The 72,089-nt window shown below is 36.3% G+C and overlaps 2 protein-coding genes across 3 annotated transcripts; both read left to right on the forward strand.

The window, feature by feature from the left end:
• Positions 1-21,055: 21,055 nt before the first annotated feature.
• LOC112278026 (DENN domain and WD repeat-containing protein SCD1) lies at positions 21,056-33,296 on the forward strand. Of its 2 annotated transcripts, XM_024511013.3 has the most exons (31): positions 21,056-21,630; positions 21,895-21,988; positions 22,361-22,562; positions 23,199-23,340; positions 23,554-23,654; positions 23,909-23,972; positions 24,206-24,319; positions 24,773-24,978; positions 25,145-25,199; positions 25,328-25,417; positions 25,618-25,813; positions 25,967-26,078; positions 26,442-26,487; positions 26,799-26,843; positions 27,021-27,096; positions 27,324-27,394; positions 27,614-27,664; positions 27,941-28,098; positions 28,342-28,392; positions 28,679-28,736; positions 28,972-29,055; positions 29,255-29,516; positions 29,792-30,003; positions 30,192-30,256; positions 30,430-30,553; positions 31,064-31,245; positions 31,612-31,683; positions 31,809-31,969; positions 32,321-32,362; positions 32,522-32,718; positions 32,884-33,296. In XM_024511013.3, exons 1-31 carry the CDS (start codon positions 21,451-21,453, stop codon positions 32,977-32,979), a joined length of 3,609 nt encoding a protein of 1,202 aa, XP_024366781.1. In that variant the 5' UTR covers positions 21,056-21,450; the 3' UTR covers positions 32,980-33,296. The 2 variants fall into 2 exon arrangements, with proteins under 2 accessions (XP_024366781.1, XP_090104118.1); XM_090247992.1 differs by lacking the exons at positions 21,056-21,630; positions 21,895-21,988; positions 22,361-22,562; positions 23,199-23,340 and having other exon boundaries at positions 23,935-23,972.
• A 13,452-nt stretch (positions 33,297-46,748) lies between these two features.
• On the forward strand, positions 46,749-50,276 carry LOC112277722 (glucan endo-1,3-beta-D-glucosidase). Its single transcript, XM_024510372.3, has 8 exons — positions 46,749-46,889; positions 47,030-47,243; positions 47,524-47,981; positions 48,127-48,274; positions 48,417-48,716; positions 48,943-49,200; positions 49,464-49,706; positions 49,862-50,276. The coding sequence occupies exons 2-8, from the start codon at positions 47,183-47,185 to the stop codon at positions 49,885-49,887; spliced, it is 1,494 nt and encodes a 497-aa protein (XP_024366140.1). The 5' UTR covers positions 46,749-46,889; positions 47,030-47,182; the 3' UTR covers positions 49,888-50,276.
• Positions 50,277-72,089: the final 21,813 nt, after the last annotated feature.

The raw sequence follows: 72,089 nt of genomic DNA on the forward strand, positions 1-72,089 counted from the left end.
TTGATGGTGGATTTTTTTAGGATTTTTTTAAGGTCTATTTTATTTTTATGATTTGTTTACAATTTCTTTAGAAGTTTTGAAGATTTCTTCATGTTTCTTTTGTAATTTTTTAAAGATTTCTTTTAAATTTGATTAAAGCTTGATTATAATTATTAAGATTTAATAAAAATTTATTTAAGATTCTATTAGAACTATTAAAATCTTATTGTTATAATTTTCCTTCTACCTTCTATAATCAAGTACCTAATTCATTTTCAAGCAAGACTACACATAATATGACAATATCTAGAATTGACATTTAAGAAACCTTCTTGTTTTTTGATTCAATAAGTAATCATGAAATCAAATATTAATAAAGATATATTTTAACAAGCTTAGCAACAATTCAAAATATAAGCTGGCATAAAGTACTCAAGGTTTTTGTAATCCATACATGCAAAGATTGGTGTCACGGACATACTCATGTAAGCTATTAATTACATATACAAATAGATGGAAGTAAATAAAAGTAGGTAAAAGTAAGTTAATTCTATAGTATTTAATATGGAAGCTTCCTAAAAGCTTCATGGACACTGCTTTGACTTCATAGGTGTCTTTAATTGACTTTTTGGATTAGAAACATGGTCAAAAACTTGGCCATGTGCCACACATGTTGTAAGTTTGAAGATCAAGCTAACTATGTGGCCCATATGTAGAAAAACTTGCCTTGTAAGTCAAGGCATGTATCCTACAAAGTCAACACATATTGGAGGTCCTATAGAACATCGCCATGTAGCTTCTAGTTAAATAGTATATATAGAAACAACAGTGAAGCCTTCTTCACTCTTGTCAACTTCTTTCTTGCTTCTAGTTTACTTTCAAGAGTCTCTAGTTTTCTTGTCTTTTGGCAATAGCCATTCTAGTTACTCTTTCAATACATATACTTGTTTATATGTATTTTGTTACCTCTCTTTGAGTGAAGGCTCACTTCTCTGAATTGATTTTTCATCGAGTTCTTGTCCTTGACAGATTGACAAGAGTATACCTACAATATCAGTACTTTGTCTAATCTTGATTAAGAGTGGATTACCCCTTTTTCTTGATAAGATATAAGCGTATTAGAAGTTGTGGATTACCCTCTTCTAAACTGATATTGTCCTTAGTATTTTCTTTGTCCGCAAGTCCTCTCTTCTATTTGTCTTAAGCGATATTAGACATCTTCTCTCTTATAAGTATTATCATGGCAGAACTTGTTGAAATAAAGAGTACAATGGCACAAATGCAAGAACAATTGAGGAAGTTAATGCTTGCGATGCATCAACTCAATTTACCACCATAAGGAGCAACAAGATTGGCAGGAAGTGAAGATATAGAAATGGTTGGAGCTGCTTCAACATCTGTACCAAACCATGTCCTTTCTCCTATAGTAGAATGCCCTTCAAATGTTAGAGAACTAAGAATTACTCTATCCGAGAAGTTTGATGGCACCAGATCCAAGTTTCGAGGATTTATCAATCAAGTGCAACTTGTGATTGAACTTCAACTCCAAAGCTATCCAACTCCAGGATCGCAAGTTAGATTCATTGATACGATTCTTTCAGGTTGAGCACTATCATGGTTTTCATCTTTTCTTAAATGACGAGATCCAATATTGGATAATCTAGAGGCTTTTTTGGTGGAGTTTTGATCCATGTATGGAGAACATGATGCAATTTGTGTTGCAACCAATAAGATCCGTATTTTACGACAAGGCAATTGATCAGTAACGTTATATGCTTCATAATTTTGACAACTTGCATTTGATATCAAGTGGGATGATGCTGCACTTATTAGCCAATTTCTCTACAGATTACAATATGAGGTAAAAAAATTAATGCTCAACTTACTTGATCCTCAAACATTGAGTCAAGCAATTGACTTTGCTGTGAAGTGTGACAATCGCCTTTTTGAATTTCGATCTGAGAACCGTACAAGTGGACCTCAACGTTACTATAATTCAATGGCAACACCAACACCTCTTCAACACATACATTCAAAAGTAGAGGATATGCAAATTGATGCAGTACGTTTCAAACCTCTTATTGAGCAAGAAAAGACTCGTCGTCGTCAAGAAGGATTATGTTTATATTATCGAGAACCAAAGCACACTACTCAATATTGTCCAAAGAAACGACGCAATCACAAAATGAGGAGTATGGCTGTGAAAGAAGATAATATGTCGGAAAATGAATTTGTCTAGCTACAATAGAGATCGTGCGGTTGGAACCTTGCACAACATCTAGTAAAGGTCCTATTCTCTCCTCAGAGCCCTCTCCTTGTTTTACATTAAATGTTATTTTAGGACCTAAACATTACAAAGTCTTTGCCTTATTAGATTTCGGAGCCTCAGCGTATTTTTTAGATGAAGAATTTACTAAAAAACATAGCATATCTTTAGTAAAGAAAACTAAACTTGTTCATGTAGAAGTCATAGATAGCCGTCCATTGTCTTCTGGAGATATTACTCACAAAATCCTTCCTATAGAAGTAATAATCAATGGTCATAATAGCTTTGTAGTATTTAATATCATTAGATCTCTCTCTAATCCAATCATTTTAGGTTTATCGTGGTTAGAAAAATACAACCCTCAAATAGATTGGATTTCCAAAATTCTTACTTTTTCTAAAAGTATAACTAACAGTGTAGTTAATCAAGTAGAGAGTTATAAGTCCAGTTCAATTAAATCCATATTTATAGGTGCAAAAGCTTTCTTGTATGCTGCTATGAAAGAATCACCATATATTATTTATGCTACACCTGTTTCTACTAGTGGAAAGACTTCAAGTGGCATTCCAAGTCAATATCAAGAATTTCAAGATGTATTCAAAAAAAAGAATGTGAATACACTCCCTGAACATCGTCTCTATGATTGCTCAATTGACCTTCAAGAAAGAGCACAACCGCTATTCGGACCAATCAACAATTTATCATAAAATGAGTTGGCTGAACTCAAGGGGTATATTGAAGAAAATCCAGCCAAGAATTTCATACGACATTTTAAATCTCTGGCAGGAGCTCCAATTCTATTTGTGAAGAAAAAAGATTGATCATTGCGGATGTGTGTTGATTATCGAGGACTCAATAAGATTACCATCAAGAACAGGTATCCACTACCTTTAATATCTCGACTTTTTGATCAGCTGAATCAAGTTAAGATCTATACAAAAATAGATCTCAAGGGAGCATACAATCTAATACGCATCAAAGAAGGAGATCAATGGAAGACTGCATTTTGAACTAAGTATGGACATTTTGAATACAACGTCATGTTTTTTGAACTTACAGATGTACCAACAGCTTTTCAACATCTAATGAATGATGTTTTTCGAGAGTTTTTGGACGATTTTGTGGTCTATTATCTAGACGACATCTTGATCTATTTTAAGAATCCAGAAGAACATGAACTTCATGTTTGTCATGTGTTACAAAAATTAAGAGATGCAAGACTCTATGCTAAGATAGAAAAGTATGTATTCCACACTACTCAAGTCGATTTCTTAGGTTACATCATTTCAAATGATCGACTTATGATGGATCTTAAGAAAGTTCAAACTAATATAGACTGGAAGATCCCAAAAATGGTAAGAGATGTCCAATATTTTTTGGGATTTGCCAACTACTATTGGAGCTTCATCAAAGAATTCTCTCAAGTTGCAGCTCCACTTATACATTTGACTTGTAAAGACAAACTCCAATGGAATCAAGAAGTGGAAGTTGCTTTTGAATCTTTGAAGACATCGTTTATTTTTGCATCAATCTTGTATCGTGTTGATTTTTCCAAAGCATTCTTTATGAAAACAGATGCATCAGACTTTGCTCTAGCTGTAGTTTTATCACAAATGGAAACAGATTACAAACTTCATCTAGTAGCCTTTCATTTAAGAAAATTCTCAACAGCAGAAATCAATTATGAGATCTATGACAAAGAACTTCTTGCAATTGTGGATTCTTTTCAAGAATGGCGTCATTATCTAAAAGGCACTTCCAATCCAGTCATTGTGTATACGGATCACAAGAACCTCGAGTATTTTATGTCAACACGTGTATTAAATCATCGTCAAGCTTGTTGGAGCATGTCTTTATCAAGATTCGAGTTCATCATCACTTATCGGCCAAGAAAACAACAAGGTTTGTCTGATGCCTTGTCTAGACGTTCTTATCTTGCACCAAAAGAAGCAAATGCAGCTTTTGAGCAATAAAGAACGGTTCTCTTGAAGCCGGAGTAATTTCATCTTTGAGCAATAAAATCAATATTGACTATTGATTTAACTTTTCTTAAGCAAGTCCAGTTAAGTATGTCTTCAGACCGTCTTGTTCATGATATCAAGAATAATTCTTTTAAATCTCATGATCCCTCTAAATTTGAATTCAAGAACAACCTATTCTATTTCGAAGGATGTCTATATGTTCCAGAAAGAGAAGCACATTTACGTATTCTTCAAGCTCGTCACGACTTTCCAACAACAGGACATTTTGGATATAATAAGACTTTGGAGCTGATATCTAAGGATTTTTGGTGACCTCAAATGTGGAAGGCAGTCAAAGATTTTGTACAATCATGTGATATTTACTCAAGATCAAAAACTCCTCATCATCAACTTTACAGACTTCTTCAGCCATTACCTATTCCAAAACAACCATGGTCTTCTGTTTCTATGGACTTCATCACGGATCTTCCAATCTCAGGTTCTTATGACTCTATATTCGTGATAGTAGATCATTTTACTAAGATGGCATATTTTGTACCATATATAAAATCTATCACAGGTGAAGAAACAGCTAAGCTCTTTCTTGATAATATCTATTGCTATCATGGATTATCCAAGGATATTATATCAGATAAGGAAACTCAATTTGTATCAAGATTTTGACGGACTCTTTTCAAGATTCTAAAAGTAGATATAAAACTATCTTCAACATTTCATCCTCATATTGATGGACAAACGGAGTGTGTTAATCAAGTTTTGGAGCAATATTTAAGATGTACCAATAACTACCAACAAGATGATTGGACAACTCTTTTGCCATTAGCAGAGTTTGCTTACAATAACACGGTACATTCTTCTACAAAACAAACACCTTTCTTTGCTAATTATGGTTATCATCCACGACTTGATACTTTTGACTTTTCAAAAGTTGATAATCTTGCTGCAAAAGATTTGATGATTCATTTATCAAAGCTACATGCAACAATGAAGGCGTAGTTGAAAGAGGCTCAAGAACAACAAAAGGTCAATGCGGATGTCTATCGAAAGGAACAACCACCATTCCACTTAGGTGATAAGGTATGGTTACTTTGTCACAATATCAAGACCACTCGTCCTTGTGATAAGTTGGACTATCAAAGGTTGAGGCTATTTTCTATTTTTGTACAAATGAATATAGTTGCATATCGTTTACATCTACCAGAGTCAATGAAAATCCATCTAGTATTCTATGTATCTCTTCTTGAACCTTATAAGACAGTGGACATACCAAGAAGACGACAAGCTCCACCTCCTCCTATAGAAGTGGATAATAATGAAGAATTTGAAGTAGAAGAAGTCTTAGATTCAAGGCGACGTCGAAATAAATTGAAATATCTTGTCCATTGGCGCAGATATGATATTAGTGAATGCACATGGGAGCCAGTAAAGAATCTTACAAATGCAACAAAGGCGGTGGAGGCTTTTCATCAAGAACATCCATCAAAATTAAGATGAAAACCTTCTTTATAAAAGAAACAACATCTAGGCAAGATAACATTCTACTTTCAATCCTTGTTTGTAGCTTCTTTAAAGTTGTGATGCTCAAGAGATAGAAAACCAATAACCAGAGGATTTGACTCAAGAGCCTTCATTAACTGACTTGCCAGATGAGACATTACGATTGTCACAACCTTCAAGACGACACAATCGAGATAAAGATCTTCAAGAACGACATGTTCTTCCTCGGATAGATGGTAAGATACAACACTGTCGTGTTGTAACACGAGTATACCGTGAAAATATAAAGAAAAGGGACTTTTATTAATATTCAGTTACCTCGAATATTGGGAGCAACGACCAACTCCAGTGCAAATATTGAGTAGTCAGGTTCAGTCACCCCGTTACAGTGAGCTGAGGCATACTGAAATGCTCTGTTCGATTCCAATAACGGGAGTCAGCAGGAAGGGAAAGGACCAATTCACGCGACGGGTGAGCCTGGTTCGAAGAGCCAATTGGATCCAATTTCAAGAATCCAATTCGGGTCCTCTTATCCAATATGAGACCTGCATTGGTCGGGCAACCGAATACAGTCTGATTACAGAAAAATCCAGGTCTTACTCCGGGTCTTCTTATCCAATATGAGACCTGTATTGGTCGGGCAACCCAATGCAGAGTAATTACGGGAACATCGAGGTTACTACGGGCATCTTACCCAATATGAGACCTGCATTGGTCAAGCAACCCAATGCAATCTGATTAAGAGAACATCTAGGTTACTACAGGTCCTCTTACCCAATATGAGACCTGAATTGGTCGTGCGACTCAATGTGGATCCGAGTACGGGGTTTTGATTCTGTTTCAGACTGTCCTGTTCTCTATGCCGTTTTGAAAGCTCTGACGGCGGGAGCGAATTTTAGATCTAAGCTCTGACGATGAGAGCCAATTCCGGATCTAAGATGGAAGATTGAAGAAATTCAGAGGATAAGGTTAGGGGAAGAGGAGATCAGAGGGGGGGTTTTTGGGATCAGGGAAGAGCTAGCTTCAAGCTCTTGGGAAAGGTTACGAGTTTTTTTTCATTAGAGGTTTTTGAAGATCAAGGTGATTGGAGAGGAGCTTCATGCTTCGGATCGGGGAAGAAAAGATGAAGAATTGGATTTTTCTTCTTCATAGAGTTTTGGGAAGACAGAGGCAATCGTTGCTGAAGTCAGTGTTGTAATGGTGAATCGGGATTTTTAATGAAGTGGGTTTGATTACTCTGACTGTTTTGTGAAATCGAGTTACATCTGTGATTGAAGGATTAAAAAGGTGTCTATAGGATTGAGTATGTGGAGTGAATGAAATTTATTGGATTAATCTAACAAGACTGTCAGTGGATTCAAGATCGTAAGTACAAAGCGGTATCGGAGATTAGCAGATTGGGTTGTTCGGGGTTCTCTGTAACGTCTAGAGACCTACCGGCTGGGGCAAAAAGGACTTCGACAAGCAGTCGAAGGACATCCGTATAGATTTACGATGTATTCTTGCAGTCGTTTATATTCTAGCAGTCAAAAACTGATAGACTGCTTGACTATTGGCGAATCTCCATACTACCTTCTACAGCCAGACGCCCGGCGCGTTCTCGAGCAGGAAAGCAAGTAATATGATAAAAGTGGTGAACCCGACGTGAAAGCCTGAGGTAGAAGGCATTGGATTTTGGTTGATTTTATCTTTATTTTATGGAAAACAAAAATAAAAATTTTGAAGGATTTTTGGAAGGAGTTTCTGGTGGGGAGTCTTCTAAAGGACAAGGTATGCACATGGATCCATCTATTGCTAGTATGTTTCAAGCCTTCTCATTGTCAATGCAGTAACAGCAAAGCAATGATCGAAAGGAAGCTTTGGCAACCAAAGCATTGCAAGCAGTGGTCAATAAAATTGATCAATTTGATGGGAGGAATATTTCAAGGTATTTAAGATGTTATGTTCGTGAAATGGAATTAAATCGGGTTTCTAAGAAGAAAATGGTTGCACTATTTGGACTTGCCACGATGCCGGAGATAAGAGACCACATTACAGCGATTACGGATCATTATGGGAATTCATGGGAGGTTTTTTCACATGCATTGAAAGACGAATATTTCTTGGAAGATGCTGATTGCGTTACTAAGAAGCTGTTTCTGGGATGGATTGAACGGCCCAATAAGAATTTGCAAGCAATAGAGCTACTAAGGGAATTTGAGAGGCAGTACTCTCAATTATCGAAGGTAGAAAAATTGACATTGGAGCCGAACAAAGTTGATCTTTTTCTTCAACCTGCTGATGGAGAATTGCAAGAGAAATTAGAACTCCTTCTTGAAGACAAAGAAGAAGATGAAGGATTGACAACGAAGTGGAAGAACGTTGAAGATGCAATGGGATTGCTTACAAAAAAAGAAAGGAGGAAGGATAGGAGCAAAATTCCGAAAACAGTACAAGCACCCAAAGCTCCAGTACGTACAACACCACCAACAATGCCTACAGTTCAACCTTCGACATTCTTGTCAAAGAAAGCAGATATGGGTATGGAAGAAATTATACGAGGAATGCGAGATCTTCAAATCAAATTGGCAAGACTTGAAGAGAATACTTCTATAAACAATTCGAAGAATGTTTGAAAACAAGGATATGTACAAAGATGTATTTGATGTGATGATGCTTCACACACTAGAAAAGATTGCAATGAATTTAATAATATGATACGGTAGGGAATTATTTGCTGGAAAGATGGGAAGATAGCATTGAAAAATAGAAAAGATCTTCTTCAAACCAATTTTGGCAAGGGAGGAATGAGAGCATTGGTTCAAGATTACTTAAAAGAGCATGAAACAGCAGCACGAGAAAGTGCAAGTTATGGTGCTAGAGTAGATGATGAAATTGGTGGAAGTGAGGAAACTAGTGAGTTTTAGGCTTCTGCCGTTTCTACAATGCAAGAAGGGAAATTACCTCGAGAAGCGTTATTGAGGACTGCAGCTACAATACGAGGAAGAACAGGTTGGGAGGATCCTGTTGAGTCTCTTTCAGTTCATGCATATATTGCTAAGAGCCAACATGAAGCTTTGGTGGAAGAAAAGAGACGAGGAAATTTTGATGATATAAGAGAAGGAAATTCTTTTAAGAGGCAAACTCGAGGAGACAAGGCTCGGGAGGTAGCTTCACAAGAATTGCCTGTAAAGGATACTTCAGCATCATTGGGAGAAAAAATAAAAGAGACAAAAGATAAGGGCAAATCAATTGCTTATAAGCTACTTTCTGACATTGAAGTGGCAACAAATTTGAAAGGGGTGTTGGAAGAACGTATATTAAACGCTAAGGTGGAATTCACATTGAAAGAAGTCTTGAGAATTGCAAAGAAGGAATTTCATGATGTCATCATTGACAGCATTAAGCGAAAGAGGCAATTAATGGGCGAAACTGGAATGAGTCATGCTATTGATGCAAGAATATATAAAGATGAAGAAGAGGTTGATATTGGTTACAAGCAACCAACAAATGAAAGGAATGGGTATAATCAACGAGTACGTTTCGAAGATTCTAGTGACAAGGACATGGAAACTTTGAGCCATTATACTCGAAAGCATTGGGCAAGGACAACTACTGAGGTATTGGTGAAAGTAAGAGATATAGAAGAACCAATAGTTGCTTTAGTCGACCACGGTTCTGAAATAAATCTTATTTCTAAAGATCTTTATAAGAAGCAAAAATGGCCAATTGATATGGAACATGGATGGACAATTTGAGCGGCTAATAACACACGGGGCGAATTATATGGAGCTTGTCCAGATGTCAAAATTCGGATTGAGGATGTTGTGACGGAGCAACATTTCTTTGTTCAAGATACAATGTCTTATCCGTTGATTTTAGGACAACCTTATATTACGGCAACACGGATGAAAACAAAAGTACTGGACGATGGTTCTGCTTATGCAAGGGTACGGAGCGAAGATGGGAGGAAAGCTATACAATTTCTAATAGTACCTCCTAACCATGAACGAAATCGAGATAGGTTGAGGGAGAAACCATTGCCAAAGATTGTTGAAGGATTTAAGGATTTTGGAGAGGTACCATTGTAAAGCGAGATTATAGAGGTACAAAAGAGGAGGTACTCTCGCGAGATGAAGGTGCCTTTGATGCGAGTTTTATTGATATATTGGAGAATGGAAATATTATGTATAAGAAAGTTGATGATTTTAAAAGAAAAGAAAGAAAAAGATTATATGATATTGAAGGATAATTACGCAAGATAGGTACATTGCAAGATGATGAGAGGATTTTGGGTGTTTATGAAGAAAATGGACTGGAAGATTCATTGGAATTGATTACATCTATTGGGTTAGAGGATAATGATAAGATTGTTGAGATTCATTCGAGAGAGGTTTATATCGTGCTTGAATCTTTTCAAGCACCAGAAGTCACAGTAGAGACGAGATATAAAACGGCAGATAAGAAGGTAAAGCCTGTTGCCGGACCATTACCAGAAGATTCTAAAGAACAAATGGGAGAAGCATCAAAAGAAGCAAGTTTAAGAGATCCAATGAGTATTGGACATCAGTTTACTAAAGAGACTTTTGAAGAATTGAAGATTGGTTCTGATGGTTCTTTATTGCCGGAGGAAATTACTTGCTTCAAAAAGATGTTGGTTAAACAAGGTAGATCGTTTGCCTTCGAATCTCATGAAATTAGGTGTGTGGATCCAAATATTATAACACCTATGGTTATCTTCACTGTACCGCATGTACCTTGGAATCTAAGACCGATTCCAGTACCGAGGGCACATTTACCTAAATTGGTTGAACTATTAAAAGAAAAGATAAAGATGAAAATATTGGAACCTTCATTTGTGCCGTATTCTAGTCGATGGTTTACGGTACCTAAGAAGAATGGGTCACTACGGTTTATTCAAGATATGCAACCGGTGAATGCAGTAATTGTCAGAAATGCAGGAATTAGGCCTATTGTGGATGAATTTGCTGAGGCGTTTGCTGGAAGGGCGATCTATTCAATGGGTGACTTGTATTCAGGTTATGATCAATTTCAACTTGCCGAAGAAAGTAGAGATATGACAATAATGAGGACACCACTTGGATTGGTTAGAATGTGCACTCTTCCTCAAGGCACGACCAACTCAGTTGCGCATATGATGAATGGGATGAATAAGGTATTGAGAGATTTTATTCCAAAAAAGACTATGCCTTTTCTGGATGATGTTCCTATAAAAGGGTGCAGAGAAGGAGACAAGGATGAAACTTTAGATACGAGGGGGTGTCGCAAATATGTTATTGATCATATACAAGATTGTGAAAAGATTTTAACTCGGCTTGGAGAAGTTCATCTTACATTATTGGGTATGAAGTCCGTATTTGGAGTACGAGAGGTTGTAATTGTTGGACATTTATGTGGATCTTAAGGAAGAAAATCAGATCCGACTAAAGTTGATGCAATTGGAAGGATGAAAGAGGATTGTGATTCTTTAACAGAGGTTCGCAGGTTTTTGGGTGCATGTATATTTTATCGAATCTGGATCCCTCATTTTGCTCACATAGCGTATCCATTATATGAACTGTTACGCAAGGGTTACCGATTTAAATGGGAAGAAAGGCATATTCAGACAATGCAAAGATTGAAGAAATTATTGATGTCACCTCCAATATTGAAGAAGGTTGATTATAAGTGCAATAGACCAGTGATTCTTACTGTGGACGCTAGTCCAATTGCCATTGGATGGGCTGTGGATCAAGATGATTCCAGTGGGAATAGATTTGCAGTTCGGTTTGGGGCTAAAGTTTTAAGTATTCGTCAGCGTACATATTCGCAAGTCAAAAGAGAACTTTGGGGAGTCGTTTCGGCTATGAAAGCTGAAAAGGACTATTTGATTGGGGCAGTAGTAGTAATTGAAACAGATTGCTTGCCATTGCTTGGAATGATTATTAACTGTTCAACGCCAGATATTGCAATGTTGAGATGGATTGCTTATATTAAGTCACTAAATCCAGAATTTAAGCATATTACTGGGAAGGACAATTTAGTAGCAGACATGCTATCTCGAGCAAGATACGAGAGGGAGGACGAAATGGTTGAAGACATTGATGACGTCGGATTGAAATTCTATTCAATATCAAATCTCAACAGAGAAGACAAGCTATTTCTTGAAGAATCTTATGAAGGAGAATTATTGGATATTGGTCATTACTTGAATACCTTGACTAAGCAGGGGAATTGGTCTATAGAAAAATTCAAACAAATAAGAAAAAAAGCATATGGATTTTTACTTCGAGATGGATTCTTATGGAAGAGACCGAAGAAAGGAATTGGGATGCCACAACGAGTGATAGGCAAAAAGGAAGAAAAACTAAAATTATTACAGGAGTTCCATGATAGTTTATGGGCAGGGCATAGAGGAATCTGGGCTACTTTTGCTAAACTCAAGGAACGATATTGGTGGAAAAATATGTATCGAGATTTGCTCTCATTTGTAGAGTCATGTGAAATCTGTCAATCGTATTCTAATATCCGACACCGAGATGGTCTTCATCCTCCATATCCTCTGGCTATTCATTTTAAATGGATTGTTGATTTGGTTATTATGTCGGTTGGGTTATGGCAGATGAGATATTTGGTTTTAGCTCGTGAAGATTTATCAAATCAAGTAGAAGGAAGAGCATTGAGGACAAAATCTATAAAGGGGATTTGTAGGTTTTTGCTTGAAGATGTCATTTGCCGCTATGGATGCATACGAAAAATCACTGCAGATCGTGGAGAATTAAATGCACAAGAAGCTCGTAGGTTCTTTGATAGATGTGGAGTTAAACTATCACTGACTACTGCTTATAATCCAGAAGGGAATGCAAAAAGCGAACGCGGTCACCCACCGATTGTGAAAGCCTTAGTTAAAGCTTGTAATGGGAAAGTTAAAGAGTGGCCACGGCTTTTGTCATTTGCATTATGGACTGATCGAACAACACATAGTTTGGTGACAAGATATATGCCAGTAGAACTTATGACAGGTCAAAAACCAATTATGCCGATTGAAGAAAAGGTACTTACTTGGAGTATGCTACCATGGGAAGATGGATTGACAAGAGAAGAACTTCTGGCTATTAGGATTCGACAATTGGAGCAAAGAACGGAAGATGTTCAGATAGCATTGGAAAGGTTAAAAAGAGCTAGGTTACAAAACAAGGCGCGATTCGATAAGCAACATCGATTGAGACCAAAAGCAATCGAAGAAGGTGACTGGGTACTTGTTTATGACAATAATCTAGATAATCAACATAGTACTTTGCGGAAATTTTCAAAACGTTGGTTTGGACTATATGTGGTAACAACTGTTCATGATAATGCGACTTATTCATTACGGGAGTTAGATGGTACAAAATTGAAAATACCAATTGCAGAGAAGCGAGTAAAAATATTTAAACGAAGACATGCGGAGATGAATATGGAAGACCTGAATGAAGGTATAGAGATTCCGTAGCAAGAAGATGAAAGTGATTTGGATAATGAAGGTGACGAAGATGAACAGGACAAAGACGTAGAGGATATATTCTGAATCAAATAGCAATTGGGTAAATTGGTGCATACCGGAGGATGCACAAGTTCAGAGGGGGTGGATGTCGTATTCTAACACGAGTATACCGTGAAAATATAAAAAAAGGGACTTTTATTAATATTCAGTTACCTCGAATATTAGGAGCAACGACCAAGTCCAGTGCAAATACTGAGTGGTCAGGTTCAGTCACCCCGTTACAGTGAGCTGGGGCATACTGAAATGCTCTGTTCGATTCCAATAACGGGAGTCAGCAGGAAGAAAAAGGACCAATTCACGCGACGGGTGAGCCTGGTTTGAAGAGCCAATTCGATCCAATTTCGAGAATCCAATTCGAGTCCTCTTATCCAATATGAGACCTACATTGGTCGGGCAACCCAATGCAGTCTGATTACAGAAAAATCCAGGTCTTACTCCGGGTCCTCTTATCCAATATGAGACCTATATTGGTCGGGCAACCCAATGCAGAGTAATTACGGAAACATCGAGATTACTACGGACATCTTACCCAATATGAGACCTGCATTGGTCGGGCAACCCAATGCAATCTGATTACGGGAACATCCAGGTTACTACAGGTCCTCTTACCCAATATGAGACCTGAATTGGTCGTGCGACTCAATGTGGATCCGAGTATGGGGTTTTGATTCTGTTTCAGGCTGTCCTATTCTCTATGCCGTTTTGAAAGCTCTGACGGCGGGAGCTAATTTTGGATCTAAGCTCTGACGATGGGAGCCAATTCCGGATCTAAGATGGAAGATTGAAGAAATTCAGAGAATAAGATTAGGGGAAGAGGAGATCAGAGGGGGGGTTTTTGGGATCATGGAAGAGCTAGCTTCAAGCTCTTGGGAAGGTTACGAGTTTTTTTTCATTAGAGATTTTTGAAGATCAAGGTGATTGGAGAGGAGCTTCATGCTTCGGGTCGGGGAAGAAAAGACGAAGAATTGGATTTTTCTTCTTCATAGAATTTTGGGAAGACAGAGGCAATCGTTGCTGAAGTCAGTGTTGTAATGGTGAATCGGAATTTTTAATGAAGTGGGTTTGATTACTCTGACTGTTTTGTAAAATCGAGTTACATCTGTGATTGAAGGATTAAAAAGGTGTCTATAGGATTGAGTATGCGGAGTGAATGAAATTTATTGGATTAATCTAACAAGACTGTCAGTGGATTCAAGATCGTAAGTACAAAGCGGTATCGGAGATTAGCAGATTGGATTGTTCGAGGTTCTCTGTAACGTCTAGAGACCTATCGACTGGGGCAAAAAGGACTTCGACAAGCAGTCGAAGGGCATCCGTATAGATTTACTGTGTATTCTTGCAGTCGTTTATATTCCAGCAGTCAAAAACTCATAGACTGCTTGACTATTGGCGAATCTCCATACTACCTTCTACAGCCAGACGCCCGGCGCGTTCTCGAGCCGGAAAGCACGTAATACGACAACGCGTTTGATATCACGATTTGGGAAGAGACTTCCGATGTTTGGTGATTTTGCTAGAGATAAGAAGAATTCCTGATACTGTTTCAAATGTTCTATTCGAAGGAAGTTATGAAGGCCTCAACAATGATCAAATAACTGGATGGTCTTTCCACCCTGGTATGGGACACTACCGATGGTTGAGAGGCCCTATCAATCATCTTCGAAGAGAACAAAGATCAGAGTATGTGGCGAATACTATTCGACACATCATAGATTTCCTCAACATATGATGACCGCTCCTCATGGAACTCATCCCTAGAAAGGGGGATAATGTCACGAACATACTCATGTAAGCTAGTAATTACATAGACAAATAGATGGAAGTAAGTAAAAGTAGGTAAAAGTAAGTTAATTCTATAGTATTTAATATGGAAGCTTCCTCGAAGCTTCATAAATTTTGCTTCGACTTCATAGGTGTCTTTAATTGACTTTTTGGATTAGAAACATGGATAACAAGTTGGCCATGTGCCACACATGTTGTTAGTTTAAAGATCAAGCTAACTATGTGGCCCACAGGTAGAAAAACTTACCTTGTAAATCAAGGCATGTGTCCTACAAAGTCAACACATATTAGAGGTCTTATAGAACGTCGCCACGTAGCCCCTAGTTAAATAGTATATATAAAGAGAAGAGTGAAGCCTTCTTCACTCTTGTCAACTCTTTTCTTGCTTCTAGTCTAGTTTCAAGGGTCTCTAGTTTTCTTGTCTTTTGGCAAGTCCCATTCTAGTTTCTCTTTCAATATACATACTTATTTATTTATATTTTGTTACCTTTCTTTGAGTGAAGGCTCACTGACCTTAATTGCCTTTTCATCGAGTTCTTGTCCTTCATAATTAGAGTAAAAGTATCTTTTAGATAATTATGCCATTCTTAAAATAAATTTATAATTATAAAAAGCTCTTTGTCATAGATCTCATAGTTCATCTTATTTATTAAAAAATTCTTATAATAAAAAGCTATGAAGTTGAGTTTGTCATTTGTTGCAATTTATGACAAAACATCACTCATAGCAAAATCTGATGTGTCTGTTTCTATGAAAAAATGCCTTCAAAAAATTGATATAGTACAAGATTGGTATAAAAATAAATGTTGTCTTCAAGGCTTCAAAACATGCTTTAGCTTCTTTATTCTACTAAATTTTGTCTTTACATATAAGACATATAAGAGGAGCTACAATTTTAAAAAAATTCTTGATAAAGACCGGATAATAATTAAAAAAATCTTTAAAAATATTGTATATTTTGAATTATTTTGAAATCTTCTAATCTATGATAGTTTGGACCTTTTTAAAATCTATTATAAGACCATTGTTGAAAATGATGTATCTTAAAAAATCAATGTGAATAGTGTAAAATATATACTTTTTAATCTTGGTATATAATCATGTATCTTTTAATTTTTGTAATACACAATGAATATGAACTTCATACACTTCTACATCCTTAGAGTAGATTAAAATATTATTTAAATAATAGATAATAAAATTATGAAGAAATACAAAAAAGACATCATTTATTAGATGTTGAAAAGTAGCTTATATATTAGTGAGTCCAAAAGGCATGACATTATATTTGAAATATCCATACTTAATTCAAAATGTAGTTTTTTTATTCATCTCCTTCTTCAATGCATATCAAATTGTATGCTCGTCATAGATATCTTTTTGTATAGTTCCTTATTTGATTTAATTGATTAAAAGTCTTAAAATCAAAAATAAAAGGTATTTATTTTTTATGGTGACTTTATTGAGTCATTAATAGTCCATACATATCTGCAAAGATTTGTCTTTTTTCTTCACAAATAAGATAGAAGCCTTGATTGAAAATTTATAATAGCATATAAAATTTTTAGCCAAATTTTCATCAATGAATTCTTTAAGTGTAGCTAACTTACTCTTTGATAAGCTATAGATTGGTCCAAATAGTAGTTGAGTTCTTTCTTGAAGATTAATGGAACAATCATAAGAATAATACTCTGAAAGAATATCTGCATTCTTCTTTTCAAAGATGTCTTGATAAACTTGATATTAGCTTGAAATTCCATTTAAAATCTATTTTCTATTAACAATAGGTGTGGCGTATACAACAAAAGTTTATTCTTTTTTTGCGGCATGCATGAAAGTTTTTGCACCTACTAATAATAATTTTGATGTATGGATCTTATAGGTTTCTATATGCCCAACAAAATCTTAGGCTAAATTATGGAAAATTTTAAGATTTCAAGAAATCTAATCTATTTGAAGATTATATCTTTTTGATCATGTTAATTCTAAAATAATTAGATTAAAAAAAGATCTAATTACATTAAATATTACTAAAGTATTATAACCACCAATTGTTACTTCTATAAGAATAGTTTTATATGTAACATCTTTAGAAGATAATAAATGACCATCTATTACTTCTATATGCATAAGTTTGATTTTTTTATAATGATATATCTTATTTTTTGACAAAATTTTTGTCTATAAAATAGGCTGAGGTTCCTAAATCCAACAAGGCTGAAGTTTTATAATTTTTTGGTGCTAAATAAATTTCTATTATGAAACACAATGAGAGATCTAAAGAAAGAATATGTCCTTTACTAGGAATTATATAAGTTTTCAATCTCACAATCTCTTTTATATCTAAAAAGATTCATTTTCTCATACACCATCTTCTTTGGCAACTATGCTTCTCATTTTGTGATTGTATTGCTTCTTTTGATAATATTAAGTACTAGGCTTGGATTTTCTATGATATAGGCATAAATCTACTTAACAACCATAAGTCTTTTCTTACTTAATAAGAAATTTAAAATATACCATATTAATTTGTATTGATTTTGGCTTTGATGAATAAATTTTTGAAATCTTAGGAGCTTTTGTCATTACTTGATTTATTCATTTTTAGCCTAATCTTTATTCTTAATGCATCTAAAATAATCAATTGTAACATATAATACCTTGAGCAATAAATTATTTCAAAGATTTTGCTTTTGGCATTGTCAATAAAAATATCTTTAATATTTTCCATCAATCTATGTCAAAATTGATTGATAAAAGCTTTATCATTCTAATCCACATCACAAGTAAGATTTTAGAATTTAATAGCATATATGACAACTGATTGTGATGATTGTCATAAAAATAAGATCTCTACTATTTTTTTCAATCACTTTCTCTAAATGAGGCTATAAATACTTTTAAGAATGAACTCAAAACATAAAAGAGTCGTGATTTTTTTTCCATCAAAGGTGCAAATCAAGAGAGAGTACTTTCAAATAAAAAGATGCTTATGAATCCAACTTGAATAAATCCATCAAGATATTGGGAGAAATACAACTTTAGATAGAATTTGATTTGTTAAAAAAATATTTAAAATTTTGATCTTATTCCATCAAACTTCTTAGGCATATTAATCCTTGTCTCCATTGTACTTGTAGAAGTAAAATTTCATGGATTTGGTTGTAAAGTCAATCTTCTTATTTTTTTCAATTGTACAACTTCTTGACGTAGATTCTAAACTTGTTCTATGGACATAGGATTAGTATTTCCTCGGTTGGCATTAGTGATGTATGAAATTTCTATCTTAAGAATATCCACAAGTTCATAAAGATTTACAGTAGTTTAAAATCTATTTTTACTTCTACTAAGTACAGCATCTATAATTTATCCTTCCATTTTAAACAACTTAACAAATCCAAAAATCAAATTAGAGGAAGAAATCCACAACCTCTAATGTGAAATAAAAATTTCCATAGATAAGGATAATTTGCTCTCTTTAAAAAGAAATCAATATTAAAATATTAAAATTTTTGTTTAAAGATAAATAATCCGCAACCTTCAAAATACAACAATAGAAGTGGAGTAATATACTCACTTCTAAAATAAGACAAGAATAATGAATTAAGACTCTTGTCAAAATATTACAGACATGAATCCCAAAAAATTAAAATATCAATACACTCTTGTGTCACTCAAAAAGACTAAAAAAACATTCAAAGATGATATAGCATTAAACTAAAATGACTATTGTCAAAGATAAGAAGACTAAAAAATCTTGAAATAAGATTAAGGACTAAAAAGGCATTGACAAGAGTGAAGAAAACTTCACTTTCACCTCCATATATACTCTTAACTAAGAGCTACGTGGCAATGTCCTATAAGACCTCCAAAATGTATTGACTCTATAAGTCATGTAGCTTAACTTGCAAGGCAAGTGTTTTATATGGGTATTATATAGTTAGCTTATTTTGTAAGTTAGCAATATGTGATTAATTTATTAACCAAGTTTCTAATCTACCAATCAACTACAAACACATATAAAATCAAATTAATATCTATGAAGCTTCTAAGAAGCTTTTCTAGAAAATATTATGAAATAAATCTATTTTTACCTACTTCTATTTAATCATATAAATAAATATTAGAGTGAATATGTATGTTTGTGACAATAGTAGATTTTTTTCATAGTACAAAATTTTCTATTTTAATAAAATAATCTACTATTATAAATATAAAGTCATATAATCTTGATATTAAAAGAATTATAATAATATCTATAGAAACAAATTAAAACCATAGTTGTTCTAATACATGTGGTGGTTGAAAAAATCTATAACATCAATAACAAGGAGTTTTTGATCTTAAGAAAATTATACATGAGTGTATAAAGTCTTCAACTATCTTACACATTTGATGCCACCAAAAATCTCTTGAAATGAATTGTGATGTCTTATTATATTTAAAATGTCATGTAATCAAAAAAATTGTGATGAGCTTAAAGAACTTACAATTGTGCTTTATTTTTTAGAATATATAAGTATTTCTTGAAATAGAAAAAATTATTCTTAAATTCAAAATTAAAACTATCATGAGATTTTTAGAAATTATTCTTAATATCATGAATAAGTCAAATTGAAGGCATATTTAATTATATTTGATTTAAAAAATTAAATTAAAAGTCAATATTGATTTTTAAATTTAAAAATAAAATATATATAAATAGCCACTAGACTTGAAGAACCTTTTAGATATTGGCAAAATTCTTTAGTTGATGCTACAATTGCAAGAAGCTCTTTGTTATGGATTTTAAGTTGATCTTTAGTATTAAATTAAGGTCTCTTATCTAATTTCTAACTCTACATACTTACATAACTAAATAAATAAATAAATAAATTAGAAACTTTGATAATGTAGATATGCTAAATATAAAATTTATCAACTTTGCTAGCATATAAGTTATATTCAATTGTCACTTCATCATTATTCTTCAATGATTTGTTATAGTTATTTTCAAATTATTTTTCATTATATATATATATATATATATATAGAATGAAAGAGAGAGAGATAGGAGAATTTAGATCCATTGTTGTGATGTTATTTGTAAATTTATTTTATTTTCAAAGTAAAAATCTATAAAATATTCAAAAATAGTTGCATATATATTTATTTAAGAATCTAAGTATTAATGTTTTAAGGTTAAAGTATCAAGAATTTTACAAAAACTAAACAAGTTATTTTATTTACTAATTGTAATACAAAATACAAATTTGTAGGTACACATATAAGTAAGGTATTTGTGTAAGGAATAGAAGAAGAATATTTCAAGCTAGAGAATTACTTCATACAATTAGGTTTTAAAAAGTCTTTCCACTATAAAAACCTCATAATAGATGCACAAATACAAAAATGTACAAATCATCATTAGATTATAGATCTACTGTAAGAACAAGAAACAAAAACCTTTGAATTAAAATGTTATAATTGAATAAATACCTATTTTAATTAGAAACAGTGATTTAATGATTCTGCTACAAATAAGAAGTGATATTAAATTAGTAATATTTATTTTAAAAAATCATAACACAGCTTTTTTTTCTTTTTTTTTTAGTTTAGTTTTATTTTCTAAATTAAATCAACTTGTAAACTCCAATACATACTAGCTAATAACAAAAACCCAAAAATCCTAAGGTGCCGACTTTCAAATGTCAATTGAAAACAGAATTTTAGAGACCAGGATAATAATTAAATTTTGAAGAGTCCAAAATTTAGAACTATTTTTGTGAATATAACTTACACTATTTTTATTTTATTTTTTCAATCTAACATTTACTACCTTCCAGCAAAGCTCTTTACAATTTGAGAACAAGATGGTGCAAGATGGTGAGAAAGAATCTGTAAAGAAGTAGGGAGAAAGAATGAGGAAATCAAAACGTGCATTATTATTACTACTATTATTGATGGGACATGGCGGTTTCAGCGAGGAAGTAAACGCACTCTCTCATTAGCGTTGGAATCCGGTCTACTTTGGATCCGGTTTCCGTCTGCAGGACGGACCATTGTGCTCCGTCTCTCTCTCTCTCTCTCTCTCTCTCTGCCTGAGAGGCCTGCGTTGCTGGCTCTCCCCGTGATTGTGATTGTGTGATTGTGTGATTGTGCTCTCCCCTTCCCTCCCGTGCTGCAATTATCTGCCGTAGTGTATTTACATTGCACAATGATGCCATCGTTCTCTGTTCCTTCGCCACCCTTGACAGTGCGTCTCCTCTGCTCCTCTTCTCAACCCTAAATGCTACCCTGCTCATCAGGATCCCCCGACTGCTATATTGTTGCTGTGCTTTTAGATTGCCCCACTACTTTTTCCTGCTCTCTTGATCTGTTCTGCTCCACTGATGGAATAGAGCTCAGCTAACAGGATCGCGTCACAAACATAAAAATCAATCATGGGCCGGTTACTGGAGTATTTTCTTGTCTGTGGTCTGGGCCCCGATCTGCAAACCACCTACATTCCTCCAACCCGCGGCTACTTTGGAACCAATGCCTACTATCAACCTGCTCTCCTCGATCAGTTTCCCCCCTCTGAACTTGCAGCCTGCCCTGATCCCCCTGATCAACTCCCTGTGGTAAGCTCTACTGCTCTCCTACATTCCTTGTTCATGCCATTGTGTATCATCGTTTCGACTGCTTTGTGGAGAAGGTTTTCAAGCTCCGCAGAATCAAATCACGCCCTTCGAATCGCAATAATTTATGAGCGATACGAGCATTTTGGACTTTAGTATTGATTGCCGCTTTCGAGATTAGGGTTTTGTATTTGGAGAAACTACTATAGCCACCTTTCGAATTGTATCAACTCGCAATGATGCTTCTGATCTCGCTCTGCCACGCAGTGTGTGCTGCCTGATGGAGTGAGAATTTATTCACAAGGACCGAGCTCACAGGATCCGAGCAGCAGTCCCCGCAGCTACCCCATCGTGCTCACTGGTACAAGCTCAGTTCTTTTTTTATATTTCGTTTTACGCGCTCAAAAATTGGTGTTGCTGTATCTCTCACCTTGTTCAACTTCTATGATCTATGTGGAAGGTTCACTGATAGTTGTAGTTCGTGCTTGGTGCAAAATTGGTAGTCTTCATTTTTGCTTAGAATGTCATGTATTAGAGTACGATTATCTGTTGAGGGTTAGGATTTTTGGTGATGGAAATTGAGCATGCTTAGTGCAATGTGGATGGTAGCTTTGCTTGTCGCCGTCCAATTACTAGGGTCTGGGCGATGGCTTATCTGCTTAAATCGTTCATCTAAAATCTCTTGTAAGCAGAAATAAATGCTTGAACAGTGAGTCTGATTTCTTTGTTGCAGAGGGGGATGGTTCAAAAATATATTTGAGCTGCATTGCGTTTCGTGACCCCGTGGATGATGATGTCGCTCAAGCCTACAATATTCCTGCGAATTATTATGTTGACAAGTGTATCTGTTTTCTTTCTCGCTCTCCATGCTTTGAATTGTTTCGGGATGCACTCGAGGAAATATATCGCTGTTGCTTTTCAGCTTCTGGTTGCAGGTATCCGATCCATGCTCATAAATTTCAATTACTATTGTTACTCAGTACGAGAGAGTTCCTCGACGCACGTTAGCTTCGTCGCTCTGCCCAACCTAATAACGCATCCTTTATAATAAATTATTCTGAAGTCACGTTTCATGAGCTATGGAAAAGTTACGAACATTCCCTGAAAATCCCGTTAATCCCGTGGAGGTTTTAGACTTGTGCACTGTCTTCTTTTAGCACTGATCAAGTGTTGCTGAAATCAGCGCAATGAGTGAGTTCTCAGAAGGCAAGCATGTATTCGTCAATTAAAGAATAATTCCTTTACGTGAGAGGACTACGGTGTTGTCCACGTGAAACCGTCTATCTTAAGGAAGAATCCCAACTGACTTAGCCTTTAATTGAGGAGTATGTTCTATTCCTAGTACTCATTTGAAGTAATCTTCTGACGGATTACTATGGATAGAATCCGCGATCATAGTTGAAGTGATCGGGTTGGTCAAAGCACTCATGTTAGGGTCTTCTCAGGATGTTCTTACCGATGAGTGCATGTCAAAGCCATTCGGATGGACTGTATATAATCAATGTGATTTCATTCCCGAACTAATATTACTAACCAGACGCCTATAACATTTGTATCTTGTTTGGATGCAGCAAGCCCATATGGGACATCATTGCGCACGTGGTCTTGTCTGTCCCATTTCCGAGTCCAGGAATGGGTCAGATATTGTTTTCTGTGGATAGCTACCTGCTGACAGTTGAAGCTCCACCAAAGGATGGCCTTCCTCATGCAGATGTGGGTTACCTATCACTGCTTCATTCCAATTTGTATAGTTGTGTTTTTTTTTTTTTTTTTTTTTTTTTTTTTTTTTTTTTTTTTTAATTTCATACTTGAGTATCCTTTAAATTCTGATTTTGGTATTTGTACACGTTAATTACTTCACAGAAGTTTACGAACAGGAGTTGACTTGCTCTTGCTTATACTGAGATCAGTGATTTGGTGGTTTAGATGTCATTTGAGCCCTTGGTGCGGTCCTTGGACATCGAGAATTTGATACTTCTCTTTACAGCTGTTCTTTTGGAACGACGTATTCTCCTGCGTGCAAACAAGTACGGCATCAATTGCCTTGTGTAGTATTTTGATTCAGTAAGATTTACAGCAATTTTTTTTGGTTTCCCGAACATTTTTATCACACAATTTATGGTACTAGGTGATAGTGAGGGGAACCTGCAGCAAGTAGTTATAATCATCCTTCTTTATCACTGTTGACTATCCATATCAAGACTACGAGCCTGTAGACAGCAACTTGGAGCAGTTTTCACTTGGTCGGCTTGTTTGACAAACTGATTTGGTCGATCTACAGATATTCGTTGTTGACGGTTGTTGCAGAATCCATTCGCCTTTTGATTTATCCCGTCCAATGGCAGGTGATTTTTGTAGCTTGGTGGATATTTACTGAGTGCGTATTGGCTCTTAGTTTACTTTGGGTGCATATCTATAAACAATCTCATCAATGTCTTATTAATATTATAAAAGCTTGTTCGAAGGTGTGTCCAACTTGGGTGTCTCTACTTGAGTAGTCTTTAGTTGTATTGAGGATTGTAACACACATGTGTGAAGCTTTACTCTAGTTCTTGGAAATTGCCGCATTTATGTGCAGCATGTGTACATTCCTGTTTTATTTTTTGCGGGAGTGGACTACATTGATGCGCCAACTCCATATCTCATGGGTTTGCACTCAAGTATCGATATCCATTCGGCAAGCTTAGATGGAGTAAGTGTATTTGATTGAAACTGTCTTTCTATTTATTTATTGAGATGACTAGATGGCTAAAATCTTGTTTATTAACACAGTTATAGTACTAAAAGTCAAAATTTTATTTGTGCGAATAATTTGCGAAAATCGAGAATATCTTCTTCATTGTATAATACTACTTGCATCAGCTTTATTTCGTTCTTATTGTGAAAGATATTCCGAATCTGAATATTTTAGATTGAAATGATTTGCTAGAAAAGAAATCTACGTTCTCTATGACGCCTACCACTCAAGACACAGAAGGCGTAGTATATATGTCATCTTAATACTTAAGGTATTGTGAGAATGCTGTAAATGCTTACGCCAGCTGGCGTTTATGTTGTGTGGTTCAAGTTTCTATATTAGATATCGCTACTAGCGTAGTTTGCAACAGCAGTATCCTGGATCTAAGTGGCTTGATTGTATTTGTAGGTGATGGTGGTGGATTTGGACAACAATAAAGTGGACTGTGGTGATGCTTTACCGAATTTGCCAGAGACGGAAGGGAGGCAGCTCCGAAACTCTTTGTTACAGTTGGTGCATCCTACTCTCACGCATATGGATCGTTTGCGTTCTACGAATTCTTTCGTACGTCGATTTTCAAAGCCTTGGTGCAAGGATCATGACACTGAGTTGAGGTATACTGTGAGCATATGCTTGCTCCTTGATGTCTTCAATCATTACAAAAGATCCTGGTGATTTTCTTGTTAATGGCTATGCTTGTGCTGAATTGAATGCGTTGCTCATTAGTATACTTCACTTGATTATGTCTTTACTTTACTAACTAACTCGGACGATATCCAGGCTCATCTTTTTACAATTCTTCGCCTCAGTGTTGAGTGGCTACCGTGATTTTGTGGTAAGTCAGGTTTCCTCAGTATTTTCATGTTGTTTTGGTGAAGCGTATGACATTTAGACGAGACTTTCTTTTCGAACTCCACAAATTCTTCTAGCAGTGAGCATTTATTTGTAATTGCCTGTCTACAGGATTCTGTTATTCGTGCAGCAAACCCTTTCAATGCGGGTGCTTTTCTCAGGAAGAGATCCCGGATAATGGGGTGTTCAGACGATACCATGGTATGTTTCACTAAGCATAGTAGGGAGATCTCTTTTATTGAACTGATCTTTCCTGATAGTGTGATAACAATTGATTTCATTCATTCATTATTTAAAATATTTTGTGTTGACTTCATCTATATGTTTAGGTTTTATTTTGATAAAACTTATGGATTTAATTTTCCTTCAATGAAGCGGTCTCATTTCCCGTGCTTTCGTAGGTGACGGAGTGGCTAAGCTCTCAAGGTTTCATGTCATTCATAGTATCAGATGACTGTAGTTCCAATTCTGGGCCCAATTTGGTTGATAGACTTCAAGCAGCTATCAGTCGTGGTGAAGACCGTTACTCTGTTCTGCCTGCAAGACCAAACGCACCTGAGGTGCTCACAGTTCTTGACGCTGATAGACAAGTTCCAGGTACCCTATACATCTGATCTTAGGTCTTGTTTTTTTGCTTCTAAAACTTGGATGTAGAAAGTATAATTTGGTGTTTTGAAACTTAAATAATGTCTGGACATAACGTTCTATTGCCCATTCCTTTGTGCTAGAACCTAATATTTGTGTTAACAGTGTCTAGGTCAAGACATTGTTACGACCGTTTTCCAGCATTTCTTAGGACACCTGCACAGGACGAGAAGCGGAAGGCTATTTTAGCTGCCGCTGTTGAACAATTGAGAAAAAGGTAATTGTTTCTGTGCGATTGATTGGCAACGCTTATTCTATCCTGCAGAGCCTCTTCTTGGTGGTGTATTCAATCAGGATCAAACAACTGCGTTGTTGCACTCATTGCTTTTCATTGTTTATGTCACATTTCACGTCATTGTGACTACTGCTAGTCAAATTTCAAGTTTCCTCTTTTGTGTGATTATTTACAACGGATTACGAGAGTTTCTGATGAACAATTGGAATCTATTTCGGATTTTAAGAGAAATTCCACAATTTTTGTCAATACTTCAAGGATGGTTGGATGGTAAGTCCATTGAAAAGACTTACGTCACCGCACATTTACCGATTAGTTCTTACTATACTTGCGTGTGATTTGCAGCTCTTTTGGACCTGGAGGAAATGCAGATAATCTTAATTCACAAGCGGTGAGTTCCATGCTTCTCAAATTCACAAGGTTACATTTGAAAGTGATTTGTTTTTAAAGATTTGGACTAATCGAAGTTATGCTTACGGGGTACCTGCAATTTGAGACCGACTCGTGTAGTTTCAAGTCGAAACTAAACATTTATTGAAAGTAGAAGATATCTGTAACTCAAGTTTCTTTCCTTCATTGCTTTGAATCATGGTAGTGATAGAGGTTAATGCAATACTCTTTTTCATATATAGAAGTTGTCTTCGCATGTTCATTGTTGGAGTTGTGTATAGTAATCATGCGGCTGTCTGTCTTTTCTCACAGGCTGAGCAGGATCTCATGGTTAATGACATCAAAGCCAAACTCCAGGTTAGTTTGTAAATAGTTTCATGTTTGTAAATTGTTTTTCTTTGCAAGTTCAGTTAAAGTTTTCTCGTTTTGGGTATACTTAATTAGTTCTGTTTCCGATTGTGGAGATATTCATCAATGCTTGTACTTTTATGACATTCATAGCGTCTGACCTGAATGTGTGGGTTTGGATATCAGGGTTTATGGAAACGGCTTGTCAGTCTCGGTCCTACCGAGGATCCTCTATCTTCTGCTGAGTATGGTACTATTTCAGGTGAGTTGCACATACAATTTTACCGAGGATTCTGAATGCAAAAAGTTTGGCTTAAAGTTACTTGATCACTTATTTGACAACGTGAGTGTGGAGAGGTTAATAAAGCCACTGCTTAAGTTTCATGAATGATGGCCTGCTCAGTGTTCGAGGAGAAGTGAATTTGTTTTTCTACTGTGACTATTTTCGATGTACGGATTTGCTAATATCTAAGGTTTGTTGTCATGCAGTGTTAATAGAGTCAGACGCAGACATTGGACGCAGTGGGTTTGTGGAATGTCTAAGAGAACATATCCAATCTGTAAGTATATTGGTCTGAGATTTTTTGATTTGATTATCTGCTTTCTGTTGATGTACGTAAGACAGTCACTTCAGACTGATTGCTTGTCTGTGAATAGTTGATCTTATTCTGTTGTCTTTAAATTAGCTTATCGAAGAATGTTTGTTTCTAAAGTTTTTGTGCTGGTTACCTTTTTTGTAATTAGCTATTGAGATATTGCTGTCTCATTGTTATTTACAGGGTTGGGAGTGTGACCTCACGGAGCTTCAGTTTAATGCAGTAAAGGAACTGGTTCGTGAACTTGGACTTCTGTGCACTATTTGACTTCCGTATGCATTGGTAGACCCTTAGAAGATTGTTGCATTTCATGTCAAGTCGGGAGGTGCTGCCCATGTGGCAAGTGTGTTCGTTCAGTGCATTGGTTACTTTTGTTTTCTGGTAACTTCTGTAAATCAAATCAACTCTGATTGGAGTGAGCTTCAGTTTATACATTTGAAATATTCTTCTCTTGTTTTCAATCCTTCAGAGTACATGCTTGTTTAACGATTATCGTTTGTTACTTTGCAGATGAAAACAACCATAAGTAGAGCCGCTTCTCGCAATGATATGAAAATAGTACGTCACTCTTTGGAAATTGCTTCAGAAATCCACCGCAAGGATCATGCTAACGTAACTGACTATATCCAACGTCATCTTGGGGCTCTGCCTGTATGGGATGATCTTCGGTGAGTTTATGAGAATTACTATCTTGAACTTCAATATTGTTCTTTGCATCATCACTTATATTGACGGAAAGTTTGGTTGAAGAAGTTGGCCACAAGAATTCTCCTGTTCTAGATATTGATGATTAACTAGGTTTGTGAATCATTCTTAGACTGAAGGTAAACTGCACTTTTAAAATCCAATTTCACTTCAGTTTGTTTCCCTTCATGCAGAAAGAATGTAAGTATAGTTGGTCTGATGTGCAGATTCTGGGAGGGATACTTTGATCACCTTATGTACATGGATTCAGATAACAAGTACCTATCTACATTCTCATATTCCCTCTTGTTGTCGTCATAAGTCAAGATTGTTGTGCTCTCCTTTTTGCATTGTTGAGGTTGTCATTGATTTACTGAAGTATGCGGTCTTTCAGTTTGATTATGATATATATCGGTCCATATGTTCTGGAAAGTCATTTTTGTTATTTGCTACAATTTCCTTACACTTGACACAACTTTACACTACTTGCCAAACTTTCTGAATGTATTTTCATATAGTATATGGAGGTTAAGCTGAGTCAGTAAACCTTATCAATTGTATCAGGAATGGTCCTTACGCAGCTCTTGTGACTGAACACCTTGTCGTATTGGCCAAACATATGGTAAATATGTTAAACTTCAAATCCGCGCTTTTTTCTTTGAAAGATATGACAAGATTAGCAGCATATCAACTTGTTCGTGTTCTTTCACATTTGAATATATTCCTTGAATAGGAAGAATCTAGTCAAAAGTTCCGATTGAATAGAGATGTTCAGCATGTTGCTTGTTCCTCATTTTGTCCATCCAGTTGTAGCCTGACACTAAAAATAAAACACCTGTTTGGGTTTGAATGTGAAGGCCGGTTTGGGTTTTCGTGACTTGAAGGCCTGGACTATTTTGGAGACCATTGCGAAAAACAACAGCCCTGGTGTCAATAATTTGGTTTGTGTCCCTCTGTTGTTTAGAGCATTTTCTTTTGTTCATTTTGGTACAAGTTGCACATCAAATTTTGTGTAGCTCTATGCAGCAGCTTCTGGTCTATGTAACACAGATTCACTAATCTTCAGTCTTTCTACTTCTGTGTCTTCTTTAGTTCAGTTTAGTGTGTAACTCCATAACATTTGGTAGGCATGTTGTGCAGATCGGATTGAGGGGTTTGCTAGCCCTTATGCGTTATGCAGGAGAGGGTTATTGGGGGCTTTTACCTGATCAAGCCATGCAGCTACACACGCAACAACAGCAACAAATTACAGATCAAAGCACTAGTGATGAGAATAACCAGTCTTCCTCAGAGACTACTGGCATAGGCAGGAGCTGGGTGCAAAGTATGTTCAGTCGGGACCGAAATGCACTCAATCACTCTGGTGGTACTGGTCGTGCTCGGGGCAGCCAACCCGCCCTTGGTAAGGTTCTTGTTTCGTACTTATTCTATGCAGTTAGAACTACCGAAATAGTAGCTTTCTGAAGTGGTTGGCCGAATAGGATCTGAGATTGTATCTTTTTCTGCTCTGAAATTGCCAGTCTGGAAATATTCTTTGATTTGTCTGACCTCGTATCAAATTCTGCAGTTTCAGACGTCTCTAATCAGTAGTATCCTATTGAGCCGCCTGGAATTAGGCTTTTCTGAATGAACTCTATTGTGCGTGTGTAAAATTGGTTATTATACACGATTTTGCAGAGCGAAGTGACAGCAGCAGAACTATGCAGACACCAGCTCCAGAGCCAGGCTCCCGTGCAGGTGCGAATAGAGGTTCATCCGGAGTGCGGTTGCTGCGGGGCCACAAAGCCGCTGTAACAGCCCTACATGCTGGCATCAGACAAGAAATGGGAGACTGTATGGGAGACTATGAAGACACTGGTTATTTCATTAGTGGATCAGCCGACTGCACGGTATGGCTGCATGGAACCTCAGTTCTTTGGGGTACATGTAAGCATTCATGTTCTGAGTGGCAAGTATGCAGTGATATCACAGTGATGCACTCTGTACAAAAGCACTTGAACCCTCCAAATATTCGTCTTTATTATTCTCTGTCAGTTGCAACAAGTGATCGTGTTTGACTCATAAATGAACACCGCAGATAAAAATCTGGGATCCAAGTCTGCGAGGATCGGAGTTGCGAGCCACTTTCATTGGTCACACTAGGTTCGTCCGGACTCCTGCATCGTCCTTCAAAGCTTTCCTACAAGATCCGTTGAGTGTTGCACCATAAAGTTATCATGTCCAACCCGCTTTGGGTACGTTAAATCAGTTCTCAAGTAGGAAAATCAGAGACCATGTGATGTTGGCGTTGACTGTGTGAAATTACACATTTACAGGCCTATTCGCGCAATTAGCTCAGACAAGATACGCGTGGTCTCAGGCTCAGACGATAATCGTGTGTTGGTGTGGGATAAAAATTCCAAGCAGCTCCAGCAAGAGTTGAAAGGTCACGAAGGGAAGGTAATTTGGTGCTCTCTTCTGGTTATTTGCCTGTGGTAATGTGAGAATTCTCACCTGTAATATCCTCCGCCGTAAGTACTTGAGTTCTTGGGCTCGTTTGACCTTTTATGAGACTTGAGCTAAGGACCCCATACTACCTTGTCATTAAATATGATGCAATCTGTTAAATTAGTCCTCTTCGGTGGTCTTGAGTTACTATTAGGTTGTTTCAAATTGTGATCTATTATGTGCAGATAATATATTCATTGTTTACACTTCTCCATTACCTTGATAGTCTCTCTTAGTAAATGTATAAATTGCTCATCATTGATCCCCCTACTCAACACATTGTGCACAGAAATATATCCTTGTTCCCATGTATTGTATTGTATGCGTTTGTTGCTAATTTTTTGGTCAGTTTGTGAGCGTCGTGGTTGTGTATTTTAGATTCAAAGGGATTTAAATTTATTACAAATGACACTATTTTATTCAAATTTTCATGTGTTCTGGTGTCTGGTCTTGGATACACAGGTGAATATTGTGCGAATGCTGAAAGGAGAGCGCATCCTTTCGGCATCTCATGATGGCAGTGTTAAGATGTGGGATATACGCAGCGATTCATGCGTTGCCACCGTGGGAAAAAGCCCGAGTCCCATATTATGTATGGATTATGATGACAGCACTGAAATATTGGCTGCTGCTGGTGTAGATGGGTATGTCTCCTGCGCTCTTCGATCGTGGAAAGTTTCTAGTATATTCTCTGTAGAATGCTACAGATTAGGAATGCACGGAAGGTCCTTATGAGTCTTCTGTGCTGATTTACGTGCGCTCTTTTGAGAAGATAAAATTTGAGTATGTTGAGTTTGTTGAGCCATTAATGCAGATGTGCTTTTTGTGGTTCGCATGAAAACACTAGGGGAATATGAATATTGTAATGATCTTTTCCATAAGAGTAGGCAGTTAAAGGGGAGATGTTTCCGTTCGAAAGTCTCTGTCCTCCTTAGAACCAGAAAATGTAAACTTGAAGGTCAAATAACAACTATGCATTCTGAATCTGAATTGCCGATTGGCAAAAACAGCGTTGGAAATGTCTGGGATGTTCGAGCAGGGAAGAAAATGCACAGTTTAATTGGACACTCGAGTTGGATCAGGTATTGAAACCTTGCTGATAGTCTTTGAATAAGTGTGGCAGCAGCAATTGTAGTTGCTAAAATTGAAGCATTCTTTCTTTTTGCAGTTGTTCATATGTACTGAAGGACTTGATTGCGAAGTGCAGATCATTGAGAATGGGGGATAATTCAATTGTGACTGGTAGTGATGACTGGACTGCGCGCGTATGGTCTGTTTCAAATGGCGCATGCGAGGCGGTCTTAGCATGTCATTCTGGGGCTGTCACTAATGTGGAGTATTGTTCTGCAGATAAAGGCATTATCACTGGTAAGATGCTTCTAGTAGATATTTTAAGGAGAATTGATATTATTGTTTTGATCTCTTGAAGAATGAGATGTCATTCCCACATTTTGCACTGTTGATGTACGAGAACTGCCTTACAAATTTGTTCTTTAGTATTTTGTGCTCATGAACCTTGCCGTAAATCTAATAACTGTTGTGGAATGTACTTGTTTGATGTTGAGGGTATTATACTTTCCTCAGTATATTGTTTCTGTTGCTGCATAAGATCATTAGATTTGTGGCAAACCACATTTTCTTTGCTGATATCCTGAACAGTCTAGTTGGATTAACTTGGAAATCAGCATAGATAATCAACATTACGTTCTTGTCACACAGGTTCTGCCGACGGGTTGGTTCGCATTTGGGAACTAGCGGAAGGTAAAGCACCATAGTAATGTTTAACCCCTTCAATCAGGAAATTTGTGTTTCTTCTCTGATTGTCTTATCACGAGTGTCAGCTCTATCCATGAATGTGACCTTACTTCTGTATGTTGTAATCATCGCACTGTTAGATATTGATGATTTTGGTGGATGCAGGGAATTCCCTAAAATGTGTCAGCAGCTTAGAAGGTGTTCATGCAGGCGGTATTCTGAGCATCAAGGCAGGAAGTCGGTGGCTAGCAGTAGGAGCTTCTGATAACACCATGTCACTCTTTCATCGTCCTGAGCAGGATGATGGATCTCGTTTGCCCCCTTGGAAACTGCTACGCACTCCTCCTCGTAGTGCTGCAGTGGTAAGTCGATTAACTCTGTGATGTTCAGTTATTATTACCGTTTAAGGTTCTTATTTGTAAGAATGTACCTACTGAGAAATTTTGTTGAAAATATTCCACTATCTGTGTTTTTGCGAGTAATGATATATATTCAATCACCATTTTCAATTGTGTTTCGCAATGCAGGTAAGGTGCGTTGCATCGGATGTTGAAAGAGGTCGAATTTGCAGTGGAGCTCGAAATGGTTTACTTCGGCTGTGGGAACCCGTTACTGCTTATTAAGTATTTAATTACAAGCTGTCAGCAGATCTTTGCACGCAGTTGATGATGCAGTGTGCTTTGAACCTAGGAGTTACAATTGGATCGTCATTGTTTGTATTCAGCAACTTATCTAGGTTTCCAGCAGCACTGGTATGCTGTTTAGAGTTCTCACAATGTAGGTGGTGCTCAAAATTCTTCTGCTGACCAATCAACAAATTACAGTTCATTGGAAGAATTCTTTATAAAAGTACGCTAGATTTGAATCCTCGAAGTTTTACTGAGCTTGTTTCCATCTGCTGCATTTAATTGAACTATGCCCAGAGTTCATCATCCCAGAATTTCGTTGTCTATTCCATCAGTTTAATGGAACATAATTAGTCAAAGTCGAGTTTGCAGATTTTGTACATCGGGATCTAATTTTCATGTTTATTCGTAAACCTGATTTATCAGCGTTCTTATTAGTTTCATTAGCGTTTTTGGTTTTTCCTTGTCTTTCCTTTTCTTCCTGCAGCTGGATGCTTTATTCCACCATGAAGATATTAGACAATGAATGCTTGATAGAGTGAAGATTTTCAGAAGGTTTTTTTCATTTTTTAAAAAACAATCATTTTAATTCGTTTCATAGTAATTTAACTTTTCAATCATTGCAATAATTCAATCCTCAATTCAAAATCGACCTTTTTCTTACATTAGTGCAAAAGTTGTCACTAATGCACAAAGTGCATTTATCCGCCAAAGCCTTTGACGGCACTGGTCCATACACTTAATTTTACACTTGGAAACCCCAGTCTAATTCAGATACTCTAATTTTTCACCGACTTCTCCTTAAATTTTCATCCTATGTGTTTTAATTAGTCAATAACAAGTGTTCAGGATTAGGTACTAAATAAGTCAATCTTATCCTAAATGGTTAAGAAACTGTTAAGAATTAGGATGTATTATTCAAAATCAATATGTTGTAATTTTTTGTTGAGTCCTCGTGTAATCTTCTTAGTTTTCAAAATTAAACATTGATTCAAAATAATTAATTAGTCATTGTCCAAATTTTTGTAACACTAAATTAACAAAAATACGACAGCATTTAAATAAAAAAATTTAATTACAAATGAACACATTTCAATTCTCAAATGGCTCAAATTTTAATAATGCATGAGTATACAATACAATAGTAGTCTGAAGGAAAATATATTTAACATATAAAATACAATCCATTTTTGTGAACAAAATAGTTTTATGAATAGTTTGGAATACCTTACTTTTATAGTAAATAAGTACACTAATAAATTTAAAGATAATAAAACACATAAAGCCTATTAATATTATAAATAGAAAAATAATATAGTTACATCATATAAAAATAAAAAAAATTAATATGAAGTGATATGTTTTTATTTTCTATTATTATTATTATTATTATTATTATTATTATTATTATTTAATTGTAAGTTAATAAAGAATTTATTTTAATTTTTGAAATTATCTTAATAAAGCTTAATCTTAGAATTTTTAAATACAATTATAAAATTGAGTCATAATAATTAAACTAGAAGAGACATCTTGTCAAAGACAAGAACTTGATAAAAACAAATAAACAAGTGAGACTTTTCTCAAAGAAAGATGACTAAATAGAAATAACTAAAAATATGTATTAAGAAAGAAATTGGAATAGCTATTGCCAAAAGACAAGAAAACTAAAGACCCTTGAAACTAGACTATAAGCAAGAAAGGAATTGATAAGAATAAAGAAGGCTTCATTCTTGCCTCTATATATACTATCTACCTAGGCGCTACGTGGTGATATTCTATATGACCTCCAAAAACGTGTTGACTTTGCACAACATGTATCTTAACTTGCAAGGCAAGTTTTCTTTATGGGCGCTACATAGTTAGCTTGTTCTACAAGCTACCAACATGTATGGCACGTGGTTAACTTGTTGATCAAGTTTCTAACCTACCAATCAAATACAAATACATATAAAGTCAAAGCAGCATCTATGAAGCTTCTAAGATGCTTCTCTAAAAGATATTATAAAATTAATCTACTTTTACCTACTTCTACTTATTCATATCACCTAGATAATAATTATAATAAATATATGTCCATGATATTACCTTCCCTTCTAGGGACGAGTTCCACAAGGAGCGGTGATCACGAGTCAAAGAAGTCTAAGATGCGGCAAATTGTATTTGCCACATACTCTGATCTTTGTTCTCTTCAAAGACGGTTGATAGGACCTCTCAACTATCGATAGTATCTCATACCAAGGCGGAAAGACCACCCAGTTATTTGATCGTTGTTGAGGCCTTCATAACTTCCTTCAAATAAAACATTTGGAACACCGTCACGAGTTGTTCCTACTTCTAGTAAAATCACCAAACATTGGGAGTCCCCTCCAAGGTCGTGATACCAAATGCATTGTATCTTGCTATTTATTTGAGGAAGAAAATGTTATTCTTAAGGAGCTTGATTTCGATTGTGTCGTCTTGAAGGTTGGGACAATCGTAATGTCTCGTCCAATAGTTCAACAAATGAAGGCTCTTCAGTCGAATCCGTTGGTTGTTGGTTCTTTATCTCTTTAGTGTCACAACTACAAAGAAGCTACAAATAAAGATTGAAAGTAGAATGTTATCTTACCTAGATCTTGTTTCTTTTATAAGGAAAGTTTTCATCTTGATTTTGATGGATGTCATCAATGAAAAGCCTCCACCACCTTTGGTACATTTGCAAGATTCTTTGCTCGCTCTCATGTGCATTCATTAATATCATATCCGTCCTAATAGATAAGATATTCTAATTTATTTTGGCACCGCCTTGAATCTAGAACTTCTTCCATTTTGAACTCTTCATTATTATCCACTTCTATAAGAGGAGGTGGAGTTTGTCTTTTTCTTAGTATGTCCACTGTCTTGTATGGTTCAAGAAGAGATACTTGGAATATCAGATGGATTTTCATTCACTCCGATAGGTGTAAACAATATGCAACTGAATTGATTTGTGCAGAAATAGAAAATGGTCCAAGTCTACTATAGTCTGACTTGTCATAAAGACGAGTGGTCTTGATATTACGATGAAGTAACCATACCTTATAATCCATGTAGAATGGTGGTTGTTCTTTTCGATAAACATCTGCATTGATCTTTTGTTGTTCTTGAGCTTCTTTTAACTGTACTTTTATTATTGTATGTAGCTCTGACAAATGAATTGCCAAATCTTTCGCTGTAAGATTATCAACTTTTGAAAAGTTAAAAGTATCAAGTCGTGGATGATAACCATAATTGACAAAGAAAGGTGTTTGTCTTGTAGAAGAATGTACCGTATTATTATAAGCAAATTCTACTAATGATAAAAGAATTATCCAATCATCTTGTTGGTAGTTGATGGTACATCTTAAATACTGCTCCAAAACTTGATTAATATACTACATTTGTCCATCAATATGAGGATGGAATGTCGAAGATAGTTTTATATCCACTTTTAGAATCTTGAAAAGAGTCAGCCAAAATCTTGATACAAATTGAGTTCTCTTATCTGATATAATATCCTTGGGTAATCCATGATAGCGATAGATATTGTCAAGAAAGAGCTTAGATGTTTCTTCACCAGTGATGGATTTTGTACATGGTACAAAATGTGCCATTTTGGTAAATTAAGCTACTATCACAAACATAGAGTCATAAGAACTTGAGATTAGAAGATCCATGATGAAATCCGTAGAAACAGAAGACCATGGTTGTTTTGGAATAGATAATGGTTGAAGAAGTCCATAAGGTCGATGACGAGTAGTTTTTGATCTTGAAAAATATTTCACGATTGAACAAAGTCTTTTACATCCTTCTACATTTGTAACCACCAAAAATCTCTCGATATTAGTTCCAAAGTTTTATTGTACCTAAAATGTCTTGCTGCTAGAAAGTCATGATGAGCTTAAAGAACACGTAATCGAGCTTCAACTTTTGGAACATATAGGCGTTCGTCGAAATATATTAGAATATTCTTAAATTCAAACTTGGACTATTATAAGACTTTGAAGGATTTCCCTCAATATCACAAATAAAAGGATCAAAAGACATACTTGGCTGAACTTGCTTAATGAAAGTTGAATCAACAGTTAGTGTTGATTTTATTGCTAAAGATGAAGATGCTCTAGCTTTAAGAGAATTATCCATTATTGATCAAAAGCAGCATCTCTTTCTTTTGATACAAGGTAAGATCGTCTAAAGAGTGTATTTGACAAACCTTGTTGTTTTTCTAACCGATAAGTGATCTTGAATTTGAAACTTGACAAAGACATACTCCAACAAGCTTGGCAATGATTCAAAATACGTGTTGACATAAAATATTTAAGATTTTTGTGATTCGTATACATGGTGATTGGACTAGAAGCATCTTTTGGATAATGGCACCATTCTTGAAATGAATCCACAATTACAAGAAGTTCTTTGTCATGGATCTCGTAGTTGATCTAGATTGTTGAAAATTTTCTAGAATAAAAAGTTATTGGATGAAGTTTATCATCTGTTTCTATTTATGACAATACGACATCCAAAGCAAAGTCTAATGCGTTTGTTTCCATAAAAAATGGCTTAGAAAAAATCAATGCAATATAAGAATGGTATAGAAACAAAGGTTGTCTACAAAGCTTCAAATGCTACTTCTGTTTCTTGATTCCATTGAAGTTTGTCTTTACAAGTCAAACGGGTAAGTGGAGCTACAACTTGAGAGAAGTCTTTGATGAAGATCTGATAGTAGTTGACAAATCCCAAAAAGCATTTGACATCTGTTATCGTTTTTGAGATCATCCAATCCATAATAGCTTGAATTTTCTTATGATCTATCATAAGTCTATCATTTGAAATGATGTATCCTAAAAAGTGGACTTGAATAGTGTAAAATACACACTTTTCTATCTTGGCATAGAGTCTAACATCTTTTAGTTTTTGTAATACATGATGAACATGAAGTTCATATTTTTCTATGTTCTTAGAATAGATTAAGATGTCGTCTATGTAACAGACAACAAAATCATCTAAAAACTCCCGAAAGACATCATTTATTAGATGTCAAAATTTTGCTAGTGCATTAATAAGTCCAAAAGGTATGATATTATATTCGAAATGTCCATACCTTGTTCTAAACGTAGTCTTCTATTCATTTCTTCTTTTGATGCATACCAGATTGTATGCTCTTTGTAGATCTATTTTCGTATAGATCTTAACTTGATTCAATTGATCAAGGAGTTCAGATATCATAGGTAGCAAGTACATGTTCTTGATGGTGATTTTGTTGAGTCCTCGATAATTGATACATATCCATAGTGATCCATCTTTTTTCTTAATAAATAAAAGTGAAGCTCTTGCTGGAGATTTGGAATGGCGTATGAAGTTTTTGGCCACATTCTCTTCAATATACTCCTTGAGTTCAACCAACTCATTTTGTGATAAATTGTAGATTGGTCCAAATGGTAATTGTGCTCCTTCTTGAAGGTCAATTGAGTAGTTATAGGAACGATGTTTCGAAAGAATATTTGCATTTTTTTTCTCAAATATATCTTAAAAATCTTGATATTGGCTTGGAATGCCACTTGAAGTCTTTCCACCAATAGAAACAGGTGCCGCACAAATGGCATAAGATGATCATTCTTTTACAACATGCAAGAAAGCTCTTGCACCTACAAATATAGGTTTAATTGTACTAGACTTATGACTTTCTACTTGTTTAACTATGCTCTTAGTTATACTTTCTGAAAAGTCAAGACTACGAGAAGTCCAATCTATTTTAGGATTATATTTTTCTAGCCATGATAAGCCTAAAATGACTAGATTAGAAGGAGATCTAATGATATTAAATATTACAAAGCTATTATGACCATTAGTTGCTATTTCTATAGGAAGGGTTTAATAAGTAACATCTCCTGAAGACAATGGACAACCATCTATGTCTTCTACATGAACACGTTTAGTTTTCGTTACTAAAAATATGCTATGTCTTTTAGCAAATTCTTCATCGAAGAAATATGTTGAGGCTCTTGAATCTAGCAAGGTAGAGACTTTGTGATGTTTAAGTCCAAGAATAATATTTATCGTAAAACATGGAGACGGTTTTGAAGACAGAATAGGACCTTCACTGTGTGTTATACAAGGTTCTATTTGCATGGTCCCTATTATATTTGGACAAACTCATTTTTTGACATATTATCTTTTTTGATAGCCGTATTCCTCATTTTATGGTTGCGTCGCTTCTTTAGGCAATATTGAGCAATGTGTTTAGGTTCTCCACAATATAAGCACAATCTTTCTTGACGATGACGAATCTTTTCTTACTCAGTAAGATGTTTGAAATGTATCACATCAATTTGCATATCCTCTACTTTTGAATGTATGTATTGTATAGATGTTTGTATTGCCATTGAATTACAGTAACGTTGAAGTCTTCTTGTACGATTCTTAGATCAAAATTCGAAAAGATGATTGTCACACTTCATAGCAAAGTTAATTGCTTGACTCAATGTTTGAAGATTGGATAAGTTGAGTATTAATTTTTTTTACTTCATATTATAATCCGTAGAGAAATTGGTTGACAAGTGCACTATCATCCCACTTTATATCAATTGCAAGTTGTCAAAATTGTGAAGCATACAACATTACAGATCGTTTGCCTCCTCACAAAATATAGATCTTGTTGGTTGCAACATGAATTGTATCATGTTCTCCATACATGGATCAAAACTCCACCAAAAAAACCTTTAAATCATGCAATATTAGATCTCGTCTTTCAAGAAAAGATAAAAACCATGATAATGTTGAATTTGAAAGAAGCGCACCAATGAATCTAACTTACTATCTTGGAGTTGGATAGCTTTGGATTGAAGTTCAATTACAAGTTATACTTGATTGATAAGTCCTCTAAACTTTGATCTGGTACCATCAAACTTCTCAGTAGGGCAATTTTTGATTCTCTAACACTCAAAGGGCGTTCCACTATAGGAGAAGGGACATGATTTGGTATAGATGTTGAAGTAGCTCCAATCATTTCTATATCTTCACTTCTTGCCAATCTTATTGCTCCTTGTAGTCGTAAATTAAGTTGATGTATTGCAAGCATTAACTTCTTCAATTGCTCTTGCATTTCTGCCATTGTACTCTTCATTTCAATAAGTTCTACTATCATAACACTTAGAAAAGAGAAGATGTCTAATATTGCTCAATACAAATAGAAGAGAGGACTTGAGAACAAAGAAAATACTATGAACAATATCAATTTGGAAGAGGGTAATCCAAACTTCTAATATGCTTATTTCTTATAAAGAGAGAGGGATAATCCACTCTTAATCAAGATTAGATAAAGCTCTAATATTATAAATGTATTCTTGTCAATTTGTTAAGGATAAGAAGTTGATAAAAAATAATAATCAAGTGAGACTTTTCTCAAAGAAAGATAACAAAATAGAAATAACTCAATATGTATTATAAGAAAGAAATTGGAATGGCTATTGCCAAAAGACAAGAAAACTAGAGATCCTTGAAACTAGACTATAAGCAAGAAAGGAGTTGATAAGAATAAAGAAGACTTCATTCTTACCTCTATATATACTATCTACCTATGAGCTACGTGACGACATTCTATAGGACCTCCAAAAACGTGTTGACTTTGCACAATATGTATCTTAACTTCCAAGACAAGTTTTCTATGTGGACGCCACATAGTTAGCTTGTTCTGCAAGCTAACAACATATGTGGCACATGGGTAACTTGTTGATCAAGTTTTCAACCTATCAATCAAGTATAAACACATGTAAAGTCAAAGTAGCATCTATGAAGCTTCTAGGATGCTTTTCTAGAAGATATTATGAAATTAATCTATTTTTATCTACTTCTACTTATTCATATCACCTAGGTAATAATTACAATAAATATATGTCCATGACACATCTATTAGAAAATAAAATAATTTATTAATTTAAAAATAAATTACAATCAAATATAGAAATATTACAAATCAAATAGATTTAAATACTAACTTAATACATTGATAAATCTTTGATAAAATATAAAGAATTCTATTGGATTAGAGCATATTAAAGCATCAACTTGATTGCAAAATAGATAGGATTATATTAATAAATAAGATATGCAACTCAGATTTTTTTATAATATTAAAAAAAATTAAACATGTTTTAATATATAACTATATGCTAATATTTTAATATATACATATATGCTAGACTTAGTATTGATAGTAACTACAACATCTAAAGAAAGAAGATAATTATTTTTTTTGAATATAATAAAATATTATCAATAGATAATAGATATGTAAAATAATTTATAATTCATTGAAATTTAGAAAAAAAGAAAGTATTTATAACTAGTATCTAAAAGTATTGTCTATTATATCTAATTTTTAAAACTTTGTATACATTTTGAATATATATATATATATATATATATATATATATATATATATATATATATAATATTATAGAATGACTAAAACTATCAAATAAGATATTATCAACATAGATTGATTATGCAAATCAAAAGTATAAAATATTGATATTTTTTTAGTATTTGTGCAAAATGTACCACTTAAAAATTAATTATTAGTGAATTATGTATACAAATATTTTTGTATTTATATATTATTATTCTACATAAACATTGACATGTATCACAATGAAATTAGTTTTTTGTATATTATATTCAAAATAAAATTTAATGTATAATTTTAAAAAGACTTGATTTTATATAATGAAGTTTAAAAAAAGTTAGTTAAAAACAAGTTTGGTTATAAAAAATTAAAAATACATAGTAGTCATATATTTTTTGTCAATATATAAGATATTTTGTTAATCACAAAAAGACATGACATAAAAAGAAGATATGGTAATATTTAAAAGAACTTCAAATCTTACTTTTATATATACTCTTAACAAAATTTGATTCATAATTTTTTTTTATTAGATGTTTTGAAAAATGTTCAAAATAATTATAAAACATGCAAAAGAATGATAAAGGTTTAAAAAAGATCTAAAAATTTATGAATATAAAGCTAATTCTTTCTTTAGCAATGCATTTAATTTTTTAAAAAATGAACAACACTGGAGTGACTTGCGGAAGGTTGTTCTGAACGTTTCAATGAGGTTGGTTCAGGCACGCTTGTAAATTAACCGGTGCTTATACTCTCAATTATTGACCTCATAATATCGATAGATTTCAACGCTTAGCGTGTTTCTTCGGCTGGATGTTGCTCAGCAGGAAATTCGCTAGCTCAGATGACGATGTTAATGAAGTGAGCGAGAAAGAGAGTTTTTAGGAGGAGCATTGTTGTGATGGTGGTTGATACTGATGCGGTCATACACACGTCTTTATTGCTTCTGTGGAAATCCATAATTAAACCAGTATCTTATGTGTGTGTATATATATATATATATAGAACTACACATTATCAAAAAAATAGAGACAGATTAACTCAAATTTTAAATCACATACTGCAATCACTAGGATGCACCTCGAGTTTCACTTGCATTCTCTCAAAATAAAATAAAATGATTCATTTGATCCGACATATTTATAAATTTTGTTCAATGATATAACAATTAGTTGCAGTTTGGAAATTAAATTTTTGATTAAAACGTAGGACATAATTTATTGTCCTTTTGTGCTTTCTGCTTTAGAAAAGTGTATCTTCCTAATATTGCATGTTTTTAGGTTTATTAAAAAATAACCTAATTGAATTTTTCAATCCTTAAGTCTTGATTTAATTAAAGATATGACTCTCATAAATGACACTAATTTTTTAAAAATATGTTACATTTATAATTAAATATATGTAAAATAAGTAACAACTCTTAAGTTTCTTGGAAGAAATAATCTAATAAAAAAACATAAATCTTTGAATTTAAAAGTTAATTGTTTTAATAATAAATTACTTAAAAACTAAAAGTCATCTAATACTTGAATTGCAAGATAGTAGGATATCACAAAATATACTTTTAAGTTTTAAAAATAAGTTAATTTTTAACAAATAATGATAAAAAATTACTACTTTTTATAAATGTCAGTCTAATATATGTTTTGTTAAGAGTGGTAATATATGTTTTCTTCTTTAAGCTATTAATTTAGATGATTGTATTATTGTAAAAGACAATCTGGTCTCTATTTTATTTTCTAAACATTTATTTTATAAGTTTTGACTTAAGTAATAAGATATATATATATATATATATATATATATATATATAAATTCTTAGTTCAATAATGTATTATAATTTACTTATTTATATTATTGTATTAAATTTTAAAAAATCCATTTAAAATATTTAATTTAGAGACATCATATGAAAAAAAATAATACAATATCTATATCATTTAAAGATAGTATAAATGTATCAAAATATGAATTTTTAACCATTCAAGAGGACAAATATCAATTATTGTATATTTCTTATTCTAACTTTTTGGATTGTTGAATCTACTTAATTATTTTTATCAAGCCAAAAAGTATTTTTACTAAATAATCTATTGCAATGTCTTTTTTGCCCAAGTTTTATCTACAATAAATTTTTTTTTTACTTTTTGGTCTAATAAGTCTGATAAAATCATGTAACTTACAAGAACAAATGCAATTATAATAAAGATAAAAATATATTATTTTAAAATTTTGAACTAATATTTATTAAAAATTTTATTTTAGCTTTTATTGATAAATTTATTGTATATATATATATATATATACATAAAACTTTATTAGATTATACATTCAAAGAATATTATTTCAAAAAATAATTAAGAAATAGTCTATTTTATAATTTATTATCTTAGAAAAAACTATGAAAACAAAAGGTAATTATAAAAGTTATAACTAAGAAAGCCTTAAAATCTTAAATATTTTAAAATTATATTTTTATAATCTAATATAAAATTATTTTTATTTACAGTTTTTATAAATATTAAGAATTTTAAGTGTTATTTTTTGATGACTATCTTAAATTAATATTAAAATTGTTGTTATATATATTTGCTTCAATTTATATTCAATATTATAAATCTAACCTTAATATTTAAATCTAATCTTAATATTTTTATTATGTTTGATTTTTATTAATATTATAAAGTTTTGTACACAAGTTTTAATCATTGTGATGTAATAGCTAGGTTAGAAGTTACTATTTATATTTTGATACAAATATATATATATATATATATATATATATACATGTAGAGTATTGCCAATGCTACCACAATTCTCTATCTATTCAAAATAAAAAAATATATACATATTTTTTAATTTTTTTATTCTATATAATTTGAAAAAAATCAAATCAAATCAAATATCAACCATTTTTTTGTTTGAATTTTTAAAAAATTAACAAAATAATATGAGAGGATGGTGGATTATGGTGAGAATGGTAAAAATTGTGGTGGCATCAGCAACTCTCTATGTGTGTATACATATACATATATAGAAAGAGAGAGCATCAAAGATCCTAGTAGAAGGTACAATATTAGTAAGAAATATAGAGCATATATAAAAAAGAAAAGTTTCTCCCAATATAGAGATGAAATTAGAGGTTATCAAATTTTATTTTTTGTTATACAAAGACATGAAACCATTTCTCTAATTAATAAGTATGTTATAAAAACTACCTTAGATTCTAATATCTAACACTTATGAAGCAAGCATAAGAAGAAGAAATAAAAATAAAAATTGAAAGAAACATTGATACAACTTAGTCACATCTAGTTCAAGAATAACAAAATTACTATACAAAACCCTAGAATTCCATCTAATATTTTGTCTTTCTTAATTTCTAAAATGCTATTAGCCATCTACAGCTTTTTTCATTCGTTGATGAATGTGACTTAAATCTTGATTTCCCAAAATTTTGAAATTTCTTTTTCCTTTTTCTTTTTTGTCTGTTTTATGCAGTCTTCCAACAATCAATTAATTTGTCACATTAGAATTTTTCCAAACATCAACCAGTTCGTGTTGTCTTTTTAAAGAATTATAACATTCCACTTGATCCATGTGTTCCATAACCACGTCTTCTTTAATAGTACTCACATGGCTTTGAGTCTTTTAAACCAATCAGAGAGTTTTAATGCAAAAAAAAGGTGAGTTGCCACAAGGAACTTATGACACGGCCCTTAATGCCTCGAATTGGAGACCATCTTGTACACAAGTGAGATTGCTCAATTCCAAAACTTGTGTACGATGAATATATGCAGTTTGGAGAAGACTTGGGCATGATAATATTGATTTTAGAACTCCATTCATTAACAGCCCACATCTTTATGCATAAGTCAACTAGATTAGCATGGCTTTTTCTTTTGGAGCTCTCCAGGTGGTGGACAATATTTTTCAAAGCCTTGAATTGGGGGAGGTGATATACCCCGATTGAATCGTTTTGGAGAGATCCTTAAAATGATCAAATTGTGTTGAAGGAGTCCAAGTCTGCTATGCATATATTCTTCTTCTGCTGCTGCTGCTGATGTTTCATCGCCACTTCACAGCAACTACGTGGATGTCAGAAGTGATCAGTCATGGGCACAGGGATTGAGAGAAAAGGGTGGCAAATGCGCGATACAATTACACAATAGCAGCGCAGGCGACTCAACGGGGAGAGAGAGAGAGAGAGAGAGAGAGAGGCTGACACAAACAGACACAGGTGCAAATGGAAGTTGGTGGAACTCGGGGGTCCCAGGCAGGATTGATTGTGTCAGCTGGAGGGGTCCAGACACAGACACAGACGGAGATGCAGATTTTGAAGTGGTTCAATGCTAGTGGAAGGCAAATTCTTTCCTATGTTAAACTATAGCTTGAACTGAATTGTAGTAGGCAACAGCGTCGTGTCCCTGCATTGCATTGTGTGTCAGTGAGGAGACTGACAACGAAGGTGGAAGGAGTCTGCTTTCAATTCGCTTGAGGGAGAGACAGTATTGCGAAGGTAACTCTAGGACACAGCCGTTGCAGCAGCACTGACATCATGGTACTCCCCCAACTGCCATAATTCTGGGATAAAAGAACTCGTAAGTCAGTTTTGTCATGCATGACCAGATTCGCATCCTGCACAATGCCTGCCACCAATTCCTATTGGCACCAATATTCCTGCCCACCTGCAAAAACCCTAACTTACAGCCTGACTCCTCTAGATTCAGTCCATTGTGACCTAGCTAACTTGTATTGGCTCTTGCTACAGCCTGCATCAGATCTCCAATTTCTAAAGCCGATGGTGTCGTTTATCGTCTCTCAACTGCCCAATCGTTCCTTGGGCAGGAGTCTTATCGTCTGCGATCATAGCTGCTGCTGCAGGCATGGTGAATTGAGCAGAGCATATGGTGGAGTGCGTTTTGTCCTGCTACTGCAAGTTACCGATCGTGCGATAGAGTTCAGCATAAGTATTAACTGGACATGTCAACGGCCTACGTCGTATTCAAACCGTAGCCATGTAGAATTTGGTCGGTTATGATAAATGTGCTTTTGTTAGCAGGGAGTAGTTTGCAGTCGATTGCCCAGACGCCTGACGATACCAGTCGAAGTAGTCTGGCCCTAGCATGAGAGTTTATTCGGCTTATAACTAGATCATGTCAGACCTAGGACATGGGAATTAGCGAAAGATTTTGACGTTGAACGTTCAAGTCAGTCATTTTGCATCACGGTTTGACCTTTACATCGGCATACCACATCGACAAATAGCCTGCGAAACCATCATGTCCCAAAGCTATCCTGTCATTGCCATGCTAGCTAAGCTTATATGAAAAGGCAAGGTACAGTGGTGAGATTCGGATGTGGGAGCCAGCGAGAAGGAATCACACCGTACGAGTATAGCCAGTATCTGAAATTACACTTGGGTATCAGAGGTTATCCGTCAGATTGTTGCAGATTTGCAGTACTACCACTCCAAGCCGCTCAGGAGGTGCGGAGTTTGAAAGTAAGGTCATCATAACTGGATTTACAAATGCTCTGCTCCCACGATGTGATATTCGTGTGAAGCAACTGTATTCCATTTAGTTATCAGCTTGCACCACCCCTCTGTCGCCACTGCTCACAGTGCTGGTCGGAATGCTGCAGTCTCTGCAAGAGCAAAAGTTTCCGTAGCTGTATAATTCGGAGGAAAACCCGGTAGCGCTCTGCAAGTTACGCTGGTGGAATTTGACGCATGAGCTCGGAACTGAACGCTCAGCTGCAGCGGAGCTTGAAAGGGCGATCAAAGACTGGAAAGCTATGAAGCTTTTTCACTTCATATCGTTTTTGTCGTGTTTGGCGGCATGTATTCCTCTCTCAGGTATGTGTTAAACTTGGCATTCAATCTTAGGCTTCGTGATTCCAACGGGTCCATAACGTGGTGGAGTAGGTGCAGCCTCACTCAAGGAGTATGTCGAAGTCAGGTCGTTGGGTGAGGGTTTTCAAGGGCAATGAGGTGTTGGAAGAACGTCGAGGTATTAGCCAAGGTTCACAACGACTATAGCCTGGCCTACCCTTGCTGGAGACACTCTTTGACCCCAAAGTTCATAGAAGCATTCGGACTCTTTGAACAATTAATACTTGTGTGTTGAGGTCTGCAGGAGCTGGGACTATAGGCGTAAATTATGGCGTGCTAGGAAATAATCTGCCGACGCCTGCTGCTACCACTAAACTCATTCTGTCCACAACTATTCGTAATGTCAAGCTGTACAATACCGATCCTGCGACACTGCAGTCGTTCGCTAACACTGGCATCAAGGTAATTGTCTCCGCCGGGAATGACAATATCCCCCTGCTCGCAAGCTCCCTTGCTTCCTCGCAATCCTGGGTTCAGACCAATGTTGCAGCGTACATGCCAGCCACGCAGATAATAGCCATTGCGCTGGGAAACGAGGTCCTGATGACCAACCCCGAGCTTGCGGGCCAACTTGTGACTGCGCTAGTCAATGTGCATACATCACTGGTGAATCTGAAGCTCGACGCCACAGTGAAAGTGTCAAGCCCACAATCCCTCGGAGTTTTGTCAAAGAGTTACCCGCCCTCTCAGGGAGTTTTCAAGGTACGAATAAGCTCCTCAATGCAACCTCCGTCTCATATTTTTCAATTTCATTCAGAGATGTAGCCGTCAATTTGAGAGATTAAGGTTTCTAGACATAGACTGATTCTCTGGATATATGTCGCGTTTGTACCCTAATGTCTGACAGGAAAACTTCACCTCAACGTTCAAGGACCTGCTCAGCTTCCACCAGCAGACGATGTCACCATTGATGGTGAATGCATACCCATACTTCGCATACACCGCTACTCCTAACAATGTCTCCGTGAACTACGCCTTATTCCAAACCAACGCAGGTGAGCTGTACCCCACTATATTCTTCTTCATATGCGGTCAAAACTTAGGTGATTCGCAATTAAAAAAAGAAGAAAGAAGCATATCTGCCTACTCCCAGCTGCAAATCAATTTGTTTCTTCTGGTGTGTGCTTGGAATGGCAGGTGTAACTGATCTGAACACGGGACTGCATTATGGCAACATCCTCGACGCGCAGCTTGACGCTGTGTACTCGGCCATGGCAAGTCTCGGATACACCGATGTAAACCTTTTGGTGTCCGAAACCGGGTGGCCATCTGGAGGAGGTCCTGATGAAATTGGGGCTAGCGTCCCTTTCGCACAATTGTACAACGAAAACCTTATACAGCACATCACTTTGAACACCGGCACACCGTTGAGACCTAATGCCTCTATTGACACTTACATTTTTGCCCTATACAACGAGAACTTGAAACCTGGAGCAGGTAATCGTTAATGGGCTCCAAGCATGATGCGTACAAGTCTACAGTTAACTTGGATGGAATGCTACAACTTAAGCTGATCATTCACTCACTACCTATTATGTTTAACGCCCTAAAGTTTTTGACAATTTTGAATCACAGTCAATATCTCGTTGAATAGATTGCGTCAATTCAAAACGTCAATTAGCCTGCTTACAACGGAAATGATGTGGTGCGGAGATGCTTGCAGTTTCAGAGCGATTCTATGGATTGTTCAACGTAGATCAGAGCCCGGTGTACAATGTGGGGCTGACGGGAGGCTCGACACGGAACCCACCTCCGGCGGCCCCTTCGCCCGTCGGAGGCGTGGCTTCTCCACCTCTGCAAACACCAAGCATGCCCCTTCCTCCCAACTCTCAGCCTTTGCCTCCTTTAGCGTCTGCCCCGCCTCCCCTATCTGTCCCCAGCTCTCCTGCACCTCCTGCGGCACCAAGCACTAGCCCCCAAGGTGCCGATTTCATTTCCCCGAATGTCTGCGTGTGATTTTGTGGTGAAAGATAAATAGATTCTATCACCAGGACTGATTAGTGCAATGTTGTTTTCGCAAGTCAGCATTGAATACATTAGAAGTTTCGTTTCCGATTAAAGCAGTAGTAATGTCATGTGTGTATGAGTCTCAAAAACATGTCGAACCAATCAGCTGGACTATGATTTACCTGTGGTAGATGTGTATTGGCAAGACTAAGCGAGAGGGAGAGTTTACCATTGCAGGGAAGACTTGGTGTGTAGCAAAGGCAGGAGCTCCAGAGCAGGACATGCTGAATGCACTCAACTACGCATGTGGCGTGGGAACAACGGACTGCTCCGCCATACAGCCCGGTGCCATGTGTTACTTTCCCAACACTTTAGTAGCACATGCGTCCTTTGCCTTCAACGAGTATTATCACAAATTTGGAGCCAACTATTACAATTGCTACTTCAACGGCACCGCCATCATCAGTAACAGCGATCCAAGTGAGTGAATTTATAACTCTTCATATTCTTGGCCATGTGTTGTTAGGTTCTTCACAATGGGCACAATTATGTCGACATCACCAGTAGAGCCGTTTCTTATTATCTTCAAATCGTATAAATGAACAGTAAGGGTGTATGGCCGGTGTGTGGTGTAGGCTACGCAGGGTGTACCTTCGCCTGAGGATTAACAGAAGTTCGGAGCTCAAAACCATGGTTTCAAATCTTAGAAGTTATATTTTAGGATGCAGAAAGAAGTGAGATTGAAGAAGAGTGACAGATTTTTTGCCAGGGGGGCAACTTGCGAATGAGAAACCACTAAGATAAATTCTTCGTAGCATTACAGCAAATAGGCTGCGGAGTCTGCAACTCTTAGTGAAGTGTTATTGCTTCCATAGCCAAGAGGAGGAATTCCAATTCTTCCACACAACTACAGACCTCGCGGGAGACCATCAATTTGGTGGAAAATACGGTACTCCTGACCAGGTCATTTTTGCCCAGTTAGTACTTTTAGTACTCTTGTTAAGTGCATAATACTATTGCAGTAAAACTTTCCGACTCCATTGTATAGTCCCCCTTGTGCATCATGAGAAATTTACCTCACCGATTGGACACCTGGATGTGATTAGAAGAAGACGATGATCAATCGAAAGCATCAAATGAGAACTCAGTTGATGAGAGATATAGCAGAAAACTTAATCCAATCTACGATGAGAAATTTACCCAGTTCACGTTGTGCACTACAGATCTCTCAAATGCTTACCTCGAAATTCTGTACCTCCCACTTTGATGTTGGTTGTTACACGAGACAGTGTACGCAATTGTCCTTGCAATATGCTGCTGACAATTTGGACCCGCCGAGACACCAAGTACCAGATACCTCTGCTACAGTAAAGGCTTTCACCCTTTGCAATCTGGAGAAGACGTGGGCTACGCTTTCCCAAACTGGTGTGTCGCCTATGGCGGTTGCATGATATGGCCTGAGAGTTGAGTGAGATAGGGCCAAGTGTCTTAGAAAACTTGTTGAGAGCATTAAATGTAGCTGGCACTCTCCATAATATTTATTGTAGACTATAGTAAATATTGTAGCTATAGTATTTAGAGTCTAGTGGAGAAGAATTGTTTATCTTCTCTCCTTTTTCTTCTTATACACTAGACACAACCACATCAATAGATTTTTATGTATGAAGCTCTCTCTCCTTAGAAACTCTCTTGTATGTATGACTTACTACTATTCTTGTGTGTGTGTATTACTTACTATTATTCTTGTGTCTTTCTAAACATTCTCAACACGTTATCAGCACGACTCTCTTCTACACACTATCACAATTTTTTTTGCTCTAGTTCTTAACTCTTCAAACTTATTGCTACTTTTGCTCAGTGTCTACCTCATGATCTTGCTGCTCTTCTTGCTGGCCCCTTACACATTAGCTGCTTGCTTAGAGCACTTCTTCCACTCTCTACTCTACTTGCTTAGAATACTTGCTTAGAATACTTGCTTAGAATACTTGCTTAGAATACTTGATCTAGCCCAGCTCCACCCCAACTTGCTCCTTGCTACACTCCGCATCTGTCGTTGAACAGTCGCCAAATAGCTACCAAACTATCGTTGACCCCACCACTGCCACCCTGCCGCCCACCCTACTACCACTACCACTACCACCCGCCGCTACCATTGCCTACTGGCACCGTCCTATTGCTGTTCTGCTGCCTTAATCCACAACCTCTTTAAAATAATAATAATAATAATAATAATAATATTTTTTCAAATTCTAATTTATCATTTTATTTGACTTTATATTTTAAAGTACATTTTGCTCAACTTTTCTACTTGATCTTATATTTTCTTTACAGATTTATTTATAATGAATGCTTCAACATCTTCAACTACTTCTACTATGGTTCCAACTATTACTAGTGTATCCCAACATTTTTAAGCTCTTTTATTTCTATCATTGATTGTGGATAGAAACAATTATCTATTATGGGCAAAAATAGCAAAAGCAAATTTATTTGTAGAACAACTCTCGGATACCATTATGTTTGAAGAATCTCCTATAATAAGTATTTCTATTCCTCTTGCTATTCATTGGAAAGCACTTCTTTTCCTTTGTCATCATCTTGTACCTGCATTACAACATCAATATTTGGAAATGGAAGATCCTGTAGAACTTTTGAAGAATCTTAAATCTAGGTTTGATCATCAAAAGACCATTTTTCTTCCACGTGTCATAATTGGACACATTTATATATCTTGGATTTTTCAAATTTAAATGCTTTCAATAGTAAAATGTATAGTATTGTCTCACAATTATGATTATATGCACAATGCATCTCTACAGAAGAAATGATTGAAAAAACTCTCTGTATATTTCCTCATATATCTGCTGAGCTTGCACAACAATACAGGAACATGAAATTTCAAAGTCATTCTAATCTCATGTCCTATCTACTTCTTGCAGAGAAGCAAAATGAGCTACTCTTGTACAATGCGGAAGCTCGTCCTATTGAAACTATAGTTCTAGAATCTCATGCACTTAATATTTCAAAGTCTAAGAAAAAATTATATAAACATGGGAAACATGCTCATAAGTATCAAGGTAGTCATAGTCATGACCATTTCTACCCATATGGAAAGAATAAACGTTTTACTATTAATTATAGTAGAAAACAAAAATCAAAGATGCGTTCTTGCCATAAGTATGGAATAATTGGACATTTAGCACATGCATGCTGTATTTCTGAATATTTTATTAAAATATTCTAAGAAAATAAGAAACTACAAGTTAAGGCTCATGAAGTTCAAACCATGGATGCGTCGATGGATTCAATTGGTGTTGATGACTTAGAGGCTTATATGAATGACAAAATCTCTAATGATGAATCAAATGATGCTCTCATTGATTTTGTAACAACACATACTATCTTGTGAGATAGACGATTTTTTATTGAAAAATCTTCAACTTAGCAAACTACAAATATGATGACCATGGCTAGAGCAAATGCGTTTTGTTTCCAAGAAGGCACAACGATGGTAAAATTACCTGCGGGTTCTATCATAAAATGTAAACATGTGATGTTTATACCATCACTACTTCGGAGTCTAATTAGCTACCGAGATATGCATATTAATGGTTATCACCTCTCGATTGCTATTTTAAATAAAAAAGAGGTTTTGGTTCTTGCAAAGAACCATAAAGTTGTTGAAAAAGCTTTTGCTACAAAAAATGGTTTATACTAAATTGTGATTCAACCTCCTATAATATTTAATTTTACATCATCTATTATAGAGAGTCGTATTTCTCTCTGGCATGGACGATTGGGACATCCAAGATCTACATTATTTTAAAAGATCATTCCATGTCTAACTAGGCATAATTTAAAACCTGTAGATGTAGACTCTATGGAATTATGTCATGCATGCGTGTAAGGTAAAATGATTACTCCACCTTCAATTTAGAAACTCCCACAAGAATTACCACCAATGCTTGAAAGATTGCATGGTGATATTTGTGGTCCTATTAATCCAATATTGGGACCATTTCGTTATTTTTTGGTCCTTATTGATGCATCAGGTAAACAATCACATGTTTCATTATTATTAACTTGAAACATGATGTTTGCCAATCTTATATCTATGCTTATTCATTTTTGAGCACATTTTCTTGATTATCCTATTAAAAACATTACATATGGATAATACAAAAGAATTTGCATCAAAATCTTTTGAAGACCATTGTATTGCAATAAGAATTGAGTTGATATATTGTGTTCCATATGAACATGTTCAAAATAGACTTGTAGAGTCATTTATTAAGCATATACAATTCATTATCCTGTCACTCCTCCTTCATGCAAATTAACCTGCATCTATGTGGGGTCATGCAGTTTTACATGCTGCAGCATTAATACGCCTCTACCCTTCTTCTCTTGAAATTGTTTCACCACATGAGCTCATTTCGGATTGTGTTGCAAATGTATTTTACTTACGAATATTTGGTTGCCATGCTTGGATTCGAATACCAGAACCTCAACGACATACAATTGGAGTTCATCGACAAGAAGGCATATATATTGGTTTTGATTCATCAAGCATTATTCCTATTGTTGATCCATCAACTGGCTCATTATTACGTGCACGTTTGCAAAATTTTTGTTTTGAAGAAAACATATTCCCATCTCTTCAAGGAGGAGTATCCAATCAAGAAAGAAATAAAGTTCTCATATTTGAAGCACAAGAAACATTTACAATGAATCTTGATCTTAAGACATCTTTGGCAAAAACTGAAGTTGCTAAGATTTTACATCTAAAATAAATCGCAGATGAAACACATGATGGCTTCAATGATGCACCTAGAATTACAAGAATTCCTATTGATGAGGCTTAGAATGAACTTGCTTAGATTGCAATGCCATTGACTACAATACCTCAAATTATAACAACAACTAAAAAAACTCATGGACTAGATAAGCAACCACGTAAGAAAAAAGCTATAATATTGACTAATCCTAGTATTATTTCTCAAGAAATTATCACTCATCCTACGGGACTACCAATTCATGATGATATATCCATGCATAATGTACCTTCAATTCCTATGAAAAACAATCTTGGAATTGGAAGGAATAAGAACAAGTTGAGTAAAGAATTATCTATTTTGTATTGTGCTATAGATGATATTTGGAACAAACCATCTATTACGGTAGATGAATCATTTGCATATATGATTATAGAAGCATTTTCTTGCAAGGAAGATGATCTTGAACCTCAAACCATCGAAGAGGCGATACGTCGCTCTGATTGGTCAAAATAGAAAACTGCTATTGAAGAGGAGTATGCTTCTTTGAGTAAGACAAAAGTCTTTGGTCCAATTGTAGACACTCTTACATCTCACCTTGTGGGATATAAGATGGTATTAATATATAAGTGAGATGCTCAAGGCCAAATAATCTGCTATAAAGCTCGACTTGTTGCTTAAGGATTTACTCAACGATTTGGCATTGATTATGAATCCACATATTCTCTAGTCATGGATTCAATTACATTTCAATATATTATTGGAATAATAGTTCATGCCACCCTTGAGATGCATCTGATGGATGTAATAATTGCATATTTATATGGTTCTCTTGATACAAATATTTATATGAAAGTTCCACCTGGCTTAGAAATAGGAATTCCAAATAGACCCACTCTAGGACAATATTGTGGTATTAAATTATGTAAGGCCTTATATGGTTTAAAAGAATCTGGATGCATGTGGTATTAATGTCTTTAAGATTATTTAATTACAAATAAGTTTGTAAGTGATCCACTAATCCCTTGTTTGTTTATCAAATGAGATAAAATTGGTTTTGTGATCATTGCTATATATGTTGATGTTCTTAACCTAGTGGATACTACATCTACATGTGTTATAGCTACTAACCTATTTATACATGAATTTGAGATGAAAATACTAAGAAAAATAACTTTCTGTATTGGTCCTCACATTATGTATCTAACAGATGGTAGCATTTTTTTCTATCAACTAACGAATATTAGATGAATCTTGCAAAGATTTAATATGATTGATGCTTATCCATTGTCCACACCAATAGTTGGACGTGGTCGTAATAGTCATGATATATACCGTCCATGCATGGAGGAGGAAGAAATATTGGGAGATGAATATCCATACTTTGCAGTAGTTGGAGTACTTTTATATTTAGCTACATCTACAAGACTAAATACTACATTTATAATTAGTATTCTTGTAAGACATAATGCATGTCCAATACTACGATATTGAAATGGTATCAAATATTTATTACATTATTTAAAAGGTACTGAAGACTTGGGATTATACTACACACAATTTGCAGATCCAAAATTGATTGGATATTGTAATGTAGGATATAAATCTAATACTGCAATAGCTAATCTCAAAAAAGATACATATTTTTAAGACATAGAGCTATAATATCATGGAAATCAGTGAAACAAACAATAATTGCAATTTTATTCAACCATGTAGAAATTATTGCCTTACATGAAGTATCTCGAGAATGTATTTGGTTGCGGTCAATTGATAAATTCATTCAAAGAACCTGTGGATTTTCATGTGATGATTCTCCAACTATCTTATATGAAGCTAATAGTACTTGTATTGCATAGATGTAAGTTGGTTTCATTAAAGGTGACAGGATAAAGCATATTGATCCAAAGTATTTTAGTTATACCCATGACTTGATTATTGATCAAGCACTTATAATTAAGAAAATTGAATCTATAAATAACCTTGATGATCTTTTCATGTTACAGACACAGAAATTGTCACGGTTACAGAAATACAGGCTTGAGATCTAATAAGAAGTTCAAGAAGAACTGGCAAGAATTAGATTAATCAAATGAATACAAGAACAACACCAGAGAGGTGAGCTAGAGCTCCAAGAGATGTATTGTCAAGATTGAAGAACTCTTCAGCCTTGATTCTAATATATATTCCTATTTAGGAAACTTCTCAAGTAACTTCCACCAACTAGAAAGCTTCTAGAAGGTTCCAGAGACTTGCTTCTAGAAGGTTTTAGAAACTTGTCTCTAGAAGGTTCTAAGGACTATGTCCCTAACATCTTCTATCAATTAGGAAGCTTCTCAAGCAACTTCTATTAACTAGAAAGCTTCTAGAAGGTTCGAGAGACTTGCTTTTAGAAGGTTCTAGAAACTTGTCTCTAGAAGGTTCTAAGGACTATGTCTCTAACATCACCCCCTCCTTTAGCTTCGAGGTCTCTGAGAAGCAATATTATTGTTAATCAATACCAAAGCAAGAAAATAAAGATCTGTCGCATAACGTCTACTATGAACTCTAACTGTTGTTCACGAGGTAAGTGGTTCATTGGCCCTTGAAGCCAATGGTAGTGGCCCATGCCTTCGACTTCTGACCAAGCATGAACTTTCGTGTCCTCATTGTAAAATTGTCCTGCAAACAGGCCTTCTGGCTGACCATCGTAAGCAGGCTCAAACTCAAATACAATCACCAGTGATGGGTTACTCGATATCCTCCATCGTCGTCGTGGTGTAGGCGATTCTTCATCTCGGGGTCACCTTCGTGAGCTAATCGGTTGAGATAATCTGACTAACATAGTATCTATCTCTTGGCTATCCATATCAGAAGACCAAACTATGGCTATTGAAAAAATTCTACTTTATCTTGGAGAAAATAACTACATCAACTACGAATTTTGGTGGTGCTCTCTCCCTTTCTTATATTCTTGGGTGAGCAAGCTTCAGAAGGAAGCTATCATTGAATCGGCTTAGATTTATGAGAATGTTGTTGATGAAACTCTTGTATCTTTTACGGCGCATTGGCGAGATTTTCAACTGGTTCTCAAGTTTGCTCATTAATGTCGTAGCCGCATCAATGAACAAGATACTCCAACTTGTCCTACCTTCACCATGAATTCAACAGCTTTTTGACCTCATATTCCCCATGGTTCTTGATCTCAATACTAGGTGGTGGACATTGCACTCTTCCAGGAAAAGACGACTCTCGATAAGGCTCCAACAGAGAAACATGAAAGACTGGATGTACTTTCATAGAAGCTGATAATTTCAAACGGTACACTACTGGATTGATTTGCTTTTGGATGATAAATGGTCCTAATCTTCGATAGTCCAACTTTTCACATGGTCGCTTGGTCTTGATATTCCGTCAAAGAAGCCATGCTTTATCTCCAATTTTAAAAGTAGGTGCTTAATTTCGAAATCTATCTGCAGACGCCTTGTAGGATTCTTGAGCGGATTGTAATTGAAGCTTCAACGTAGTTTGAAGCTCTGATAGTTGCTTCACAAATCCTTCAGCTGCTGGATTGTAATTTGTTGACGGACTCAATAATTCAAGCTTTGGATGATATCCATAGTTGGAAAAGAATGGTGTGTATTGAGTCGATGCATGGATGGTGTTGTTATATGCAAACTCGACTAGCGACAGATATGCGGTCCAATCGTCTTAGTGATAGTTGATGCTGCATCGTAAGTATTGTTCCAAGACTTGGTTCATCCGTTCCATTTGGCCATCACTTTAAGGATGAAAAGCTGAAGAAAGCTTAATATCCACCTTCAGTATTCCTAAGAGAGATCTCCAAAACTATGACACGAACTGGGTTCCTCGATCTGATACGATATCATCTGGTAGTCCATGATATCGATACACATTATCGAGAAAGAGCCTTGCTGTGACTTCACTAGACGATGTCTTCTTGCAAGGGACAACATGTGCCATCTTTGTAAGCCAATCTACCACAACAAAGATGCTGTCAAATGAATTCGATGATGGCAGGTCCATGATGAAGTCCATGGAAACTGAAGACCATGGTCGACATGGAATCGACAATGGCTGTAGAAGTCTATAAGGGCGATGTCGAGGATTCTTGGATTTTGAACAAATGTCATAGGAGAGGAAAAAATCTTTCACATCCTTCCACATTTGGGGCCACCAAAAATCTCGAGAAATAAGCTCCAATGTCTTGTTGAATCCAAAATATCCCGCAGCTGGAAAATCGTGGCGAGATTGAAGAACTCGAAGTCGTGCTGGTCCTTTTGGAATATACAACTGCTCCTCAAAGTATAAAAGATCTCTCTCCACCTTAAACTTGTCATAATTGGCACGCTGCTTGATATCAATGGCTACTGAATCTTCAATGGTTACGGCACGTACCTAATTCAGGAAGTCAACATCAATTGACATAATAGTAGCACAAAGCCAAAATTGCTCTGGCTTCAACAACGTCATACATTGTTGATCAAACGTTGCTTCTCCAGCCTTTGGTACAAGATATGATCTCTTCAATAAGACATCGAATAGTCCTTGCTACTTTCCAGGTCGATAAGTGATAACAAAATCGAGCTTAGATAGCAACATACTCCACCGAGCTTGACGTCGATTTAGAACTCGAGCCGACATGAAATACTCCAAATTCTTGTGATCCATGTATACTGTCACTGGGTGTACAGCTCCTTCAAGAAAGAGATGCCATTCTTGGAAAGAATCCACTATAGTAAGAAGTTCCTTATCGTAGATCTCACAATTGATTTCTGCAGCAGAGAACTTTCGAGAATAGAATGCAACCAGATAGAGCTACTTGTCTTCTCCCATTTGTGAAAGTACAACTCCCAAAGCAAAATCCGAAACATCAATTTCTAAATAAAAGGCCTTTGTAAAGTCTAGATGTACCAAGATTGGAGCCGTAGTAAATGTCATCTTCAGGTCTTAAAATGCCTTCTCCACTAGAAGTCCTCATTTCAGCTTATCCTTGCATGTCAATCAAGTGAAAAGAGTAGCAACTTGAGAGTAATTCTTGATGAAGATCCAATAGAAGTTAGCAAAATCAAGAGAGTATTGTACGTCTCTAACCGTCTTCGGAACCTCCTAGGACAAGATTGCTTCCACCTTCTTGGGGTCCATCTTCAAGCCTTTCATAGTCGCAACGAACCCCAAAAACTCCATCTCCATTTAGTGAAATAAACACTTCTCCAACTTGGCATATAGTCCTCGCTCGCGTAGTTTCTCCAAGACCAAACGAACATGCTTTTCATGCTCTTCCTCATTTTTGGAGAATATCAGAATATCATTCAAATAGATGACAATAAAATCGTCAAGGTGCTCCCAAAAAATGTCATTCATCATATGTTGAAAAACCGCTGGAGCATTAGTAAGACCAAAGGGCATGACATTATACTCAAAATGGCCATACCTTGTACGGAATGTTGTCTTCCACTCATCTCTTTCCTTGATTTGTACGAGGTTGTAAGCTCCCTTTAGATCAATTTTTGTAAAGATCCTTGTACGTCCAAATTGTTCTACGAGACCAGAAATCAAGGATAATGGATAACAATTCTTCTTTGTTATCTTGTTGAGGCTTCGATAGTCCACGCACATCTACAACGAGCCATCTTCCTTTTTCACAAATAAGATGGGTGCCCCAGTTGACGATTTTGAATGACGGATGAAGTTCTTGGTTAGATTCTCATCGATGTACTTTCGCAAGTCCGCCAACTCCATCTGCAATAGATTGTAGATTGGGCCAAAAGGCGGTTGTACTCCCTCCTGCAAGTCTATGGCACAATCATATGGTCGGTGTTCTAGTAGCATGTTGTCATTCTTCTTTTGAAACACGTCTTTAAAATCCTTATATTGCTCCGGTATACTTGCTGTCGAGATCTTCTCTCCAGTAGTTTGAGCCTCATAAATGACAAACGGTGTGCCTTCCTTAGATGATCTTATAAATGCTCTTGCTCCAATGAACAAGGATTTCTCTATTCGAGGTTTTCTACTAGGCTTGCTCTTGAGTGGTTTTGTGGGAAAGGTCATCTTCCGCAACTTCCAATCTATAGATGGGTTATGCTTTTCCAATCAAGAAAGACCAAGAATAATAGGATTTGATGGGGTTCTAATAATATTGAAAATAATATGACTACTATGGCCCTTAAACGTCACTTCTATAGGTTCTAATTCATAGGTGACACTACCGGACAATAAAGGTCGTCCATCTATGACCTCAACGTGAATAGGTTTGGATTTTTGTACTAAAAAGATCTTATCACGCTTTGCAAATTCTTCGTCTAAGAAACAAGCAGATGCTCATGAATCTAATAATGCTAAGGTTCTCAATTTTTAAGGGCCAATAAACAAAAAGATTGTAAAATAAAAGGCAAGTTGAGCGAAAAGAAACGAACCTTGTTGTTGTTGCGATATTTCACTGTTCAGTCGCACGGTTCCTATTGTGGTTGGGTATCCTCGTTTTTCTGAACAAACATGCCTCTGGTCCTGACAATGCGTCGATTTTGCTTCTTGGGACAGTTTCCAACTTTGTGGCCTTCTTCACCATAATATAAGCATAGACCTTCCTCCATACACGGTTTTTTTTCTTCTAGAGTAAGGAATTTGACAAGTATCACATCAATTTGCATGTCTTCTACCTCTGAATGTGAATTCACGTTGCTTGTCGACATAGTTGGGGCATGGCGAGCCGTATGTTGTCTTGAGCGTTGATCTTGGTGATGTTGAAAGAGGCGATTATCGCACTTCACAGCTTGGCTAATAGCTTTGTTGAACATTCGTAGATCAGGAAGAGTGTCATGGACACAGAATACAGACTTGATATCTACCAAGAAATTCAAGAAGAATTGGTAAGAACTAGATTAATCAGATGAATACAAGAACAACACCAGAGAGGTGAGCTAGAGCTCCAAGAGATGTGTTGTCGAGACTGAAGAACTCTTCAGCCTCGATTCCAATATATACTCCTATTTAGGAAGCTTCTCAAGTAACTTCTACCAACTAAGAAGCTTCTAGAAGATTTCAGAGACTTGCTTCTAGAAGGTTCTAGAAGCTTGTCTCTAGAAGGTTCTAAGGACTATGTCCCTAACATCACCCCCTCCTTTAGCTTCGAGGTCTCTGAGAAGCAATGTTGTTGTCAATCAGTACCAACATAAGAAAATAAAGATCTGTCGCATAACGTCTGCTATGAACTCCAACTGTTGTTCACGAGGTAAGTGGTTCATCGACCCTTGAAGCCAATGGTAGTAGTCCACTCCTTCAACTTCTGACCAAGCATGAACTTCCGTGTCTTCATTGTGAAATTGTCTTGCAAATATGCCTTTTGGCTGACCATCGTAAGCAGGCTCGGACTCAAATACAATCACTAGTGATTAATTACTTGGTATCCTCCGTTGTCGTTGTGGTACAGGTGGTTCTTCATCTCGGGGTCGCCTTTGTGAGTTAATTGGTTGAGACAATCTAACTAGCATAGTATCTATCTCTTGGCTATCCATATCAGAAGACCAAACTATGGCTGCTGAAAAAATTCTATTTTATCTTGGAGAAAATAACTACATCAACTACGAATTTTGGTGGTGCTCTCCCCCTTTCTTATAATCTTGGATGAGCAAGCTTCAGAAGGAAGCTATCGTCAAACTGGCTTAGGTTTATGAGGATGTTGTTGATGAAACTCCTGTACCTTTTGCGGCACATTGGCGAGATTTTTGGCTGGCTTCCACGTTCACTCATTAATATCGTAGTCGCACCAATGAACAAGATACTCCAACTTGCCCCACCTTCGCCGTGAATCCAGTACCTTTTCAACCTCGTATTCCTCATGGTTCTCGATCTCAATACTAGGTGGCGGACATTGCACTCTTTCAGGAAAAGACGACTCTCAATAAGACTCCAACAGAGAAACATAAAAGACTGGATGTACCTTCATAGAAGCCGGTAATTCCAGACGGTACGCCACTGGATTGATTTGCTTCTGGATGATAAATGGTCCCAATCTTCGATAGTCCAACTTTTCACATGGTCGCTTGGTCTTGATATTCCGTCGAAGAAGCCATGCTTTCTCTCCAATTTTGAAGGTAGGTGCTTGATTCAGAAATCTATCTGCAGACGCCTTGTAGGATTCTTGAGCGGATTGTAGTTGAAGCTTCAACGTACTTTGAAGCTCTGATAGTTGCTTCACAAATCCTTCAGCTGCTGGATTGTAATTTGTTGACGGACTCAATAATTCAAGCTTTGGATGATATCCATAGTTGGAAAAGAATGGTGTGTATTAAGTCGATGCATGGACGGTGTTGTTATATGCAAACTCAGCTAGCGGCAGATATGTGGTCCAATCCTCTTACTGATAGTTGATGCTGCATCGTAAGTATTGTTCCAAGACTTGGTTCACCCGTTTCGTTTGGCCGTCAGTTTGAGGATGAAAAGTTGAAGAAAGCTTGATATCCACCTTCAATATCTCAAAGAGAGATCTCCAAAACTTTGATACAAACTGGGTTCCTCGATCTAATATGATATCATTTGGTAGTCCATGATATTGATACATATTATCGAGAAAGAGCCTTGTTGTGACTTCACTGGACGATGTCTTCTTGTAAGGGACAAAGTGTGCCATTTTTGTAAGCCGATCTACCACGACAAAGATGCTGTCAAATGAGTTCGATGATGGTAGGTCCGTGATGAAGTCCATGGAAATTGAAGACCATGGTCGACGTGGAATCGGCAATGGCTGTAGGAGTCCATAAAGGCGATGCCGAGGATTCTTGGATCTTGAACAAATGTCACAAGAGAGGACAAAATCTTTCATATCCTTCTACATTTGGGGCCACCAAAAATCTCGAGAAATAAGCTCCAAGGTCTTGTTGAATCCAAAATGTCCCGCAGTTAGAAAATCGTGGCGAGATTGAAGAACTCAGAGTCGTGCTGGTCCTTTTGGGATATATAACCGCTCCTCAAAGTATAAAAGATCTCCCTCCACCTTGAACTTATCGTCATTGGCACGCTGCTTAATATCAATGGCTACTGAATCTTCAATGGTTACGACACGTACCTGATTCAGGAAGTCAGCATCAATTGGCACAATAGTAGCGCAAAGCTGAAATTGCTCTGGCTTCAATAATATTGTACATTGTTGATCAAACGTTGCTTCTCCAGCCTTTGGTACAAGATACGTTCTTCTCGATAAGCCATCAGATAGTCCTTGTTGCTTTCCAAGTCGATAAGTGATAACAAAATCGAACCTAGATAGCAACATGCTCCACCGAGCTTGACGTCGATTTAGAACTCGAGCCGACATGAAATACTCCAAATTCTTTTGATCTGTGTATACGGTCACTAGATGTGCAGCTCCTTCAAGAAAGTGACGCCATTCTTGGAAAGAATCCACTATAGCAAGAAGTTCCTTATCATGGATCTCATAATTGATTTCAGCAGTAGAGAACTTTCGAGAATAGAATGCAACCGGATGGAGCTTCTTGTCTTCTCCCATTTGTGAAAGTACAGCTCCTAAAGCAAAATCCGAAGCATCAGTTTCTAAATAAAAGGCCTTTGTAAAGTCTAGATGTACCAAGATTGGAGCCGTAGTAAATGTGGTCTTCAAGTCTTGAAACGCCTTCTCTGCTAGAGGTCCCCATTCCAGCTTATCCTTGCATGTTAACCAAGTGATAGGAGCAACAACTTGAGAGTAATTCTTGATAAAGATCCGATAAAAGTTAGCAAAATCAAGAGAGTATTGTACGTCTCTAACTGTCTTTGGAACCTCCCAGGACACGATTGCTTCCACCTTCTTGGGGTCCATCTTCAAGCCTTCCATAGTCGCAACAAACCCCAAAAACTCCATTTCTAGTTGGTGAAATAAACACTTCTCCAACTTGGCATATAGTCCTCGTTCGTGTAATTTCTCCAAGACCAAACGAACGTGTTTTTCATGTTCTTCCTCATTTTTGGAGAATATCAAAATATCATTCAAATAGATGACAACAAAATCGTCAAGGTGCTCTCGAAAAATATCATTCATCATATGTTGAAAGACCGCTGGAGTATTAGTAAGACCTAAGGGCATGACATTATACTCAAAATGGCCATACCTTGTACGGAATGCTGTCTTCCACTCATCTCCTTCCTTGATTCGTACGAGGTTGTAAGCTCCCCTTAGATCAATTTTTGTAAAGATCCTTGCACGTCCAAGTTATTCTAAGAGACCAAAAATCAAGGGTAACGAATAACGATTCTTCTTTGTTACCTTGTTGAGGCCTCGATATTCCACGCACATTCGCAATGAGCCATCTTTCTTCTTCACAAATAAGATGGGTGCTCCAGCTCATGATTTTGAATGACGGATTAAGTTCTTGGCTAGATTCTTGTCCATGTACTTCCGCAATTCCGCCAACTCCGTCTGCGATAGATTGTAGATTAGGCCAAAAGGCGGTTGTACTCTTTCCTGTAAGTCTATGGCGCAATCATATAGTCTGTGTTCCGGTAGCGTGTTGGCATTGTTCTTTTGAAACACGTCTATAAAATCCTTATATTGCTCCGGTATACTTGCTGTCGAGATCTTCTCCCCGGTAGTTGGAGTCACATAAATGACAAACTGTGTGCCTTCCTTGGACGATCTTATAAACACTCTTGCTCCAATAAATAAGGATTTCTCTATTCGGGGTTTTTTACTAGGCTTGCTCTTGGGTGGTTTTGTGGGAAAGGTCATCTTCCGCAACTTCCAATCTATGGATGGATTATGCTTTTTCAACCAGGAAAGACCAAGAATAACAAGATTTGATGGAGTTCTAATAATATTGAAAATAATATGACTACTATGGCTCTTAAACGTTACTTCTATAGGTTCTGATTCATAAGTGACACTACCGTCCATCTATGACCTCAACGTGAATAGGTTTGGATTTTTGTACTGAAGGAATCTTATGATGCTTCACAAATTCTTCGTCTAAAAAACAAGCAGATGCTCTTGAATCTAATAATGCTAAGGTTCTCAGTTTCTGAGGGCCAATAAGCAAAGGGATTGTAAAACAAAGGGCAGGTTGAGCGGAAAGAAAGGAACCTGGTTGTTGTTGCGATATTTCACTGTCCAGCCGCACGGTTCCTATTGTGGCTGGGCATCCTCATTTTCTTGAATAAACGTACTCCTAGTCTTGATGATACGTCGATTTTGCTTCTTGGGACAGTTTCCAACTTTGTGGCCTTCTTCACCGCAATACAAGCATAGACCTTCCTCCATACGCCATTTTTTTTCTTCTAGAGTAAGAGATTTGACACGTATCGCATCAATTTACATGTCTTCTACCTCTGAATGTGAATTCACGCTGCTTGCCGACATAGTTGAGATGTGGCGAATCGTATGTTGGCTTGAACGTTGGTCTTGGTGACGTTGAAATAGGCTGCTATCGCACTTCATAGCTTGACTAATAGCTTCGTTGAGCGTTTGCAGATCAGGAAGAGTTAACAGCAAATCCTTCACATCGTCCCTTAAATCCCAATAGAATTGACTCATCAACGCTTCTTCATCTCAATTGATATCCCATGCTAATTGCCTGAAGTCCGATGCATAGATTGATGTAGAACGCATCCCTTGACGTTGTCGTATTATGTGCTTTTCTGCTCGAGAACGCGCCGGGCGTCTGGCTGTAGAAGGTAGTATGGAGATTTGCCGATAGTCAAGCAGTCTATCAGTTTTTGACTGCTGGAATATAAACGACTGCAATAATGTATCGTAAATCTATACGGATGCTCTTCGGCTGCTTGTCGAAGTCTTTTTTTTTTTGCCCCAGCCGGTAGGTCTCTAGACGTTACAGAGAACCCCGAACAACCCAAACTGTTAATCTTCAATACTCTTTTGTACTTACGATCTTGTATCCATTGACTGTCCTGTTAGATTAACCGCATAAATTTCATTCACTCCGCATACTCAATCCTATAGACACCCTTTTAATCCTTCAATCACAGACGTAACTCGATTTTACAAAATAGTCAAGAGTATTCAAACCCACTTCATTTAAAAATCCCCATTCACCATTACAACACTGACTTCAGCAGCGATTGCCTCAATCTTCCCAAAACTCTACGAAGAAAAAAAATCCAAATTCTATGTCTTTCCTTCCCCGACCCGAAGCATGAAGCTCCTCTCTCTAATTCCCTTGATCTTCAAAACCCTCCAATGAAACCGAACTGGTAACCTTGCAAAAGCTTGAAAACTAGCTCCCCCCCGATTCCCCCGAAAAAAAAAACCTCCCTCCCTAAAACTATATTCTCCCCTAACCTTATCCTCTGAATTTCTTCAATCTTCCATCTTAGATCCGGAATTGGCTCTCGCCGTCAGAGCTTAGATCCGAAATTGACTCACGTCATCAAGGCCTTCTCCTCCGTTTTTACCTTTAAGAGATCCATTTACCATAAACAACGTTCCATGAAACGGCACAGAGAACAGGACAGCCTGAAACAGAATCGAAACCCCGTAATCGGGACCACATTGAGTCGCCCGACCAATTCAGGTCCCATATTGGGTAAGATGCCCGTAGTAACCTGGATGCTCGCGTCCTAATAGCCAGAATCCTAATAGCCAGAAGTTCTTCTCTTGTCAATCCATCTTCCCATGGTAGCATACTCCAAGTAAGTACCTTTTCTTCAATCGACATAATTGGTTTTTGACCTGTCATAAGATCTACTGGCATATATCCTGTCACCGAACTATGTGTTGTTCGATTAGCCCATAATGCAAATGACAAAAGCCGCAGCCACTCTTTAACTTTCCCATTACAAGCTTTAACCAATGCTTTCACAATCGGCGGGTGACCGCGTTCGCTTTTCGCATTCCCTTCCGGATTATAAGCAGTATTCAGTGATAGTTTAACTCCACATTTTTCAAAGAACTTACGAGCTTCTTGTGCATTTAATTCTCCTCGATCTGAAGTGATTTTTCCTACGCACCCGTAACGGCAAATGACATCTTCAAGCAAAAACCTACAAATCCCCTCTGTAGATTTTGTCCTCAATGCTCTTCCTTCTACTTGATTTGATAAATCTTCACGAGCTAAAACCAAATATCTCATCTGCCATAACCCAACCGGCATAATAACCAAATCAACAACCCATTTAAAATGAATAGTCAGAGGATACGTAGGATGAAGACCATCTTGATGTCGGATATTAGAATACGATTGACAGATTTCACATGACTCTACAAATGAGAGCACATCTCGATACATATTTTTCCACCAATATCGTTCCTTGAGTTTAGCAAAAGTAGCCCAGATTCCTCTATGCCCTGCCCATAAACTATCATGAAACTCCTTTAATAATTTTAGTTTTTCTTCCCTTTTGCCTATCACTCATTGTGGCATCCCAATTCCTTTCTTCGGTCTCTTCCATAAGAATCCATCTCGAAGTAAAAATCCATATGTTTTTTTTTTTATTTGTTTGAATTTTTCTGTAGACCAATTCTCCTACTTAGACAAGGTATTCAAATAATGACCAAAATCCAATAATTCTCTTTCATAAGATTCTTCAAGAAATAGCTGGTCTTCTCTGTTGAGATTTGATATTGAATAGAATTTCAATCCGACATCATCAATGTCTTCAACCATTTCGTCCTCCCTCTCGCATCTTGCTCGAGATAGCATGTCTGCTACTAAATTGTCCTTTCCAGTGATATGCTTAAATTCTGGATTTAGTGACTTAATATAAGCAATCCATCTCAACATTGCAATATCTGGCGTTGAACAGTTAATAATCATTTCAAGCAATGGCAAGCAATCTGTTTCAATTACTACTACTGCCCCAATCAAATAGTCCTTTTTAGCTTTCATAGCCAAAACGACTCCCCAAAGTTCTCTTTTGACTTGCGAATATGTACGCTGACGAATACTTAAAACTTTAGTCCCAAATCGAACTGCAAATCTACTCCCATTCGAATCATCTTGACCCACAGTCTATCCAACGGCAATTGGACTAGCGTCTACAGTAAGAATCACTGGTCTATTGCACTTATAATCAACCTTCCTCAATATTGGAGGTGACATCAATAATTTCTTCAATCTTTGCATTGCCTGAATATGCCTTTCTTTCCATTCAAATCGGTAACCCTTGCGTAACAGTTCATATAATGGATCCGCTATGTGAGCAAAATGAGGGATCCAGATTCGATAAAATACACATGCACTCAAAAACCTTATCAACTTTAGTCAGATCTGATTTTCTTCCTTAAGATCCACATAAATGTCCAACAATTACAACCTCTCGTACTCCAAATACGGACTTCATACCCAATAATGTAAGATGAACTTCTCCAAGCCGAGTTAAAATCTTTTCACAATCTTGTATATGATCAATAACATATTTGCGACACCCCCTCGTATCTAAAGTTTCATCCTTGTCTCCTTCTCTGCACCCTTTTATAGGAACATCATCCAGAAAAGGCATAGTCTTTTTTGGAATAAAATCTCTCAATACCTTATTCATCCCATTCATCATATGCGCAACTGAGTTGGTCGCGCCTTGAGGAAGAGTGCACATTCTAACCAATCCAAGTGGTGTCCTCATTATTGTCATATCTCTACTTCTTTCGGCAAGTTGAAATTGATCATAACCTGAATACAAGTCACCCATTGAATACATCGCCCTTCCAGCAAACGCCTCAGCAAATTCATCCACAATAGGCCTAATTCCTGCATTTCTGACAATTACTGCATTCACCGGTTGCATATCTTGAATAAACCGTAGTGACCCATTCTTCTTAGGTACCGTAAACCATCGACTAGAATACGGCACAAATGAAGGTTCCAATATTTTCATCTTTATCTTTTCTTTTAATAGTTCAACCAATTTAGGTAAATGTGCCCTCGGTACTGGAATCGGTCTTAGATTCTAAGGTACATGCGATACAGTGAAGATAACCATAGGTGTTACAATATTTGAATCCACACACCTAATTTCATGAGATTCGAAGGCAAACGATCTATCTTGTTTAGCCAACATTTTTTTGAAGCAAGTAATTTCCTCCGACAATAAAGAACCATCAGAACCAATCTTCAATTCTTCAAAAGTCTCTTTAATAAACTGATGTCCAATACTCATTGGATCTCTTAAACTTGCTTCTTTTGATGCTTCTCCCATTTGTTCTTTAGAATCTTCTAGTAATGGTCCGGCAACAGGCTTTACCTTCTTATCTGTTGTTTTATATCTCGTCTCTACTGTAACTTCTCGTGCTTGAAAAGATTCAAGCACGATATAAACCTCTCTCGAATGAATCTCAACAATCTTATCATTATCCCCTAATCCAATAGATGTAATCAATTCCAATGAATCTTCCAGTCCATTTTCTTCATAAACATCCAAAATCCTCTCTTCATCTTGTAATGTACCTAACTTGCGTAATTGTCCTTCAATATCATATAATCTTTTTCTTTCTTTTCTTTTAAAATCATCAACTTTCTTATACATAATATTTCCATTCTCCAATATATCAATAAAACTCGCATCAAAGGCACCTTCATCTCGCGAGAGTACCTCCTCTTTTGTACCTCCATAATCTCGCTTTACAATGGTACCTCCCCAAAATCCTTAAATCCTTCAACAATCTTTGGCAATGGTTTCTCCCTCAACCTATCTCGATTTCGTTCATGGTTAGGAGGTACTGTTAGAAATTGTACAGCTTTCCTTCCATCTTCGCTCCGTACCCTTGCATAAGCAGAACCATCGTCAAGTACCTTTGTTTCCATCCGTGTTGCCGTGATATAAGGTTGTCCTAAAATCAACGAATAAGACGTTGTATCTTGAACGAAGAAATATTGCTCCGTCGCAACATCCCCAATCCGAATTTTGACATCTGGAGAAGCTCCATATAATTCGCCTCGTGTGTTATTAGCTGCTCGTATTGCCCATCCATGTTCCATATCAATTGGCCATTTTTGCTTCTTATAAAGATCTTTAGACATGAGATTTATTTCGGAACCATGGTCCACCAAAGCAACTATTGGTTCTTCTATATCTCCTACCTTCACCCATACCTCAGTAGTTGCCCTTGCCCAATGCTTTCGAGTATAATGGCTCAAAGTTTCCATTTTCTTGTCATTAGAATCTTCAAAACGTACTCGCTGATTATACCCATTCTTTTCATTTGTTGGTTGCTCGTAACCAATATCAACCTCTTCTTCATCTCTACATATTCTTGCATCAATAGCATGACTCATTCCAGTTTCGCTCATTAATTGCCTCTTTCGCTTAATGCTGTCAATGATAACATCATGAAACTCCTTCTTTGCAATTCCCAAGACTTCTTTCAATGTGAATTCCACCTTAGCGTTTAATATACGTTCTTCCAACACCCCTTTCAAATTTGTTGCCGCTTCAATGTCAGAAAGTAGCTTATAAGCAATTGATTTGCCCTTATCTTTTGTCTCCTTTATTTTTTCTCCCAATGATGCTGAGGTATCCTTTACAGGCAATTCTTGTGAAGCTGCCTCCCGAGCCTTGTCTCCTCGAGTTTGCCTCTTAAAAGAATTTCCTTCTCTAGTATCATCAAAATTTCCTCGTCTTTTTTCTTCCATCAAAGCTTCATGTTGGCTCTTAGCAATATATGCATGAACTGAAAGAGACTCAACAGGATCCTCCCAACCTGTTCTTCCTCGTATTGTAGCTGCAGTTCTCAATAACGCTTCTCGAGGTAATTTCCCTTCTTGCATTGTAGAAACGGCAGAAGCCCAAAACTCACTAGTTTCCGTACTTCCACCAATTTCATCATCTACTCTAGCACCATAACTTGCACTTTCTTGTACTACTGTTTCATGCTCTTTTAAGTAATCTTGAACCAATGCTCTCATTCCTCCCTTGCCAAAATTGGTTTGAAGAAGATCCTCCTTATCTTTCAATGCTATCTTCCCATCTTTCCAGCAAATAATTCCCTACCGTATCATATTATTAAATTCATTGCAATCTTTTCTAGTGTGTGAAGCATCATCACACCAAATGCATCTTTGTACATATCCTTGTTTTGAAACATTCTTCAAATTGTTTATAGAAGTATTCTCTTCAAGTCTTGTCAATTTGATTTGAAGATCTCGCATTCCTCGTATAATTTCTTCCATACCCATATCTGCTTTCTTTGACAAGGATGTCGAAGGTTGAACTGTAGGCATTGTCGGTGGTATTGTACGTACTGGAGCTTTGGGTGCTTGTATTGTTTTCGGAATATTGCTCCTATCCTTCCTTCTTTCTTTTTTTGTAAGCAACCCCACCGCATCTTCAACGTTCTTCCACTTCGTCGGCAATCCTTCATCTTCTTCTTTGTCTTCAAGAAGGGGTTCTAATTTCTCTTGCAATTCTCCATCAGCAGCTTGAAGAAATAGATCAACTTTTTTCGGCTCCAATGTCAATTTTTCTACCTTCGATAATTGAGAGTACTGCCTCTCAAATTTCCTTAGTAGCTCTGTTGCTTGCAAATTCTTATTGGACCGTTCAATCCATTCCAGAAACAGCTTCTTAGTAACGCGATCAGCATCTTCCAAGAAATATTCGTCTTTCAATGCATGTGAAAAATCCTCCCATGAATTCCCACAACGATCCGTAATCGATGTAATGTGGTCCCTTATCTCCGGTATCGTGGCAAGTCCAAATAGTGCAACCATTTTTTTCTCAGAAACCCGATTTAATTCCATTTCACGAACATAACATCTTAAATACCTTGAAATATTCCTTCCATCAAATTCATCAATTTTATTGACCACTGCTTGCAATGCTTTGGTTGCCAAAGCTTTCTTTCAATCATTGCTTTGCTGTTGCTGCATTGACAATGAGAAGGCTTGAAACAAACTAGCAATAGATGGATCCATGTGCATACCTTGTCCTTTAGAAGACTCCCCACTAGAAACTTCTCCCAAAAATCCTTCAAAATTTTTATTTTCGTTTTCCATAAAAATAAAGATAAAATCTACCGAAATTCAATACCTTCCACCTCAAGCTTTCACGACGGGTTCACCACTTATGTCGTATTACGTGCTTTCTTGCTCGAGAACGCGCCGGGCGTCTGGCTGTAGAAGGTAGTATGGAGATTCGCCGATAGTCAAGCAGT

The sequence above is a fragment of the Physcomitrium patens genome, chromosome 26 (assembly GCF_059467195.1).
Source record: "Physcomitrium patens ecotype Gransden chromosome 26, ASM5946719v1, whole genome shotgun sequence".
In the NCBI taxonomy this organism is placed as follows: domain Eukaryota; kingdom Viridiplantae; phylum Streptophyta; class Bryopsida; order Funariales; family Funariaceae; genus Physcomitrium; species Physcomitrium patens.

Coding starts and splice junctions, on each gene's coding strand:
- LOC112278026 (XM_024511013.3), top strand. CDS start 21,451: ATGGGCCGGTTACTGGAGTATTTTCTTGTCTGTGGTCTGGGCCCCGAT. Junction 27,665..27,940: donor TTAATGCAGTAAAGGAACTG/GTTCGTGAACTT, acceptor GTTACTTTGCAG/ATGAAAACAACCATAAGTAG. Junction 28,393..28,678: donor TACATGGATTCAGATAACAA/GTACCTATCTAC, acceptor CAATTGTATCAG/GAATGGTCCTTACGCAGCTC.
- LOC112277722 (XM_024510372.3), top strand. CDS start 47,183: ATGAAGCTTTTTCACTTCATATCGTTTTTGTCGTGTTTGGCGGCATGT. Junction 47,982..48,126: donor CCTCTCAGGGAGTTTTCAAG/GTACGAATAAGC, acceptor AATGTCTGACAG/GAAAACTTCACCTCAACGTT. Junction 49,201..49,463: donor ACCAAGCACTAGCCCCCAAG/GTGCCGATTTCA, acceptor TTACCATTGCAG/GGAAGACTTGGTGTGTAGCA.